Here is a 61,267-nt window from a genome sequence, read left to right as displayed (position 1 = left end):
CTTTTATTTCCACATCACCCGGAATGTTCGGACGTTTAGTAGAAGAACTGTCAACAGCATCAACATCATAAACTTCTTGAAGGTTACGTTTGACGTTTTCCAACTTTGACTGACCATGATCGGTAACATCAACATGTTCTGGTGTAACATTGTCACCAATTACAGATTGTGATTCCTGCAGAATGAATAAAATAATAACATTCAAATTTATTTTTTATGGTTATTGTTGTATTAACTAAAGTGACACTGTGCAAAATTTAAATGTTACCTTAGATATGAATTTCACATTACTGACCGAATCAGACAGTGATTGGACATTTGACTCAGACTGATCAACCTACACAAAAAACCAAATATATACACAAAGTTGTATATTAAGAATAACGGTGATTGGATCACCCGCGGGGAGGGTGATCGGTGGTATAATAAGATGTTTACATTAGAGATATTTTTTGGGTACTACTAATTTACCTCATTAATTTTCCATTTTTTCTCTAGCGCTGAGAGTATGTCATCGTCAGAAGATAACATAGAAATTCCATAGTTTTCTGACTGGTTAGCAATGTTATAACTGGAAACTTTGATTTGAAAAGCAAACTTTCTGTTGATCAGCGTATCAAACTCAGCTGGAAGTGTTTGAAAGCCTCCTTCTGTCGAACTGTCAACCTATTTAAAACAATGAATTTTGCCTCAGATGTATGAATTGAATACATTCTAACCACAAACCTAATAAAATTGAGGATAATTAGGTAAAAGGTGTACCTTTGTATAAACATCCAGGAGTTGTTTGGCGGTTTTCTTAAATAGCTTAATAGCTTCATAATCAAACAACGTACAAGACACAGTCCCTGTCGAATCCTGAACCCTTAGAGGTATCTTGTATCTAGTAGGCAGCAATAAACAACAAAATCCAAACATGCAATTAGATTATATGTTATGGATGAATACAATAACCAGTAAACAAAAAATATATATTATACCGATGAATAGGGGTAATGTCAACAGCCTCGCAATCACCGTTTGTACACTAAATGATATTCTGATCTAAAACGTCAAAGCTGTCGTCCTCTTTTTCAACCAGCTGAGATCTCTCTTCAATTTGTTTCTTACAATGATTGCATGCTAAATAGTACCAAGGCTTATTATTTGATATTGCAATAACAGTACCAACGATGACAACCTTCTTTTCCTATTATAATAAAGTATTAGAATATAAGCCACAATTAACAAAAAAATACATGATGTAGGAAATGTACCACTTCAATGGAAGAAATGAAAGCATTGTACACAAAGTCACCAGCATTTAGAAACTGTTCTTCAACATTGGATATCACTTGAGAACATGAGTGTTTACTGGAACACGACTGAGAAAACTCCTTCTCCACATACCTAGAAGAGGAGTAATGTATTTAAAAAAAAATAAAAAAAGACAGTTTAACTTTAATTTCAAAATTACACAGAAATACCTTTCTTTGAACTCTCTTATCTCATCAATATCAGAATTCATGAATAGACGACTTGCTTCAAACATATTGGTAAGGCCAACTTTTTCTGAACAATGTTATACAAATGGAAAACAAACATACATAGCATATTTATTAATATACATATATATAAGAAAATAAAATAGCTGAATATTATTATGTTTCTTCATTAAATATATTTGAAATGAGTACCTTGATAGATGTTTACCGTGCCAAAATGCACAAGAAGAACCACATGATCTTCGCGGTCCTTACCATTCATGTAATCGGACATCTCGATTGCATAGTTTTCCCATAATGTAAGACTAATCTTGGTATCACTGTACAATAAATTGTTTACATTTTAAGAATACAAACTTATACAATATGAAATCTATATATATGTATATATATATATATATGTAACGTATTTAAAGTGACTACTGGAGATCTTTGAGAGTTAGGTTCATTCGTTTGGTTTTAGTGCCATCCTTTTTATCCACATCCTCAATAGGATAAGACACAACCACATATCCAAGAAAATCTACGAAACAGAACAATGTGTTAGTTTAATATACGTTTCACTATTTAAAAAGTATTAACATATTTTTGATAAAAAGATAGAACAGTTAAATATAACTGGTGAATAATCCATACCTATAGGAGTATTAGCTGGAACTTTTTTGGTCAACACAGATTTAAAATCAGTGAAACGAAAATAGTAGCGAGGCCCAGACCAATTCTCTATTTTCAGAACAGAACTGAATGGATACAAAGATAGCTTCTGATCTTTTCCCGTAACCTTTATCTTTGTAGTATCTTTCGCAAGAGATGGTTTGTAAATCAATAAACAGTCATCAACAACCAAATGCTTGAGGAACCGTTTGAAAAGCTTGTTCAAACAACTACATTGCATAAATGAACCCTGAAATCAATAATACATAATGTATTTAAGTTCATCAACATGCATAACAAATAATCTATAATAAATTATTAGGAAGTTTCATAAAATAAAATAAAAATAGTAACCTCCTCATCCATCAAGACCATATCAACTCGATATATTTGCTTTTCATCACCATTCATTTTTTTATGCCACAATGATATGATCTTGGCCTTGATGGTGTAGTTAGTTAGGTGAGCATCGAGTGACCGGAACATAGTAATCTTATTGTTCTCCATTGAAGTGGTATAAAATTATTAGCTCTAAATCCGTAAAGTAATTTATAAACTACACAATGTTAATTTTTTGGAATGATTGTTAAGTATTTTTGGAAGTTTCAAAACGACCATCAATCAAGTTTATTTTAAGAAATGATTGTCGGTTACATTTCAAATTTAGAAGATTCAACTTCCCAGTTTTTTAAGTTTTGAATTTTTTTTAAAAATCATGCCATTAATATAAGATATACATTCTATTTATAAGGCCAATTTTTTCTGTATAATCATATACAAAATTCAAAAAAACATACATAGAAGATTTATTAAATCTGTATAATATGTGTATTGAATAAATATATTTGATTAATATATTTTAACTGATACATGAATAGATGTTTACCGTGCAAAAAAATGCACAAGAAGAACCACATGAACTTCGAGGTTCTTACCATTCATGTAACCGGACTGCAAAAATTGAAAATAACATTTCAAATTAAAAATTGGGTACACATAAAGAGTAACAGCAGACTGCAAAAATTGAAAAGAACAAATTGTAGAATTGCACCTCTGATACTATCTACGGAATAACGAACAGATGTAAACACAAACTAATACACAAATCTATACTAATCTATACTAATAAGTCACATAACAGGTTTTACTGATACGTATCTATACCTGGAGGATAAACAACACGATTTTTTGTGATTTATAAATAAATAAAACACAGACTTCAACAAAATCCTTCAAACATAAGCATGAATCACCGGATGTAAAACCTAAATACATTAAAAAGAACAATTAGTTGTGAATATATGGTCTAGGATATGTGAAATAAGAATAGGAGAAATCATAAGTGAACTAAAATACGAAACATACAAAGGTTGAATCAGTTACGATGATCAAGAATCAACGGATGTAAACCCTAGATACATTAATTATCGGATGTAAAACCTGAAATTAGGAGAAATCATAAGTGAAACCAAATATACAGAATACAAACCTTGAATCATATAGGATGATCATGAATCAATGAATAGAAGATTGAAGATTGTGTGAGCTGGAGTAGAACCACCGGAGGCGGCCGATCTAGATGGGAGAATTGATAGGTTTCATTGAGTTAGGGTTTTTGTTTAATTCTTTATATACTCGGGTCACCAATATTCATACGGATACCCAACACGGGATCCGAATGCAGATATCTAATTGTTCCCTATGGTTTCCCGCCAAAATGATCTATTTAGTTGCATGATGTAGGGACACGTGTCCCACATCTAATTCATTTATTATATATATAGATGTATGAAATTAAACATGTTACAATTAATAATTTGTTTCTAATTAAAAGACATGATGCATTTTACAATTTATAATCTGTATTAAATTACTATAGAAGAGTTGTTTTATAAAATTGTTTTTGTAGTGTTCGCTAATAACTAAAATTGATATTTTTAAATTTTAGAATGTTGTATTTATTTGTTAACCTAGTTCATTTTCTAACCCAAAACCCGATCTTACCCAACCCGTTCTAACCCAAACCATTTAACCCGAACACCGAAGAAACCGAACCTAGAAAGGTTTGGTTATCGAGTTAAATATTTAGTTTTGAAAACCCGAAAAACCCGAACCGAAAAACCCGAAACCCGATTAAAAAACCCGAAGAACACCCCTACTGGTGTATAAAAATTAATATTTTATTCATTTAATTTTTTTCTATTTTGAATTGTTTATATTATTTGTTTAGCTTTTCAGTACTTATACCTAGGTAGGATTATGCCAGCTAGCAGGCGTTTTTTGAATTTTAATGAAATTAGGTTTATTTTGAAAAAAAAAAAGTTATGAAGTTATTTTTGACGTTTTCTTAGTACTTTTATTAATTATTTATAGTAATTCCAAAGATTCTTTACATTATTTGAAGTTTTAATTTATTAATCAGTGATTGTAACTCCAAACATTTAAGATTTTTTTTTTTAATTTCATTTGATAATTGTATTCATGTATCATTTTATATCACATATTATATTATTTTTTATTATTGGAAAAGTAATAATAGTAACTTGTATGGTTATTTCGTATTTAGAGCAGTTGTTTTGTTTTTTTTAACCCTCTAGGAAATATATATATCACATTGAATTATAAATTTAAAAGCCTAAACTCGTATTATTGTTCAAAGATATGAGATATCGACCTTGGCAAGGGCAAATAAAAAAAATTACATTGTATGAATGTACGTTAATTGTTTTTCATTTACATTGTATAAATGTAATGTAAAAAAATGGAGATACCTCTGAATTTTTCTTCTAATTCCGCCACTGATATGTTAGTCATGTCTTTTAGATTTCACATTATTTCTTTACGGTTTGAAACTTGAAAGGTTTATGTGGATTAAGATTACAAATTTGTGTGGTACATCTTCTAAAAATTGTATTCTTTTTGTTTAGAAAATAGCATGACTAATTGACTATATATAAAAGAGATATAGATGTGTCCTTTTATTTTCATGACCCTCAATCAAATTGCAACCCAAAACTAGATTTTCATGATATGACTTCTACGTTCAACCCTTTATGATCCAAGTGCTTTTGCTCAAATACGAGTCAAATTCCATATTCTGACTCGTTTGACTATAGTCATCAAAATTTGACCTTTTAACTAAAACATACTATTTCAACTAAATAATCTAAGTCAAACACATTTCTTGTTTCCTTTCGAATCCAAAAAATTGCACAAAACTAGTTAATCACAAAACTAGATCAATATTCAATATGTACTTCATAGTCTCACCCAACTATAATCACCATAAAGATCTAAGCAAACCATATTGCTCATTCTTTTGAGTTGCCAACCTCGTGGCTTTGAAAATTTTCTTAGATGAAATCTGGATTTGGTGCTTCTTTTGAATTGTATCTTGAATAGCATGAACAAGCATATCTAGATTGCTTTGAATCATGGGTTGAATCTCCTTGGCTATGACACTCATAGTGTAAAGAGTGATTTCACGAGTTTGGAGACACTAATGTTGTGTGACAACTGGTAATAACGGCTTCTAATTACACGATTAGCAAATGTTTAAGGCGATAATAAATAGTGTTTAAGGCATGAATTAACTTAATTAGGCTATTGGAATGCCTATGAACGCTTATCTGACGTTATAGAGCGCGTATGGTAATTCTCGAGAAATCTGCTGAATATTAAGCGATAACGAACTGAAACCGTACAAAATACTGACAACGCCGACAAATACGAATTTTTTACGTATAATCAAAATTTATGGATTTCGTTGTGCGAAATCATCACGCTTCCGAACGGCACAAAACACAAACATAAACGAAAAACACGACTGTAGGAACACACCGGCAATGAAACGAAAGCATCGGACACGTGTATTACCTCCAAAACCGAAATATTACGACATATTTAACTCCGTAATCGAATTTTAATATCCGCAGACGAAGTCGGATAAAAAACGGACAAGAAACAACAACCGAAGCAATTTACGCGTGTTTAGCGCAACCGACGAACGTACGCGACTAATATCAAATGTTTATGATTCTAAAATAATGTTACACATTACGACGATCGAGTTCGAAAACGAGCTTCGTAGACGGGATTGGGCCATCCATATTTTATTCTACTTGTTGGGCCATAGATGCTCATATCTATTTTTTTAGACAAAGGAAATGGTACATACTTTTTTTATACAAAATTAGAAAAACTCATCACTGTTATTATTATTATTTGTAACAGTTTCAAAATTTCTATTTAAAATAAAGTATATAAAAACTTATGTTATTAAACGGATAGATCATGGGCAAGTTGACTGTTAGAAATATGAAGTATCTAGACGGGCCTATAAACCGTTTAATAATTAAATTATAAAAATACACTATATTTGAACCTACTCCGTTTTTAATGAAACTTGGTTCAAAATGTAGATACAAATATTCTCGTTCTAAAGATATATTTATTGTTTTATAAACCTTCATATTTAAGAAGTTATAAGCGGCAAATAAGTGAAGCAGTTGAATTAATTATAATATATAAATAATAAAAAATAAATCAAAATTACTACATGTATACGTGTGTGGGCAGATGTAAAGAAAATAAATGCATGTCTTCGAGAAGAAGAAATCAAATTAGAACTTGCCAAACTCCACTATATATATATATATATATATATATATATATATATATATATATATATATATATATATATATATATATATATATATATATACTAGCCATTTACCCGCGCGATGCGGCGGGAGTTGCGATTTGCAATACGATACCTGTTTACAAAGCCTTGAACAACAAAGTATCTTGTACTTTCATTGTTGGTGGGGTGCTTGCGCGATGTGGAGGGAAGCACAACATTTAAGTATTTAGGGATGTGCACAGATCGGTTTGGTTGTGAGCCACAATCAAAACCGTGACCGGACATTTGGTTAGCCTTTTTGTATTACCATTTGGTTTCAGTTAACCATAAGTTCGGTTTTCATTTTTTTTCCAAGGTCGGTTTCGGTTTTGGTTAAAAAGCGAAAATAAAATTAGGCTAAAAATTCATTTGAAATTTTTGATTTGTATAGGTTTAATTGTTTTTGAACTAATTGATGTGGGATTGGAAAACTTCATTTGAATTTTTCCTACACTATCACTGTAAAAGCTATAGAATTAGAATAATAATGGATCTAGGGATGGGTCTACGACTCGAGGTCAGTCGCAAAATGGGCTTAAGTAGGCTTGTTAATGAGGTTGTAGGGGATATTTTCTAATGTGGCTCCAATGTTTGGTCTTGGAATAACAATATGAGGGTTAAATTCTACACCAAGAGCGTGAGGCTTGAAATTGTCGACCAAAATTCGGATGCGAGTTCACGTGTCCATTTCCGTTGGGAATTCCGGGGCTCCCCTAAAAGTGAACTACCTAATTTGGAGAGTAGCCTTGGAGATGATTGTATGAAAGGAAGCTTTTGCGCATAGAGGGATGGTTCTCTCAAATGTCAAGTGTTGTAGGGGAGAGAAATAAGTTATATGACCGCTTTTTCGCTGCAAGTTTGCTGGCTAAAATCGCCTGGTGGCATGTTTTTTTTCATCGATGTTAGTGTTCCGACAGACCAATGCTCGGTAGGCGACAATTTGATTTTCTTTCCCAGTTGACGGGTTTGAAGACGTTGAGAAGACAGTGCAAGCAAAGTTTACAACTCTATTGGGAGTATCGGGTTGTTTTTTATATTGTAGACATGCAGTATTTGTTTTCGATTTACTTAACTTTAAAAAAGCAACCCATTTGACTCATTAGAGAATAAACTTTGCCTAAGTTGACCCATTCATCCATAAACCAGTCAAAGTTTACCCTAAAGGTACGAAAATAGAGTTAAAATGTGAAACCATAAGCTGAGCCGACAATGTGATCGAGAAATAATATCGAATCAGAAAAACAAGAGGACAGGGATCGAGGTGACCTAGATTTCGTAGGAATCACAATTGTTGCTCTATTACCAACATAACAAATAAAACCTAAACAATAAAATTGAACAACTAATTACCTTTTTAGCTAAAGTACACCCTGGTACTTGATAAAATGTGCAGAGCTGAACTTATACAACTAATAAACTTATCCTACACGTCTTGACATCTTCAAGTCAAACTAACTAAAAAGCCCAAAACAATTATAAGCAAGTATTACTGCAAAATTTAACATCAAGATAAACATGAATTTACCAAAATACCTTTTTCTACTACTTTCATTCGTTTACTCGTTTACTACTGGAAACAGTAGTGGCAAGGCTGATATTCCAATAATCACCTTAACAATAACATAACATAACTAAGTTTGATGAGAACACGAGGAGGCCACAACTATAACATAAGGAGCAGGTACACCTGTGGTACGATCAATGCTCGGGATGTGTAGGCAGCGCTGTTCTTTCTCGGAAGCCCGTGATGAAAGTGAATGCCTAATAGTGGAGCCAAATTTCAAGAGATTCAGGAAGCACGCTTGAGCTTGTTAACCCAGCCTACAATATATATGTCCGGATTACCATAAGTATGTGTCTCAGAGCCGTAAACCCAAAATCTAATTAACATAAATGGCAATTATGCAAATATAAAAAGATGGATTACCTTTCCAGTAATTGGGATCTGCCAACCATATAATTCACCAATAATCATAAAATAATTTGTAAGATGGTGTTTGAACTTTGTAGTACAAATTAAAACACAATTATTCGGTCTGGTTATACCAAGTTCATGCAAATGTGAAAGTCCGGTAACCCATCTCTGCATTTTATATTTCACCAACAAATATATATTGATGATCATTAAACTTTTAACAAAGGTTTCATGTACCAGCAAATTCAAACAAAAATGACTAACCTCATTACTTTGAACAACTCATATATCAGCAAATTCAAACAAATATATATCAGCAAATTCAAACAAATATATATTGATAATCATTAAACTTTTAACAAAGGTTTCATATATAAGCAAATTCAAACAAAAATGACTAACAAAAGTCTGCATAAAGTAGTGCCTATGATTTGGAAAAACAATATCCCATTAACACATTTATTGGATACAAAATTATACAAGAAACTCGCAGGTTTAATAACATTTACCATCTCTTCCTCTTGTTGCCGACTGTATTCAGTTCTCTGGCAATGACGAACCCATAAGACATCTTGTAACTTATTCAAGTCATTCCCAAGAATAATTTGTGCCAACTCATGATCACTCTGTTACTCAAAATTAACAGTCAGGATCTTAAAAGAAATGTGATTGAGAGCTGAAATTTGTAACTTTTACCTGAAACAGTTGTGCCATTAAATTTGAATTGTTCCGTACTCGCTGCTGGATTTTATTGGATATATGAAGATTGATTTCACTTTGGCTGCTGCTGATTCTGCCATCACTCTTACTTCAATCCCAACTTAGATCTATCTATAAACACTTAACCCCATTTCATAATTTCATCAAAATTAACCAAAACTCAACATTCCCAATTACATAACAACAAAAACTATACCAAACCCTAATCTTGATTTTGATAAAACTACACAATCATCAACTCGAGAACCCTAATTCTTAAATACCCTTTTTAATTCAATACCAAAACGATCAAGAATCAACTCGATTAGGGTTTTTGTTCAACTAAGTCATGTCGCACATTTGAATCATTTTAGAGTTTAACATGTTATACCTTCTCTAGAGATTTTCCTTCCCTTCTCTCTCTCTATGGTTCTTCCTGTAGAAAGATTTAGCAAAAGACCCTTATAAAACCATATGAAATCAGTTAACTTGAATCAGATCTTGAATATTCATACCTTAAAGTTTGTCAAGTGGTCGGAATCGCTAGCTTAACCAAACAACCACCATTTACAGCCGCTGATGAGAGCAAAATCAGAATTGATCCGGTGAAATTTTACACCGCTGAAGTTGTTCTTGCTGCAAACAAAGCTAAAGCCTTGCACATTATACAACAGGAACATTAAGGGTATTATTCTATATAAAGTAGGTGCCGGGCTAGCTAACTGCCCAGATCTGAAGAGGAATCGTAGATCTGAAGAAGAAACAAACACAGATCTGAAGAGGAATCGCAGACCTGAAGAGAAACAAACTGTAATCTGAAGAGGAATTGCACATCTTAGTGTGGTCTTCTTGGTACCGACATGGATTTGGGCTGTGATAAGCTTGTAGGGTTTCTTGAGAGAGAATGGTTGCGAGATTTTGAGATTTGATATTGAAAAGACAGATGTATGGGGAAGTGGGGATGAGCAGGGATTCAAATTTTGAACAAAAAAGGATTGGCCGCCCACAAATTAGATATCCCGCCCAATAGGTTCTGCTTGTGTTGAAAAGAAGTTTTCAACACCTTTGTGCTTAACAGGTTGTACAATGGGCTTCAAAACTTGTAAAGTGGCAAATGACCATTTCTATCCTTCCTATATGCTTTATAAAGTAGTATAGATATATATTTTATATATATGGGTAAGGTTATTGTAAAAAAGACCAAAAGTGTGAGAAAGATAAGAAAGAATCTCAGCCATTAGATCTAAATTAATTGAAAAGGGTAATCAAGTAATTTTATCATTGATTTAATTAATTCAAAACCTTCCATAAACCGCCACCCTAATTTATAGGAATACCGAATAACACTGCAAACACCATTCAGCACGTATATAATACCATTCAATAATTATATAACACCCTTCAATAAGTATATAACACCATTCAACAAGTATATAACACCATTTTAAAGATCTCTATAAAAATACTACGAATAACACTGCAACAACCATTCAGCGTATATATAACAACATTCAATAAGTATATAACATCATTCAACACATATATAACACCATTCAATAAGTATATAACACCATTTAATAATTATATAACACCATGAACTGAAACAAAAAACCAATAACTGAAACATTCGATTGAACGTAATTTTTTTTCTGTATATAAGTATAGTAATATGGTACTCATATTAAAGATTAAAAAACACACGTTATTATGGTGTAATTTTTAAAAAAAAAACGAGTTACGTGTAAAAAGTTATTGGTGTTTAAAAAATAAAGGGGGAACTTGCATGTGGATTGCATGTGACTTTCTAAAATTAAAAATGTTAATTTTACCTTTATACCCTTAATCTAGAAAATTAATTATTATAATTACTAGGTTATAGACCCGTGTATTACACGAATTTGTACAATATAAACGTTATAATATATAATCTTTAAAATAGCTTTATATAACTAACGACCTATGTTAATTAGTGATGAAACTTTATATAAACGAATTTTCATTATCATATAACAGTTCACAAAACTAACTTAAATTTATCACAAAGACCTATGTTAATTAGCAACACAATACTGAAATATCATGATAGCCCACGTATTAATGATGAAGTTACGAATTATGTTACATATAATAGTGTATAAAAATAATATTAATTTTTATTTTAGTGTATCTTTTAAATATAACTTTTATTTCAAATAAATCTCTAAGGCCTCAATTCTATCTACAAAATTCATTATATAAGTTGTTCGTTTTCTCTTTACCGGTAAAAAGCCAAATTTATTGTTATAATATAAATCAGATTTGTTATTCTTACTGATAATTGTTATGCGGATTTAATTAATAATTATTTATTATAAAGTTATGATATACATTAACGGTTTATATAAGATGAATACAATATTTTCATTATCAAAGGTTAACTTACTATGTTCAAAAATGGGTAAAAAAGAAAATTAATAATATTAAAAGATGGTTAAGTTACTTTTTTCTACTTTATAAAATATTTCTTTATTTAGGCTTACAAAGGGATTTAGGCGGGAAAATATTGGTACAATTATATATATATTTGTTGTGTCTGTAACCATGTAGGTACAATGAGCCAATGCGGGTCTCGCCCACTTGGTATAGAAAAACTTGCCTCTTAAAGTAGAGATCTCAAATTCAAACATGAACAAAATGAATATTTTAGTATAATTAGTGTAAAATAGAGTAGAGTATCATTTGCCATTAAAAAAGGTACTCCAAAATATTATAGAGAACGTTAAGGTTTTATAATACCATTTTTTGCATATTTACCCGTTAAAAAAAACTAAAATATATTGCATATTTTTTTAACTCTATTATACTCAAAACAAATTTATTGATCACAAATCGGTGTAGCTATAAAATCTTAATATTCTTCCATCTATAAATTGAAAGGCCTCCCATCTCTATAACTTCAAAACATTAAATTCTCTCCGTCTATAATTTTAAAACAGAGTTAAATAAATTTTAATCTTTTTGCAACATGTCCTCTCGGTTAGTTGCTCTTTTTTAGCTTTTATTTATACATGAGAAAAACTCATATATCTATTTTATATATAATCTCATATATATAGATGGCAACTTCTTTTGTAATTTAAACTATTTTATTTGTAAGAAGTATTAAAATAATAGGTTTTAATTATAGATTATTTATGTATTTATTTAATGATAAATTAGAATTAGATATTATATTATATAATAATTAATATATTAAAGAATTAAATAAGAGAATGCCATGTGGTATTTATTAGATTCTATTAAATAAGAGAATGCCATGTGGCTTTTATTGGATTCTTTTATTAGAATTAGATTATATTATTTACAAGATTGCCATCAAGATCTCAACCATTAGATTACAGATCTAATGGTTTAGATTTTTTCTTACCCTTCTCACACTTTGGGCCTTTTTTACAGGATCATCTACCTATATATATATATATATATATATATATATATATATATATATATATATATGCCAAGGGGTGAACGTTTCTTTTGTTCATTCCCCTCCTTTTTTCGCCATCTATCTTTCTCACATGTATTCAAATTTTTTTTGGTATTTCACATAATAATAATTTAAAAGCCATGCCCTATTTTAAGTATTGTAGCCCCTGATCACTGATACCCTGTTCAAGTGACGTAGGGCTCGTAATGTATGTCAAGGCTCTGCCTAAATTCGTTGGGGTTCTGTCTCGTGACGTAGGGATAAAGTGGAATTGGGTTACTATATTTAATGTGAGTACACTATATATTTTATTAAACAATCCAGGAATTTTACCAAGATATATCAACCCTCTAAAAATATTTTAGACACCCCCCAAATGTCCTAAATACACCCCGTATAAGAAAAACGGTCCCGAACACCTTTAATTTGATTAAAATAAAATAAAAACAAGATTTAACCCTCGCTCGCGGGCCGCGAACATGTAGGCAGTAGCCTACGCGGGCCGCGACAGCCCGGAGTCAGAGCGAGCCCTTGAGCCGCCACGTGTCCCTACACGCGTCGCCATACCCGATGACTCAGCTCACCAGCCACCGCCCTACCATCTCTCGCGGGCCGCGTAAGACCTTGGTGTGGTCTTCGCGGGGCGCGACAAGGTTGACGAACAGCCCTATAAATTGAGCAGTCGAGCCTTCAGTCAATTCGTTTATTTTCTTTTCTCAAACTCAATTTCCTAAATAGTGGGCATTATACTCAGGTCTAATACCCCCCCCCCCCTAATTAGCAAAGCTCTGCCTCGTTGTAAGTATCATAACCCCTGGATACGTATTAGATACTCTGCCCGATTGATCTAGGGTTCCGTAACCCCTGGAGGGTATTACTAATGTTAAAATGGGTTATTATACTAACGCGTGTGCATTGTTTATTTAATTAGATTATAACCAAGGAGTCACAAAGGAAAGCCCTATAATAACAATGTGAGTAATCCTCTTTTTGTTAAATGTTTTTACAAAACCTCACTTAATTAAATATATACTAAGCAGTTATTGAGTATTTGTAAGAATACAATTATAGTGGGTATGTTGGGGTTTTGTATACAAAATTTGTTACTGGCGTCTATTTAATTCAAAAGTGTAAGATAGAAACATAAAAAATGAAATAAAAACAATCTAAAAGTCACCAGAGAGAGAGAGAAAGAAAACATAAAATAATGAAAGAAAAGTACATTGAGTTTCTAGAAAATTAATGGGTGACAGAACTTTATTAATTTACTGCACTTTCTTTGTTTCAATATTACCCTTCATATGAAATACATTAAAAAATTGAGACAAAGTACACAAAAGCAATTGATGGGGCAAGAGTGAATCCTAGCCATCCATCAAGTATGATCAATGGTGGTTATTGGGTTTCTAGGGTTTAATCAACTCAACCAGGTTTTCGATTTATCCTTGCCCTATATATATATATATATATATATATATATATATATATATATATATATATATATATATATATATATATATATAGGCTAATTATAATGAGAAAACTCACTCCAGTTGACTAAACTCTGAAAACTCTAACATGTGGCTAGGATTGATCCACGTTTAAATTTATATTGAAAGGAGTAAGGGCATGATGGTCTTTTCTATCTTACATTTTTGACATTATGGCGATGGTTGGTGATGTGTCTGCACACGCAGACTTCTCATAGTTCCTTCTTCTTGTCATCTTTTTAATTAATGTATGTTGTACTTGTTTAGACTTCTCAAGTTAGCCTTTTCTCTCACATCTTCCTCTCACCACCACTTTAAAAAAAAAAAAAAACAATCAGACCTCATTCATTTCAGTTAAGACTACCTCTCACCTCATTCATCTCTCTCCTCTACCAAAAAAACCCACCACCACTTTGTTCAGATCAAAGAAATTCAGAACAAACCCACCACCCATGGAGAAGCTTTTGTGCTGACATCCCCTTAACCTTCATCACCCTCACACTTCTCTACCTCATCCCACACACTTTTCTCTCTCTCTTTCTCTCTCTCTCTCTCTAGATAACCATTTTCCAGATCTAAGATCTGAAACAAAAAAAATTCTTTTTCTTATCAAAATCCTTCATAATCAACCACCAAAACTCCAGATGCTCTGAAAAAAAAAAGATGATCCGAATAAAAAAAAGATGCTCCAGATGATCCAGTTGAAGATGCCCCAGATGCTCCGGGAAGATGCTACCAGATCCAAAAAATGCTCCAAATCCGGTTGAAGATGTTCGATGATGTTTCAGATGACGGTTCGATGTTGAAGATGATCCAAAAGATGTTTGATGTTAAACATGATGTTCCAGATCTATAAGATCCTCCAGATCCATAAGTATGTTTGTGTTTTTGTAGATCTTCATTTTTTTGTGTTTTGTAGAACTTCACTTTTTTGTAACTTTCAGATTTGAAATTTTTTTTGTGTTCCAGATCTAAAAGGTCATCCAGATTTGCAATTTTCAGATTTGCAATTTTTTGTGTTTTGTAGATCTTCATTTTGTTGTGTTTTGTAGATTTGTAACTTTTTTTTTTATTTTCTTGTTTAAGAAGATTAATGTTATTAAGTTCTTGTTTTCTGGATATGTTATTTTTTCATTACTGATTTTATGGTTGAATCTAAAAAATCTAGTGTTGTTGGATGTAAAATTTGCCTCTTAGTTACGAAATGTAACAATCAAAGAAAAAAATGCATGTTACATTTGTTCGTGTTAGATAAATAATGTATGTTACTGAAAATAAAGTGCATTATTACACTTTTTTGTGTTACATAAATAATGCCAGTTACGTTTTTTTGTGTTACATAAATAATGCCCGTTACATTTTTTGTAACAATCAAAGCAAAAATGTCTGTTACATTTTTTTGTGTTATATAAAAAATGTAACAATCAAAGAAAAAATGCATGTTACATTTTTTTTGTCTTACATAAAAAATGTAACAATCAAAGAAAAAATGCATGTTACATTTTTTATGTTACAGAAATAATGTAAAAATTATATGTTATGTTTCTATGTAACATTTGATGATAGAAAAATTATATGTTACGTTTCTATGTAACACATGTAACAAAACCAAAAAAAAATATGTTACAAAAATATATTGTCATATACACATGTAACAAAACCAAAAAAAATATACGAGCAAAAAAGAATATTGAAAAGTAGTTGGTATATCATATTTGGAGAAAAAAGAAGTGTAATGATGAATATTGATGTGAGGGTTTTTTACAATATGCAGACTTTTGTCTGATTGTAAGAGAAATTATGTTAATGTTCCAATATTACCCTTCAGTACATGAAATATATTAAACAATTGAGACAAAAGGACACAAAAGCATCTGATGGGCAAAAATGAATCCTAGCCATCCATCAAGTATGATCAATGGTTGTTATTGGGTTTTCAGGGTTTATTCAACTCAAGTAGGTTTTCAATTTATCCTTGCCCTATATATATATATATATATATATATATATATGAATCTCTTTTTCATATTTTAAATCCTTTTGTTTTTATTTCTAGTAAGACTATTAATAATTGAATAGGAAATTTTATATTTCATAAATCTCATCTTTTTATTTTTTAAATCTTTTCGTTTTCATAATCCAAGAGTAAATGTTACTAAAATAACTTGATTACATTTTTAAGGTGGTGGTGAGGAGTCATGAGTCGTGACCGGTGGTTGATTATAAATCAAATGAGAACCAAGGGTGTCGCTTGTGTTTATCATACGCGAACAGTTAGACTTATTTAAATAGGTAATTTATTTAAGTGAACTCATCCCGTCTTAAAATTTGTAAGAGTCAACTCATCTAGACTTGAAATTGATCCGTTTCACACAAAACCTGGCCGGTTCATACCATCCAGTCCACTTGTCCAAATTGAACCATTCGACCCTCTAGTTTCTTGCACCCGATCAAAGCAGTCGGGCCAATCCGATCTTCATTCTTCAGAGTATGCTTTTAACATATAAGATAAGGTATAAGGTTCAACTGAAGTAATAATATTATTTGTGTTAAAAACATTCTTCACAATATGCTTTTAACATATACAAGGTAGAAGCTTCAATTGAATTAATAATATTATTAATAGTATTAAAGACAGAAATAAATAATGTAGGGTTGAACTTCCACGATACTTGTTCATATACAAATTAAGAAAACTGGAAACAATAACTATTATTTTAGGACTTTCAAAGTAATATATTTATACAAAGTCAAATTTGATTTTTTATTTTGCACAAGAAATAAAATAAACAAACACATTCACATGTTTAAAACATCAGAGTATTTAATTTAATTAAAAAGTAAAAACACTATCCTATGTTTGCAAACAAAAAGTGGAATGTGGGCCCTACCTGACTATTTGGGTTTGACCGCACTCGTGTTTTCATTTTTCCAAGCAACGTCCTTTTAACTTTTAAAGATATGCATGTGTTTGATGTATCATGTATCTATGTTAGGCATCCATCCATCCCACACATCTATGACATCACAGACATATGATGGCTTTTCAAAATGCATGTCTTGGACCATCACGTGAATGAGGTGAAAATTATTACCCGTGTACCCGGTAGATATGTATGGACCATGAATATCGGAACGGGTATAGAGACGTATGAGGAAAGATTACGGATATATATTTCATACCTCTTTCATTGTCATCTCTATTTTCAATATGTTGGAAAAACAACACAGAAATTGACTCAGAGAATCAACGATTAACGGTTGAATTTTATTGAATACGAAAATGAATTACAAGAAAGAAATTACAAAGAACTTGAAAGTAATGAACTATCTATAAACTACCGCAAACCTCTATTTATACTAAACTACCCAAAATTCAGTTACAACTATCCGTTGTAAGAATTTTCACAAACACCCCCTGAACTTACAAGAATGTAAGTATCAGACCTTATATCCTAGCGACTGCTCTTCATCACCTCAACCACTGACTCACTACATAACAGCATGTTAAACCACTGATTCACTATATACTGCTTATTTCAGCAGCAGCTGTTTACCGTCATCAGTTGTTGCTATCAGCTGTTAACCACCATCAGTGTTTGAACACAAGCAGTGCTTAGAATGCCATCAGCTGTTTGTCTTGTTTAGTCTCAAACAGTGGTTTGCTTATTTATTAATACTCATCAGTGGTTATAACTGAAATGTTACTTTTCTCAACAATCTCCACCAAAGTAATAATTCAGTTTAACCTAAACTTAACGAATTAAAGCAAAATGTAAACTTTGCACCTGGCAAAGCCTTGGTCATCACATCAGCTGGGTTAATATCTGTTCCAACCCACTTGACCACCACTTCCTTAGAAGTCACCACATCTCTAATCCAAAACATCTTCAACATCGATCATCTTCAACCGGATCTGGAACCGCCATCACATCATCTTCAACATCGATCATCGACCATCACCAGGTTGTTACACTTGTAGATCTATAGTTTTGGTGGTTGATTATGAATAATTTTGATAAGAAGAAGAATATTGGTGGTTGATTATGAAGATCTTAGATCTAGAAATGGTTATCCAGAGAGAGAGAGAAAGAGAGATAGAAGTGTGTGTCGAAAGAGAGAGAGAAGTGTGTGTCAATGTTTCTATCAAATGTCAAGTGGTGCATTTATTGTCTTGTCTAGTGCAAATTTCCCAATATGCCCTCAAGCCAATCTCTTACAAAAAACACGTGGCTACTTCCTGTCCACACAATTGGGTTTCTTGGGTTTAGTCAACTGGAGTGAGTTTTTTCCTTATAATTAGCCTATATATATATATATATATAGGAAGAAGATCATGCGAGAACCACCTTTTATTGTGAGAACCGCGAGAACCAATGTGAACACACAAAAAATGCCTAAAAATAGCTAAAAATCACACAATTTTTTTTTAATATTTTTTATATAAAAATCGCTACTTTTCGAAGCAAAAAATAAAAAAAAAAATTAATTTCTTAAAAAAAAAATTTTAGCCACTAAAAGTAGCGATTTGAGCATAAAAAATATTAAAAAAAAAATTTAGATTTTTTTAGGTTTTTTGGGGGTTTAGTTTTTAGCATTTTAGCTTTGGGGGGGGGGGGGTGGGGGGGTTTAGGTTTTTGGGGGGTGGGGGAGGGGGGTTTAGGTTTTTTTTTTGGGGTGGGGGGTGGGGGGGGGGTTTAGGTTTTTTTGGGGGTTTTAGTTTTTAGCATTTAGCTTTAGGGGGGGGGTTAGCTTGGGGGGGTTAGGTTTTTTTTTTTTTTTTGGGGGGGTGGGGGGTTTAGGTTTTTTAGGGAGGGGGGTGGGGGTTAGGTTTTTTTAGGTTTTTTTAGCTATTTTAGGTTGTGTTCACATTGGTTCTCAAGATTCTCACAATAAGGGTGGTTCTCGCATGAGCCCCTCCCTTTATATATATATATATATATATATATATATATATATATATATATATATATATATATATATATATATATAAAGTTTCCTGGTCCAACCTAGGGGTGTTCAGGATTCGTTTCGAATTCAAAAAATTCGAAATTCGTTTAAATTCGATTCGATTATCAAGAATTCGTTTTGATTAAAAGAATTCGAATTCGATTCAATTCGAGTCAAGTAAATCGAATACGAATTTATAATTTCAAATTCGATTCGATTCGAAATTCGAATAAAAATTATACTTTTATTTATTATTTTTTATATAATGCATATATAACTTTTATTAATCTATACTATAAATTATTTTCAATTTTTTTCCAAGTATTAAAATTACCTATTACCAAACCTACTACATGCCCCATAACTAAAACCCAAGTAACAAACCTATCAATAGATTTATAACCCTAAAAATACTAACTTGTAATGTGGAGTGGTTATTCCTGACTTCTCATTTTGAAATTTAGACTTATGGTACTTTATTTGGAACTTTTTAATATGATATCGTGTTATGGACGCTTTAAAATTTATGTCTCATTTTGATAGTTTTTTACATGGTTTTAAAGAATCTGAATTAAATCGAATTTATTCGAATTCGATTCGAATTCGAATTTTTAATCGAATACGAATTGGGTTTTTTATTCGAATACGATTTCGAATCGAATTCGGTAAGTTTTAATCGAATTCGAATCGAATACGAATTCAAGAGAAAATAAAAATTATTCGAATAATTCGAAAATTCGATATTTGATTCGATGAACACCCCTACTGGCGTGGTAACATTTCACAAGTTGAGTATGACAGTACCACTGATGTTAATTGTTATATCTTGGAAACAAATGTAATTGCGGATGCGCCCTCAATACTGCAAATTGGTTTTTATTTAAACTTGATTAAACTGGAATTCACTCACTAGTATTTCCTGCTGATAAAATGTTTTTAAACACGTGTTTCAGGTAACTTAGTATGAAGCCAATAAAAGCCAGCTGGAGAGCACTGAAGGCATGGAAAAGTGGCAATAAAGTTACCTAAAATAAAATATATGTTTTTATTAAACAAAATATGATTTATTCCTATGAAAATGTGTGTACTATAAACTTGTGTCACACCCTGGCTTTTCGGAAGCGTGGGTTTATTTGGTGTGACTTCTTAATACCATAGCTTAATCACAACAAAGCTATATGAAAGTAAAACCATGATGATCATCCATAACTTCACGTTTTAAAATGAAAATACGACAACATTGTTTTAAGAGTTGACACATGCAACGAGTTTACAACACAACAAAATAAAAACATTGTTCATAATACACCACCACAAACATAAAATAAACACCGTTTAAGACTTGTGACTCGTCCAGGTAAAAGTCACAACCCCTAAACTTGGATGACATCACTCCTCTTACGCAGCGTGAAGACATAGCATACCTTGCCAGATCCCTAATTCCCTGAAATACATGTAAGTTGAAAAATCAACAAAAATGTTGAGCGAGTTCATGTAAAAGTGAGTATGTAAAACCTTTGTAATACATTTGTAAGTATGAAAATCCCTGGTATGTAGCAAATAAGGAAATAAAGAGATCACCAATGGTTTGCAAGGCCATTGATATGTGTGAAGTGCAGTAGGAAGACTCAAACCTAGCAGATTTTTGCGTCGGGCTCAAAGTCACCCCGAGGTCCGTACTGTTGGGCCTGGAGTTAGGCTCGCTACACCCAGATAGATCTACCGCTAATGACCCTCGGTCCTACAATGAGGATTAATGGCCTCTAGTTTCCGCCTACCCACTCACATGATCTAAGTAGTAACCCTCCTTACGCTAACCATACCATGTAAAAAGTATTCGTAATCATAGTAACATGTATTTCACCCTCGAAGTATAAAAACTTAAAACAGTTAAGAGAAAAAAGGGACATGAACTCACAGAAGTGCGTCTCGAAATAGTAAATCCCGATCAACCTGCTGCATGACGACCTACACGTACTAATTTCTATTAGACGGACGGTCGTGCCTTGGCTTAAGGTTTAACGTCTTTGGGAAATAGTTAGGCAACTATTTCGTATTTACACTTCTTAATTATTTACAAATATATTCCTTCCCAAGGATGGGGGTTTTAATACATGTGCGTTTTTATAATTCCAAAAATATATTTTTAAGTCTCACTTAATAAAATATATTTTATTCATTTATCTAAAATATTCTATCCCCAAAATATACATATTTTTCCCAAAAATATTATATTTTATTCTATACAATTTCCAAAATAATACTTTTATCAAAATACGCATTTAAGAGTATTTTTCCGAAAATACATAAGTTACATTTTAAAGTTCGTGTGGTAATAACAATACCGGTGTAACTTAAATATTTATTTGTAAAGGTGTTGGTATTATTTTGGAGTCGTATTTTCAGTGTATTCAAGTTATATTATTTTTACTCTAAAAATAATATATCTCTAGTTCACAAAATAATCATAAAGTCACACAAGCCTTTTACTATGAAATATATATTCTAAATAAATATTTAACAAGTTTTATGTACGAAAATCCACCTCCGAATACTTAGTAATCTAAATTCTAATAAAGAACTCCAATTAATGCCATATGGCAATACCTCCTACAATTCAATTTTTTATTAAGTTTTATATTTTTGTTTTTTATATTCAAAATTTATAAAATCACGTTTATCTATGGAATCCTAATTTAAAATTTCGATCAGTTTAAGAATTTTTTTTCTTCTTTTTTAGGATATATTTTTCATTTACACCCCCTAAATATTTAATAAATTTATCATACAGTCCATCAACTTTGGTAATGATATATTTTCATATCAACTTAAATAATGTTTTCCTTTTGTCGTTTTTTCTTTTTGTTTTAACTCGGCGTAATGTTTTTTTAAATTCCATATTTACCGAGTAGGTTAGTGTCGATGTTGTAACGAACTAAACCAATAATTTTTCCATAACTTTTGAATATATCGCCATGACATGGTCTTTTTATTGTCGCATAAAATGTCCCTTAGTGATTTGCTTATTTTTATATACAATGTTTTATTTTTCGTTTATGTACCTCCACTTTCAGCATCAACACTTGCACCCTATCGACATTATAAAAACTTTATAAAATGTCATTTTAATCCTCTCGAGTTTTATGTGCTTATTTTTATGTTCAATTTCGGTTGGTCTACGTTTTGATAAAAATTTTGTAGGGATACAAGTAGGCAGTATAAATTCGAGTTACTTTACGTTTTAACGTTGTTGCAACACGTGGTACCATATTTTAATTTTCAATTTAAAAATACTATTTTTACGTGTATGTTTTTAAGTATATTTAGGTACAAATCTAAGTTGAGTTATGTTCGACGTAATTTTTTTGAGCCAGGTCAAATATAATATGCTTTCATGCTTAGTTTGATGTGCATTTTCAGTTGGTCTGTGTTGTGACGTAAATTTTGTTCAGAGACGAGTGAATAAATTCGAGTTACTTTAACTTTCGACGCCGCCGCAAAACGCGACGGGTGAAAATACTAGTTTTATAATAAAATCATGGCGAAATTTATTTGGAAAAACAAGTTAAAAATATATTTATAAACACTTGTCACCAAAAATATTCTAAGTGTTATTTTCTGGAAAAATTTCGCCAGAGTTTCCGCTGTAACTGGAGGTGGCCACGCTTACTAGCGTATCATTTTCTTTTTAAAATTCAATCAATCAATTTTCCAATCATCAATATACAATATTCAACAATACCATGTCTCCTACCTCAAACTCTAGAGGTTTCCTTCTTCTATCCGCGTAACACTTTTGACGATCAAGAGCCGCCTTGATGCGATCTCGGATCTGTGCAATCTTATCTGTGGTTTCCTAGACCACATCAGGACCAACCAATTGTCTATCACCTGCATCAGACCAACAAAGTGGTGATCTGCACTTGCGGCCATATAGAGCTTCAAATGGCGCGGCTCCAATACTGGTGTGGTAGTTGTTGTTGTACGAAAATTCGACCAATGGTAAATGTTTATCCTAGCTACCACCCAGATCCATAACACAAGCTCTCAGCATATCTTCCAATGTCTGGATAGTTCTCTCGCTCTGGCCATCGGTTTGCGGGTGAAACGCTGTACACAGGTTCAACTGTGAGCCAAAAGCTTCTTGGAAAGACTACCAAATCCTTGACACAAATCTCCCGTCTCTATCAGAGATGATCGAGAGAGGCACTCCATGACGTGCAACGATTTCTCTCATGTATATTTCGGCCAATTTGCTCGTGTTATCTTTCTCTCTGATGGGTAAGAAGTGCGCGGATTTCGTTAATCGGTCTACTATTACCCAAATAGTGTCATGACCTCTTGGCGTTCTTGGTAACTTCGTTATGAAATCCATTGAAATCTGTTCCCAATTCCACTTGGGAATCTCAGGTTGTTGCAGAAGTCCTGAAGGCTTCTGGTATTCAGCCTTAACCTTGGCGCACGTTAAACATTTGTTAACATAAACAGCAACATCGCCTTTCATCCTAGGACACCAATAATAATCCTTAAGACCCTGGTACATCTTATCCGCTCCTGGATGGATAGATTACCGTGATTTGTGAGCTTCATCAAAAATAACTTTTCTCAAACCACCAAACAGAGGAACCCAAATCCGTTTCATGAAGCACAACGTTCCTTCCTCGTTTGGCACTAACCGCTTCTCCATTCCACGGAGATATTCCTTTTCCAGGTTCCTTTCCTTAAGAGCTTCTTTCTGCGCGGCACGAATGCACAGGGAAAGATCTGTCTGAATAATCATCTCCAAAGCCCTAACCCTTATGGGCTTGATCCTTTCCTTTTGACTCAGGGCATCGGCGACCACATTCGCCTTCCCTGGATGATACTTGATCTCGCAGTCGTAATCGTTTAATAATTCGACCCAGCGTCTTTGTCTCATATTCAACTCTTTCTGGTCGAATATGTGCTGCAGACTTTTATGATCCGTAAAGATTGTACACTTTGTACCATATAAATAATGTCTCCAGATTTTTAACGTAAATACCACTGCGCCTAGCTCTAAATCATGCGTGGTATAATTCTTTTCATGAACTTTCAATTGGCGCGAAGCGTAAGCTATAACCTTCTGGCGTTGCATCAACACGCAACCCAAACCTTGACGCGAGGCGTCACAATATACCACAAAATCATCAGTTCCTTCTGGTAGCGATAAGATTGGCGCATTGCAAAGCTTGTCTTGCAATACCTGGAATGCTTCTTCCTGTTTGATTCCCCAATCAAACTTCTTATCCTTCTACGTGAGGAATGTCAATGGTTGAGCGATCTTTGAAAAATCCTCAATAAACCTTCGATAGTACCCAGCCAAACCTAAGAATTGCCGAATCTTGGTTGGCGTCTTTGGAGTCTCCCAATTCTTTATCGCTTCGATCTTTGTGGGGTCCACGTGAATCCCTTCTCCATTCACCATGTGTCCAAGAAATTGGACTTCGCGTAACCAAAATTCGCACTTCGAGAATTTGACATACAGCTTTTCCTTTTTCATCAACTCCAGAATAGCTCTTAAATGTTGTTCGTGTTCATTCTTCGTCTTCGAATAGATCAAGATATCGTCTATAAACACAATCACGAACTTGTCAAGATACGGTTTACAAACTCTATTCATCAAATCCATAAAAACAGCTGGTGCGTTTGTCAACCCAAACGGCATTACCAGAAACTCGTAATGTCCATAACGCGTTCTAAAAGCGGTTTTAGGAAATACTTTCCTCTTGTATTCTCAGTTGATGGTATCCAGATCGCAAATCGATCTTCGAGTAAAAGCTTGAACCTTGCAACTGGTCAAATAGATCGTCAATCCTTGGCAGAGGATATCTATTCTTGATCGTTAACTTGTTCAACTCCCGGTAGTCAATGCACATACGAAAACTACCGTCTTTCTTCTTAACAAACAGAACTGGAGCTCCCCAAGGTGAGAAGCTTGGTCGGATGAATCCTTTGTCTAGCAACTCTTGGAGGTGTGTCGACGATTCCTGCATCTCAGACGGTGCAAGTCGATAAGGTGCCTTAGCCACAAGCGCGACGCCTGGTACCAAGTCAATGTGGAACTCCACTTGCCTTTGGGGTGGCAATCCTTGCAAGTCCTCTGGAAAGACTTCAGGATACTCCTTCATGACAGGGATGTCTTCGATCTTTGGCTCAGCAGCTTTCTTATCCATGATGTGTGCCAGGAAGGCAGCACATCCCTTTTGTAAACACCTTCGAGCTTTCAGGCAGCTGATGATCCTTAGGGGTGTATCGCGCTTTTCTCCATGAACTACGATTGTTTCTCCATCTTCTGTTGGGATGCGAATGACCTTTTCGTGGCAAACAATCTCAGCCTTGTTGCTCGATAACCAATCCATCCCTACTACTACATCGAAGCTTCCCAACTTGACTGGTAGTAGATCCAAAGTAAACTCACGCTCTCCCAACTCGATTACACAACCTCTGACAACTTCATTAGCTTCAACCAGCTTTCCATTAGCTAGTTCAATTGAGTACGGGATATCTAATTTACTAGCGGCTAACCCAAGCATATTCTTAAATTCTAACGATACGAAGCTATAGTCGGCACCAGTATCAAATAAAACGGATGCAAAGCGCTGGTTTACAGGGAACGTACCAGTAACAACATTGGGATCCTTGCGCGCTTCCCTCGCCTCGATGTTAAACACTCTTCTGCGTGCTTGGTTCAATCCTGGGCATTCCTTTTTAAAATGTCCAATGTCACCACAGTTAAAACAACCCAATTTTTGCCCATTACCACCTCCGTTCCCAGCTTGAGTGTTGTTTTAATTTCGATTCACATTACCCGCTTGATTTGCATTGTTTCCTCGGTTTGCATTGCCTCCATTATTCCCTTGTGAACGATTTCCATTTCCACCACGGTTATTGTTCCTATTACCCAAACCTCCTTGGCCTCCCCGACCAGCATTAACCCAGCAAGTATCCTTCAAGTGGCCAACTTTTCCACAAGCTTCACATATTTTTGGCCCACACCGGCCAGAATGATGACGCTGGCAGGTGTTACACTTGGGCTGTGTACCCATATAACCTTTCCCTTTCTTCTCAGCACCGGTTGTAGCTTGGACCGGTGTGCTTGATTCCCCTTTCTTGCCAACATTACTTGTACCCTGTTTGAAATTCGAGAACTTCCTTTTGTTCTCGCCAGACGACTCTACGTGAGTCTCCTTCTTATTCTGCTCAACATTTGAAAACTTGTTTAAGCGGATGGCTTCCTCAGTAAGAGCCACGCTCAGATGGATAGCCTCTGTGATTGTCACAGGCTTGGAAGTAGTGACCATACTCATGATCTGAGGTGCTAAACCCCAAATAAAGCGCTCGATTCATTTGAATTCCGGTGTAACCATATAAGGTACCACATGAGACAAGTCGTGGAATCTCTGCACATACTCCGCAATCTTGGGACCTTCCATCTTCAAGTGCCAGAATTCCGTTTCCAGCTTCTGAATCTCAGCACGTGAGCAGTACTTTCTTCGCATAAGTTCTTTCAGCTCATTCCATGTCATCGCATAAGCTGCGGCTTCACCAAGAGTTTGCACTTGTAAGTTCCACCAAGATAGGGCTCCATAAAAAAATAGCCCAGAAATGTAGGTCACTTGTTGTTCTGGAGCGCACTTGCTCATTCTGAGAACAGACTCAGTCTTTTCAGCCCATCTTACAAAAGCAACAGCACCTCCGGTGCCGTCGAAGTTCACGGGCTTGCAGTCGAGGAACTGCTTGTAAGTGCACCCTGCACATACGTTAGAATATACAAATGGTATTAGCGAACGTGCTAAAAATATCCAAATGTATCGTAGTATGTCTCAACGACTTAACATTACCATGAGGTGGATTGTTATTGCCGTTGTTGTTCGAATTGCTTCCACTGGTTCCTCCTTGTGAGGCTGCATATTGTGCTATGGCGGCAACAATGATTTGTTGGAGTTCTGCCTCATTGGTAGGCATGCGTGGACCACGTCTCGGCGGCATCTTCTAAAAGATGTTTCACGTTGGTCAAGCCATAATAAGTAAATGAATCACACGTATACCATTAATCAAACACATAACATCTCATGTTACAAAATACCAAACATTTAACATCACATGTTATAAAATATAAACAATCAATCCAACATCACGTATAATGAGAATACTGCGATTGCGCTATCATAAAGTAAGACCACAATATAAGGTTTACAAGTTCACAACCGTATCGTACATCATCAGCGACTAAGGGCCACATCGCCCTAGTCCAAACTATCTAGTCAGTGGCAACAACATCCAATATACAAAACATCAAAAATCATAATCATCCAAAATGCGGTCTCCAAAAAGGCTGTATAGTCTGCACAATCACGGTCCTCTCATCAAAAGTCTACCTGCGTCATACAAAAAGGCCTAAGCTGATGGCGGTGGAGGAGGGGGAAAATGAGAAAAGAGTAAACGTCGCATATGAAGCCAGTCCTCCTCCATAGCGCGGTGAGAGCGCATCAAGTATGCTATCTGCTGCCCAGGAGTCCAAAAACGAGCGACAGAATCGGGTGAGAGTGGACGCGGAGGGTGTGATACCGCAGGTGGGGTCTGGCAATGGCACGGTGGTCGCTGAGCTCGCTCCAGCTCCTGTACGCGACGGGTCAGCACCTCCTGTTGTATCATGAAAGATGTGAGAATATCCTCCGTAGAATACCCCACATGGTATGGGTGATACGGATCAGACGGTGGCATAATGGGGGGCGTAGTCCAGAGGAACGGCTCACTAGATAGCGTGAAGGATGGTACAGTAAACGATGCAATAGTGGGAACAACAGTAGGATGAGAAATCTGGGGTACAGACTGATCTCCTCCTGACACGAAAGGTGTATGACCAAAAGGCTGACGAGATGAACCCTTTCCAGGACGTGGCGGAGGTATGTCCTGAAGAAACGTGATAGGTAAGTCTGTGCGGTGAACATCTGGGGTGTGTGTGGGAAGCAAGGGTACATCAATGGGAGCTGAAATAGGGGCTGAAACGGGTGCTACAGGTGGTGTAACTGGAATCACGAATGGTGGGTAATCATCGTCGTCGTCTATCCACCCATTGCGGGTGTGAGCGTATCGTGGATCAATATGGGTCGCAAAAGGTGCACGGTCGAACAGTACCGGCACTAGGTCAGGAAGTGGTGCAACAACAAGATCCTCTAACAAAAGTGGAGCATCAACATGAGCATCAACAACATGATCATCCACCAATGGTGGAGCAACAACAGGATGATCATCAACAGGTATATCATCAACAAAAGGAGCATCAGCAGGTGCATCGGCATGAACAGGGTCATGCTCTAATGCGGGGTCAGGAGCAATGACTGGCTCAGGGGCCACAGCAGGCTCCGGATTAACAAACTCCATGTCAAAATCAGCTGAATCAGCAAACAAAGGATCAACAGGGGCTACAGGATCCTCCAAGGGCTGGTCTAAGTAAATGAACTCAATGTCATGGTCATGATCAAAACCAGGTGGAAAAACAGGATCTGAATCATCATCAACATCATGATCAGACTCGAAGCTATGGGTAGGAACAGGTGCAGCTGATGACGCCATGTCCGGGTCGGCGTCGTGTGAGTGGTGCTGCACTCCCTGAGTGTGCGAAGGTGCGGACGCCATAGACTCAAAGGAGTCTGGAACATGTGAATGAACGGGAGCCTCCTCTGCAGGAGCATCGGGAAGGAGTAGGATATCACCAGCAGCAATAGGGATCTCACCCTCAAGGTCACCCTCTAGTGGGTCCTCCTCAAACAAATCGACGTCATCGTCGGAAACAATATCGATGGGCATATCAACAACCGGATAAGCAGCAAGGGGCACAGGAGCAGGGATCACCGCGAGTGGTAAATCCCCAGCGAGATGGCCATCAACAGGCTCAGCTACGATGTCAGGCAGCGCAAAGGGCTGGAAGTCATCATCGTCTGTGTTGGTAGTATCGGAAGTGTAAACCTCGTGCTCCGATGAAACTATGTCATCTGATACTATAACCATGGGATCTGTAGTGTCTAACTCTCCCGTATCTAATGAAGGCATGATGTCTGTAACACAAACACATATATGCACAGACAATCAATCATATAATCAAATAAGCATGTTAGTCACCAATAAGCATTCAAATAGTTCTCCTAGTCCCACTAGTCTAACCTCCCAGCCTCTCAGACTGAACCTCCTAGCCTCTCAGACTAACTCCCTGCCTCTCAGACTAACTCCCTGCCTCTCAGACTGAACCTCCTAGTCTCTCAGACTAACTCCCTGGTCTCCCCGACCAAAACCTCCCCAATCTTAAAGATTGGCCCCTCAGTCTCCCCGACTGAATCCCTGGTCTCCCCGACCAACCTCCCAGTCGATATGACTGAATCCCTGGTCTCCCTGACCAACCTCCCAGTCGATAAGACTGAATCCCTGGTCTCCCTGACCAACCTCCCAGTCGATAAGACTGAATCATAATTTTTGAAAAAGTGTTCATACTTTTTGTTTATAAAAATGTTTTGTATCCGGGATCTGGACGTAATGTATGCAATGTAAAAGTGTTTTCGTGAGAGCCCTAGTGATCATAGTCTAGACTCGAGAAGGAATCCTAGTTTGCTATGATCAAAGCTCTGATACCAAGCTGTCACACCCTGGCTTTGCGGAAGCGTGGGTTTATTTGGTGTGACTTCTTAATACCATAGCTTAATCACAACAAAACTATATGAAAGTAAAACCATGATGATTATCCATAACTTCACGTTTTAAAATGAAAATACGACAACATTGTTTTAAGAGTTGACACATGCAACGAGTTTACAACACAACAAAATAAAAACATTGTTCATAAGACACCACCACAAACATAAAATAAACACCGTTTAAGACTTGTGACTCGTCCAGGTAAAAGTCACAACCCCTAAACTTGGATGACATCACTCCTTTTACGCAGCATGAAGACATAGCATACCTTGCCAGATCCCTAATTCCCTGAAATACATGTAAGTTGAAAAATCAACAAAAATGTTGAGCGAGTTCATGTAAAAGTGAGTATGTAAAACCTTTGTAATACATTTGTAAGTATGAAAATCCCTGGTATGTAGCAAATAAGGAAATAAAGAGATCACCAATGGTTTGCAAGGCCATTGATATGTATGAAGTGCAGTAGGAAGACTCAAACCTAGCAGATTTTTGCGTCGGGCTCAAAGTCACCCCGAGGTCCGTACTGTTGGGCCTGGAGTTGGGCTCGCTACACCCAGATAGATCTACCGCTAATGACCCTCGGTCCTACAATGAGGATTAATGGCCTCTAGTTTCCGCCTACCCACTCACATGATCTAAGTAGTAACCCTCCTTACGCTAACCATACCATGTAAAAAGTATTCGTAATCATAGTAACATGTATTTCACCCCCGAAGTATAAAAACTTAAAACAGATAAGAGAAAAGGGGGACATGAACTCACAGAAGTGCGTCTCGAAATAGTAAATCCCGATCAACCTGCTGCGTGACGACCTACACGTACTAATTTCTATTAGACGGACGGTCGTGCCTTGGCTTAAGGTTTAACGTCTATGGGAAATAGTTAGGCAACTATTTCGTATTTACACTTCTTAATTATTTACAAATATATTCCTTCCCAAGGATGGGGGTTTTAATACATGTGCGTTTTTATAATTCCAAAAATATATTTTTAAGTATCACTTAATAAAATATATTTTAATACATTTGTCTAAAATATTCTATCCCCAAAATATACATATTTTTCCCAAAAATATTATATTTTATTCTATACAATTTCCAAAATAATACTTTTATCAAAATACGCATTTAAGAGTATTTTTCCGAAAACACATAAGTTACATTTTAAAGTTCGTGTGGTAATAACAATACCGGTGTAACTTAAATATTTATTTGTAAAGGCGTTGGTATTATTTTGGAGTCGTATTTTCAGTGTGTTCAAGTTATATTATTTTTACTCTAAAAATAATATATCTCTAGTTTACAAAATAATCATAAAGTCACACAAGCGTTTTACTATGAAATATATATTCTAAATATATATTTAACAAGTTTTATTTACGAAAATCCACCTCCGAATACTTGGTCATTTTATAATAAAATCATGGCGAAATTTATTTGGAAAAACAAGTTAAAAATATATTTATAAACACTTGTCACCAAAAATATTCTAAGTGTTATTTTCTGGAAAAATTTCGCCGGAGTTTCCTCTGTAACTGGAGGTGGCCACGCTTACTAGCGTATCATTTTCTTTTTAAAATTCAATCAATCAATTTTCCAATCATCAATATACAATATTCAAACATCAAACTAGTCAAAATATGTCCAAATCGCAAACTCATGAACTTGTAAGTCTTGTAAAAATATGTAGTAACTTCCTAACATATTTAGTAGATCTTGTTTTCTTTAAAAATAAAATTTGTTTCTTATAAACATTATTCTTAAAGAATATGTAGTCTTACAACTTCTAATCGATATTTACGAAAATATTTCTTTGTTAAATCTTTTGTTACACAAGTGTTTACATACTTGCTTTTTCACTAAAAAGCTTGTAGTTTATGCAAGATCCGGTTTTTAAACAAGACTTGTATATTTTACTTGGTTATTCCGAAAAACCACTTGTAGATCCTTAGATCTACTAGTTTAGAATTCTATTTTACAAGAAAAATCACTTTTACACAAGTTCATGTTCATGTGTGGAAGGGTTCATCATCTTACAACTTTTACACTTAACATATCACTAGTTCATGTTCCATGAACATGATCTAGCGTGGTTAGATGACGATCCGTTCCACTACTAGCAACTAACAACATAAAATAATCACAACTAGTCAAGATTTACAAGATTTACACCATTAGTTTCTCTTTAACCAACTAGTTCATCATTCTTTCAAGACTTTTAGTTTTGATCTTTTGTGTTCTTGAGTTTTAACCGTTAAATTTCTTATTAACCACTTTAAACAAGAATAAGAGGGTGTCTAGAAGCACTTACTACTAGCTCGTGGCTAGGGAAGAATCAAGGCATAAACAAGGTGGATAAAAGCAATGTAGAGAGGTTCTTGAGTTTCCGAAAGCACCGAGCCTCCTTGTGTGATCCCTTGCACCTTGGTATGTATGTGGATTGAGTGAACAAGACTTGAATGATGATGGTGGTGGCTCTAGTGTTCTCGGCCGAACACAAGGAAAGAGGGAGAGAGAGAGCAAATTTGTGAAGTGTGGAAATGAATGAAAGTTCTTATCCCTTAAGCTTATTTATGGACCAACTTGTGTGTTTAACCAACATTAAAATAATCAACAAATGGGTGGTGTGTCACCACATGGGGAACCGATCGGATGAGGGGGGGGGGTATATGGTTAGATTTTGATGATACAGTTAAGTGTCTAGTTAGTTTAGTTAGGGTGTTAATTAGGTTGTTAGTGTGTGGTGTAATATAAAGGGTGTTAGGGTGTTCGGGGACTCTAACTAGCTCAGAAAGGTGTAAACAATGTCATTGACAATATTTTTATGTTCCGGGTAAAGTCCGTTGTTCGGTTGGATATTGATCCGTTAAAGTGCTAAATAAGTATTTAAAGTGTCTTTTATAGTGTTTTTAGTGACACAATTAATTCCCGACACTTTGGAAAGCGTCTAGTATTATTTTCCCAAGTTTTTGCAATTTACTAGTTAAGTTAATTGCTGAATTTTTGCACAAAGTGCAGAATTTTGTACTTAAAGCATGTTTTAGGCACATCCGGTCACTATAACTATCACCTAGTGATGAAGTTTTACAATCCTCACTTCCCTACACTCCCTACTAGTGTAGTAAACTATTCCCGGCTCATACTGGCCTCAGAGACAGTGTCTGTCTAGTGCTGGCTATGTCAGCATGTTTACTGGGTTATCCGTTCATTGAGCTAACTGTGCTTTTGTGCATCAAGTTTGTCACTATAGTTTTGTGTGTAATAAATGGAGTGACAGTAGTAAAGTATGATGCGTGTATATGTATGTATCAGAAATCAAGCAGCAGTTTAACCACAATTGTAAGCAAGCACAGTAATTAAGCATTAATTAAATATTAATTAATTTGTACGGATACCTGGTTTGGTGAGGGTTGTCACAACTTGGGTTTTTACCCATGTGTTTAATGTTATAAAATGTGGTGGTTTACTCTGATAAAATATTTCCTAACTACGGTCCTGATGAAAATTCCCGCTGCCAAATTAGACAATACCCGATACCACCGAAACTGACTCACGACCGCCCGTTCCTGTGTTTGCATAAGGGATCGGGGGTTGTGACATTATTACTATATATTAATAATTAATATTAATAATAGAAATGAAATAGTGACTTTAAATTTATAATATATAGTTTTTAATACTTTTATTATTTAATATTATAATAATAGTTATTTTCTTTACTTTCTAACTTTAATCATTTTCTTAATATCAGGGGTTGGGATAAGTTTGGTGTCAACCAGTATCGAACCAGCACTGGTATTGAAAATACTGGAACTGTCTTGTTCCATGAAGGTAAAAACCGGCACTAATACAGAAACGCCAAAAGTTGGTGCCGAATTGATATTGAAAATATTTTGGTTCGGGAAATTCAGTGCTGCTACCCGGTACCATTTACTCATCCCTGATCACGGTTACCGTACGAACAACGGTATCGTACAACTTTTTTTTGTTGATTTTCTTCAACTTTTAATTTTTTCTTTTTTAGTTTCAGAGGTAAGGATGAGCTCGGTGCCAACTGATACAGAATCGGTACTGATACCGAAAATACCGGTTACGATGCCGGTATATGAAGGTAAAAAAACGGTAGTGAACCGTTACGAGGAACGCCAAAAGTCAGTACCGAATTGGTACTTAAGATCTTCGGTTTGGCAAATTTTGTACAGGTACCCAGAACAATTTGCTTATCTCTGACCACGGGTTTCATAGGAACAACATCATTACCATACAACTTTTTTTGTTGATTTTTTTCGGTTATCTTTTAGTGTTTTTTTTCTACATTTTCTTTTTATTCTTGTCAGCAGTTCCGTTCGCAGCACGTTCGTAGTGATTTCAAAACACATGTAAAGACAGACTAAATAACAAAACAAATTCGCCGCAACGCGGCGAACTTTTTTAAACCTAGTTTGATTTGATATTTCATATTATTATACAAGACATGTTTTCCCCCGTTCATATAGAATTTTCAAAAATTTTAAATAACAAACCTTTTGTAACTTAAATTATTGAATAGCACTAAAACAACGACAAATTTTTTATTATTTTTTTATCAAAACAATTTATATACTGTAATTAGCAAATTTTGTATGAATAAGGTGTTGTACTGGTTTTCAAAAAAAAATTGAAATTTACTTTCAACCCAAATATTTGAATTTCTTGCAATTTTAAATTCACAAAATTGATTTTTTTTTACTTGAAAACAGGGGCGTACCCACCTTAAGCTAAAGATGGGCGGGCGCACCCCATGAAAAAATATTTTTTAGTGTTATTTTTCGTCGGAAATCCCAACCGCACCCCTTGGAAGTTCTTACCCGCACCCCTTGAAAATTTTCAACCGCCCCACTTAGAAAATAATAATTATTAACCACTTATTCACTTAATTATTTAATTAAATAAAAGCCCAATCTGCAATTAATTTTTATTAACACAACCCCAAACCCAACCTAAAGAAATTTGAACTAAATAAAATAACCCAAACTCATCAACCCATTCCGTTTCCAAATCCCGCCCCCAAAATAACTTCCAGCGATTTGACGTCACTGCTCACGGCCTGGTGGCTTTTTTTTACCGGAAAAACCAAAATTTCGGTTGGACCGACCCATATTACATCAGAATTCCAATATAGAACTAGTATTGTTTATTTATTTATTTTGTTTTATACGATGATTAGGAGAAAATATAGATGTGTAAGGGTTTAATCTTTTTATATTTTTTTGATTTTTTTTTGTTGTTCTAGACTTGTAGTTAAATGATTTTGTTGTTTTATTTATAGCTTTGTTTGTTTAAATGATTAGTTACAAGTAATCAACATTTAATATTAGGACCTGAATGTTTAAAAATACAATTGAAAGTTATGGGCTATGGTTGAACATTATTGTTTATTTTGTTTAGTTGTTTAGTGTTGTTGTATGAACTAACGGAGCAAATTATATATGTTAGGAACAATGAGTAAGAATGTAATAAACTTATGGCGTGTTTAGTATCTTTAGATGATATTTTGGATATATTTCAAAAATCAAAAACCTGTAGGGTACAATTTTAAATACGTTTGTAATTTGTAATGACGTTTGACGTGTTTTGATGATTTATAAATTTTAGTTTGATGTTCTTTTGTCTTACATGATCCGACCCGACCCGCTATGAACCGATATTTGTATACAGCTAGGGGTCTAAAATCTTTGAAAATATTCCGCACCCCCAGAAAAAAATTCCTGGGTACGCCACTGCATGAAAACCAAAACTTTTTTTTCTTTTACAATTTAAACTCAACTTTTTTTATATTTAACATTGGTCCCCTATACTTTTATCTTTCGCATATTTTCGTTTTACGTTTCGTACTAAATTTTGTTAGTTACCACGAATCAACGTGTGTTTGGTTTAACGTTTTTACGTTTCGTTCATAATTTTGCGAGGTAATACGACACAACGTCCATGTGTAGTTCAAGATTTTACGTCTACTGTTTTTCATTTCATAGGTTCGTAGTAACACGTGAGTCATTGATTGACTTTGTTATTTTTTTATATGTTCTATCTTTCGGTTTCTTATAATTTTAACTTCACAAAAATGATTTCTTTTTTACTTTTAACCCAATTTTTTTTTATATTTTTGTAATTTAACTACACAACATTTTTACTTTCAACTTTGGTCCCTTATGCTTTTCATCATTCCCGAATTTTCGTTTTACGTTTTGTACTAAATTTTGCAAGTTAACACAGCGCAACGTGCGTTGTGATTCAACGTTTTTACGTTTCGTTCATAATTTTTCGAGTTAACATGGCGCAACGTCCATGTGTTGTTCAATGTTTTTATGTCTATTTTTTCTCATTTGACAGGTTTGTCGTAACGCATGAGTTCTAGATTGACTTGGTTATTTTTTTGAATGTTCTACGTTTCGGTCTATTTCTTCGCTTTAACACGGCACAATTTCAGCGTTGGTGGTCGCTGACGGTTGTGTGAGATTGATGCTATTTGACAAGCTTTTATGCCCCCGCTATAACACGGGGGTGCTTAATTCTAGTTTATATAAAATATGAATATCTTACGAACTTAAGAGTTTAAAAATTAGTTAATTTGTAGTCAATGACATTTATAGTTATTCGTATATTGAATATATAATTTGTTTACATTTTAAAACTCATTAAATACACATATATGTGTATGGTCATGTTTGGCTAAGCTTTTTGAACCAACTTATTGACTTATTGGGCTTTTTGAAAAAGCCAATAAGTCAAAATATTATTTGCCTAATTGAAAAGTCCTTTTCAAAACAACTTTTCAGAAGGGAGAAAAAGTCATTTTTTAAAAGTCAGAAATTTGTGACTTTTTAGAGTTTTTCAACACAATTACAAATTTACCCCCTACCAAACAACTTTTTTACCCCCTACCAAACAACTTTTCAGTATGAAGAATGTCCTTTTTAATAATTTTGGCTTTTCCCACCTAATAAGCTAATCCAAACATTTTTTTTAAAAAACTCTTTTTCGAAAAGTCAACAAGTTCTTTTAACAAAAAGTCATTAAATTAAATAAGCTTAGCCAAACAAGCCCTATATACATCTATATGGATGCAAACATGTGTATCTAGATAATTAACCCACAATATTTTATTCACACCAACCCCCTGTATGTACCAACAATAAACTACCATATAGTTCCTACTTTCTCTAAAAACTTGGTGAAAGATCATATCACCATGATCACTATCCCCATTCCTCCTTATGTGATGGCATACATGATTACATGTACTGCAAAATTTTTTTATACATGTTCAATGAGTTGGACTAGATCTTGCCCAACAAATCTTTTCCCATCCTTTATCATTTCAGAAACCTAATATCTCTACATATCTTTCTCTGTCTCTTCACGGCTTCACAAGGTAAACTCCAACACGGCAACACACACACGCGCACCCACGCCTCTCCCTTTTCCACGAAGTCCGGCAGCGGACTTGACCGATGGAGCAGGTGACGAACCGGCGAAGCTTCCGGCGACGGTGGTGAGATTTTCGCGGCGGACCCGGGGTGTACCCCCCTAAATCAAACCTCCTGATCATATATTCGGCACCAGATTTCCAATCGGAGCAGTGTAGGTGGCAGATTTGATCACCGGCAGCCGCGGTTTGGGACTTTACACTCCGGTAAACATAACTAAGCCTTTTTTTTTCTTTCTTTCTTTCACCTTTTCTTCCAAGATCTCTTAGGTCCATGTCCTCCGGCTGTCTAGTTGTTGTTACAGGTAACAGTGGTGGTTCCGGTGATGATGATGATTACGAAGACAACGAGATGATGATGACGAAGATGTGATGGTGGTTTTCCGACGATTCGACGGCGACGACGGTGGTTACTATGGTTCAGTTTCAGGTCACGGCTCGGTTCAAGTTCAGTTTCGGGGGAACACAAGTTAACAATTTCAGTTACAGTTCGGTTCGGGGCAACTCACGACAAAACGGGTTCGGGTCAACCCGGTCAAGTCAGTCAACACGGGCCCGGAACTTTCTCTTGATGCCAAAAATTCTAAAGATACAAATGCTGCTATGCTTCGATGGTATATATTCATCTCTATGCTTAGTTATATAAACATAACTAGTGATACGTGTTCAGGTTCTAAAATACAAAAAAATACAACTAAGGGGGTGTTTGGGATTCCTTTTTAACCTATAACTTATCAAAAGTCCTTCTCAAAAGTGAGAAGTTAGAATTTCTAACTTCTCAACTTCTCCTTTCTTTTAAGCTTTTAAGGCATAAAAGGACTTTTCCAAAGGCATAAAAGGACTTTTCCAAAAAAGTGTTTGGTATTCCTTCTAACTTTTTAGAAGTTAATAAGTCAAAAAGCCTCCAAAAGTCCTTTTTAAAAGGAATCCCAAACATGCACTAAAGCTATTGCTTTCTAGATTTAAAATCTATACGCAAAACCCATGGCTTTGTGGCATCCATAAACAATAGTAAAAAAATCAACTTCAAGTGTAAAAAAATATGGGGTAGGCTAAATGTACCCCCTCTTGTTACTTTTTATACCCCCTTTCCATAAAATCATATTAAAACATGTAATATTTACCCCCTATACAAATCATCATTTTAAAAAGTATTCTTTTTGTTACAAAACAAATTCAAAAGTGTAAAAAAAGATTACAGACGTTTTTTTAAATATTTGATTCTTAATTTTTATTTATATCATATTTTTAAAAAGTTTTCATATATTGTTTCTAAAGACACTTTCTCAAATAGTATTTTGATTATGTTTTCTTATTGAACATCTTTACAAATAAATAATAACATTTTTTCTTATAAAAATAATAAAAAAAGGTTTTGAACTTTCTTTTTTTTTTTAAAAAATCTATATTATGTTTTTTCCTCGTCTAGTTTGTATTTTAAAGGTCTTACTTTTATCTTTTTAATACTTTAGACGTGTTTATAATATAATTAACAATTATTATGTATCAAAAAAGTAAAAAAAAAAAAATCTTTTAAAATAGCGTTTACAGCCCTAGCACATATTAATCATTCAAACCATCTATGTAAGTGAACAAATAAACAATAGATACTAAAATTATTTTATCAAACTATAAATTAACAATCTATAAAAAATCAAATTTAATTAGTGTAAAAAGTATGTTATAAACAAGTTAAAACCAGTTTAAGACTTGGATCGAAGTGAACACTTTTCTAAAGCAAAGCAAAACAAATGGATAGGTTTGATTCACAAATATTTTTCTCTTCTTCATTTAAAAAATATATTAAACTAGTTGAATTCGAAAATACATGTGGATTTTTTTGTAATCAAAAGTAGGGCATTTGAAACCAAAAGTTACGTAAAAGCATAAATTTAATTACGAATAATCATCGATTTTTGACCACGCATCAGATACTCACTTCAAGTCGTTCCAAAATAAAAAAACCATTTTAAAATATTAAAAATAATAAATATAAGACATTTAAAATACAAACTAGACGAGAAAAAAAATATAATGTAGACTTTTATCAAAAATAAAATTCAAATCTTTTTTATTATTGTTTTTATATGAAAAAGGTTATTAGTAATTTGTAAAGATGTGCAATAAAAGAAAACATTATCAAAATACTATTTGAGAAAGTGTAAAAAATATCTGAAAACTTTAAAAAAATAACGTTTTTTAAATAAACATAAAAAATAAACAATTAAAAAAATGTCTATAATATATTTTTACTCTTTTAAATTTGTTTTGTAACAAAAAAGAATAATTTTAAAAAATATGACTTGTTTAGGGGGTAAATATGATAAGTTAAAATATGATTTTATAGAAAGGGGGTATAAAAAGTAACAAGAGGGGGTACATTTAGTAGCCCCCAAAAATACAAAGTCTATTAACTCTTATCTTGATAAATATTAAGATCGAATGCATATACTTGGGAAAAAAGTAAAATGATTTGTTTACTTTTTAAACTTTAAAATTTCATACAATAACATATAATATTCTGTATAAAAGTTTATACTATTTTATGTTTTCATTTTATTAGTAAGTCAGTATTTTAAATACGTTTTTTTTAATTTAAATATTTAAACTTTTTTAGAGAGCTTAATATCATATTTTTTTTGCCGTACTAATAATAAACTTGCTAGTTTGAAATAGAGATCATGGAGCAAAATAGGGTTTAGGAAATAAGTGTATGGTTCATAGAATAATACTTCATAATTTATAAGACCAATGGGTATGGGAGTTGGATTTAGGCGTTGGGGCACTTTAACGTCAGGTGTTTCACCCCGGGTTGGTGTGGGGCAGGGGTTGGGTGACATGGCTGGCTTTGGTTGGCTGAGTGAAATTTTAGATAGTTTAAACAAAAAAAATCCATATGGCTGGCCACGCCAAGCTAAGCCACGCGACACACCACTCGCCACGTGTCGAGCAATGCACCAATCCAAACCTCTGCACACCCCATACTCTAATGATAAATATGCCAAAACCATGAATTCCTTATCTTCTCTCTTTCTGAATATCATCCTCAAGACCAACACAGTAAGACCAAAACCTATGTTGTCAAAAGCGCAAAAAGCGCGCGCCTGGGCGCAGCGAGGCGCACCTATAGCGTCTGGTGGCAGCCTAGGCGCAAAAATGTTTTTTTTTTTTTGAAAAAAGCGGTCTGAGGCGCCGGAAAGTCGCGCAAAAAGCCTGAGGCACAGCGCAAAAAACAGGGAAAAACGAAAAAAAAAAACAGGAAAAACGAAACTGAGCGAGTATAAAAAACTGCCTCACGCGGGCCCGGGTTTTTCGGAGCTGCATTCGTGTCCGCATGAGTTCAACCAAATTCTAGCTCAGGAACTCACTTTTATTCACACACCCAAAACTTACAACATATAAGTCCTAAACTTTTGCTACTAACTATTAGCTCCATGATCATAAATGACATATATAATAGTTTTTTTAATTTTATATGTGGAATCTTATTTATTTTCAAAACATAACATATTTTTTTATATTTTTTCTCCATGTGCGCTTTTCTTAAAAAAAACCCACGCTTTTTTTGCGCCTTGCGCCTAGGCTCCGGGCGAGGCCGATGCGCCTCGCCTGCGCCTTGCGTCTTTGACAACATAGACCAAAACCAAAATGCCCTAAACTCCCCCACCCTCTACACAAACTCCATCTTCCTCTGTAGATGCAGAGGCCTTTGCCCTATCGTCGTTTTATGCACCGTTTACCCATAAAGCATCCCAAACCCCCTGCAACATTACACACATCAACATCTGTTTCTCTTTTGTTGAACCGTGACGATGATGAAGATGAAGATTGGTCCCGAAACCCGCACCGGAAACATTGATGTTTTGCTGCCGCTGGAGTTAGCGATTGGAGATTGATTGACTGGGTTGTAGTGCGACGATGGGTGTAAAACGTGATGCTCTTAGTTTCGGTGTTACGGTTAGAATGGGGTGTGACGTAGATGGATGGGTATCTTTTTGGATGTATGACGGTTGTAATTTGGTGATTCGGTATCACGGCAATAGCGTCGATTAACGATGATGTGAAATCCAATTTATTTATTTTGAACCGGCGTAATGTTTTGTGGTGTCTTTTTGTGTTGCTTTTTGTGTGGTATAAATATATAATAATAATTTGTCGCATATATATTATATGATATAAAACATGCTTGTTTTCTTTTTCAGGTGGCCATTACTTGAAAAACATAGTTGTAAGGCCACGAAACTTCACTCGAAGCCTTGCAGATTCAAGATTTTCTTGGAGACTTTGGTTAGTTTATTCTCAAGATCATTGTTCTTTTATACATGATTTTTATTTTCTTGCTAAATGTATTTTTATTTGCGATGAAGGAGCACCAACTACTGAAAGACCAAAAGAAGAATATAAGAAAACGACCCAATCAAGGAGGAAACTGTTTTACCACACCAACTAATAAACCAGCAAGACAGCGCCGTAGACAAGGTAATTATATTCTTTAAAGTTCTTATTATTATATGTGAATTATTTATAAAATTTAGTTCATATCTATACAGTTAATATCGGTGATATATCACTGATATATCGGTTATCGGTCCCCATGTAAAAGGAGTGAGGATTTTTGTTTTATTATGAAAAGCTAAGTAAATTGTCATTTTAGTTTCTTGGGTTTGTCTTAAATTACCATTTTAGTCCCTTAAGTTTTTTGTTTTATTATGAAAAGCTGAGTAAATTGTCATTTTATTTTATTAAAATTTTCATACAAAACCGTATTTATATTTTTTTTCCTTTTAAACATATATATATGGAAAATTTACCTTTATATCCTTAATATAGAAAAAAAGTTACGTATAAAAAAGTCACGTGCAAAATACGCCATCAAAACGCCACATGCGCCCATCGCCCACGCCACGTGTGCGCGCGTGCGTGTTAGGGTGTTGTGCGCCCTTCGCGAGTACACTAGTGTGTGCTTCCATGAAACAATAAGGATGCAGTGTTCACGCTTAAATACCTCTTTAAATTTCATCTCTCCTCCTATGTGGTAGAAGTTGCCACTTTTCCAATTTTTCACCATTTGATGTTTCAAACACCGCTCCGTTTTGGATGTGTTTTAGTTCATTGCTAAACTCTTCCAACATAGAACACAAACCCACAAATAAATATATAAAAACACATCAGTTTCTTATATTTATTTCTAGCCCAAAATTAGGAAAAAATACATTTCCTATATTTGTGAAAATTGCTATTTTCAAGAATTTTCAACACAACCCAGTTATCAACATCGCATGTTGGGTAACATCGGGTTGCAAGCCGTTATTCACACTATTTGCCCAACGGTCATCATGGGTGTTGTAGGCACCTCAACGATAAGGTTACTCCATGGTTGTTTCAGAGGCTACTTGAGGATTTTCAAAAGTACCCATATTGTAGCAAAGTGCCAACACTGGATACTTGCGTCCTCCAGGACCAAAGTTATCTATCAAGTCCTGAATTATGATGTAAAGCCCCGTAACTTTTTCAAAATGCATAATTTTAAATCTTCTACCGGATGATGAGTATTTAAAGTCACGTACCACCTGATTTAGGGATTCAATGTAGTTCTGTTCTTCAAGCCCATCTTCGGTAAGAACCGCTTCTAACGTGCCAAACGGAAGGCCTTTTGGACCCACATGTGCTAATAATGCATTGGGGGAGAAATGTAGCCATGGCTCATCTAATTTTGCCCGCATTATGATTGTGAGCATATGTGTGGCACTGATGGCTAGACATCCGTTAGTACACTCTTGGTCCCATACCTCGGGATAATTATCGAAGCAGGAATAGTGAAAACAGCTGTCAAATGGACGTTTTCGAAAAAAAAGAAATGATATTAGCAAAACATAAATACCTAAATATATAAGAAAAAAGATGAACACTTTGTGTGAGTAACTTACTCGCTGGTCATTGTTAAATTCAAGTTCATGTTTTTGCTAATCTGAGCACATGGGGTTTGTAAAAATTCGGAAAGAGATGAGGAGGAAAGGGGACCGCGATGGTGAGAGGTGCTTACTGCGCGACGAGATGGAGGTGGTGTCTCAACGTAATTTTCAGTTCAAAAGATTCAATTGAGAAATATGTTGAGAAAATATATATTATGAAGTTTAAAACGAGTGAGGATTTTTGTTTTATTCTGAAAAGCTGAGTAAATTGTCATTTTAGTCCTTTCGGATTTTTGTTTTATTATGAAAAGTCGAGTGAGTAAATTGTCATTTTGTTTAATTATAATTTTCATCCAAAACTTATATTTTTTTTGTTATAAACATATATATATATATATATATATATATATATATATATATATATATAGAAAAAAAAAGTTACGTGCAAAGCGCGCCATCAAAGCGCCACATTGCGTCCTTCGCCCTCGTCACGCGCGCGTGTGTAAGTGCGAGTTAAGGTGCTCAGCGCCATTTGCGAGTACACTAGTGTGTGCTTCCATGAAACAATAAGGATGTAGTGTTACCACTTAAATACCCCTTTAAGTTTCATCTCTGCTCCTATGTGAGACAAGGTGTCACTTTTCCAATATTTCAGCATTCAATGTTTTAAACACCAAACTTTGAGTATCGATATCTCATTCATCTTCGCTCCGTTTTGGACGTGGTTTAGTTCGTTGCGAAGCTATTCGAACATATAACACAAACCCACAAATAAATATATAAAAACAAATTAGTTTCTTGTATTTATTTCTAGTCCAAAATTAGGAAAAACGCATTTCCTATATTTGTGATTATTGCTATTTTCACAAATTTCCAACACAACCGAGTTATCAACATCGCATGTTGGGTAACATCGGGTTGTAAGCCGTTATTCACAACATTTGCCCAACGGTCATCATGGGTGTTGTAGGCACCCCAACGATAAGGTTCCTCCATGGTTTTTTCAGAGGCTACTTGAGGATTTTCAAAAGTACCCATATTATAGCAAAGTGTCAACACTGGATACTTGCGTCCTCCAGGACCAAAGTTATCTTTCAAGACCTGAGTTATGCTGTAAAGCCCCGTAACTTTTTCAAAATGCATAATTTTAAATCTTCTACCGGTTGATGAGTATTTAAAGCCACGTACCACCTGATTTAAGGGTTCAGCGTAGTTCCGTTCTTCAAGCTTATCTTCGGTAAGAACCACTTCTAACGTGCTAAACGGAAGGCCTTTTGGACCCAAGTGTGCTAATAATGCATTGGGGCAGAGTAAGCCTTCAACCAAATGAAGCAACACTTGGCTTCACTCCAGACATTGCTGCTCCGGAAACAGGGGAATTGATCTCTGTCTACCTCTCGGTTGCTGAAGAAGCCATCAGTGCAGTCCTGACCATTGAACGAAACGAGGCTCAGGTACCCGTTTATTTCTTCAGTAAAACTGTAAAGCTGGCAGAGACCAAGTATCCTACGTTGGAAAAACTTGCTCTAGCCCTGATAAAAACATCCAGAAGGCTTCGAAGGTACTTTCAAGCACACCCAATAAAAGTGGTCACTAACCCACCGATTAAAAACGTGCTTAAAAAACCTGAAACCTACGGGCGATTAGCCAAATGGGTAGTGGAATTAGGTGAACATAACATCACCTATATCCCAAGAAAGGTTTTCAAAGCCTAAATCTTGGTCGATTTAATTGTGGAAATTACAAAGGAAACAACGGAAATTAACACCACAATAGCAGAACCATCTGACCTTGATACCTTGAAGCTTTTTACTGATTGAGCTTCCAGCCTTAAAGCGTCAGGGGCTGGGCTAGTCTTAATCAACCCAAAAGAATTGGAATTTACATATGCTCTACGGCTTGAATTTCAGACAACCAATAATGAAGCCGAGTATGAAGCACTCATTCCCTGACTCAAGCTAGCCAAAATGATGGATGTTGAAAAGTTTCAAGTCTTCACAGACTCTTTGCTTGTCTCAAACCAAGTAAATGACAGTTACATAGCCAAAGAATCTAACATTAAGAAGTACAAGGAAAAAGCAAAGGAGCTCATGAGTACATTTCAATCATGTACTATCAAAGAAGTCTCAAGTTCACAAAACAAGAAAGCTGATGCTTTAAGCAAACTTGCCTCTCTCACCTTTGCTTATCTCACCAAAAAAGTGTTAGTAGAAGTACTGAAAACACCATCCATCCAAGAGCTTGAAGTACAAGACGTAATTACCGATGAAGGGCCAAACTGGATGACCCCTTTGATCAAATTCCTAAGAAATGGAGAGTTACCAATTGATCCGATGGAGGCTGAAATGGTTCGTATCAAGTCAAGGCAGTATGTGCTTCAAGACGAAAACCTTTACAAAAAGGGTTACCTTGCACAACTACTCCGATGCGTTGGCCCGAAACAAAACCAGTATCTGATCAAGAAGGTTCACGAGGGAATATGTGGGGCCCACTATGGCCTAAGATCGGTAGTTCCAAAACTGATGAACCTTGGATACTTTTGACCGTCCATGCATCGAGACAACTCTAAACAGCTACGAAAATGTGAAGCTTGTCAATTGCATGCTCCAGTACCTAAAAGCCCCAAGCATGACCTCGTTTCTATCTCCTTAGCTTGGCCATTTCACAAATGGGGCATGGACAACGTTGGCCCATTCCTACCAGCCAAGGGGAGTGCCAAGTTCTTATTGGTACCCGTTGATTACTTTACCAAGTGGCCAGAGGTAAAACGATTGGCCAAAATCTCAGGGAAACAAGTCATTGATTTTGTGTGGGAAAGCATAATCTGCCACCTTGGGCTTCCAGGGGTACTAGTCACAGACAACGGGAAACAGTTTCCTGAGAAGCCTTTTAGCACCTGGTGCAAAGAGTTTAAGATAACTCAGGTATTCAACTCGGTTGCTTACCCACAGTACAATGCCCAAGTTGAAAGAACAAACAGAAACATTGTTGAAGGTATTAAGGCCCGATTGGGGAGACATGATAAAAAATGGCTTGAAGAGCTACCAAATGTTTTGTAGGCAATACGATCAACGGAGAAGACAAGCCACAACAAAAATCCTCACTCATTTTAAACTTCAAAATATAAGTCTTCTCAAGATATTTCTCCATTGAATCTCCTAAACTAAAAATTATGTTGAGACACCACCTCCGTCTCGACGTACAGTAAGCACCCCTCACCATCGCGGTCCCTTTTCCTCCTCATCTCTTTTCGAATTTTTACAAACTCTCACGTGCTCAGATTAGCAAAAACATGAAGTTGAATTTAACAACGACCAGCGAGTAAGTTACTCACACAGAGTGTTCATCTTTTTTCTTATATGTTTAGCTAATAATATTTCCTTTTTCTTTTCTAGAAAACGTCCAGTTGACAGAGGTTTTCACTATTTGTGCTTCGATGATTATCCCGAGGTATGGGACCAAGAGTGTAGTAACGGATGTCTGGCCATCAGTGCCACACATATGCTCACATTCGTAATGCGGGCAAAATTAGATGAGACATGGCTACCGCTCTCCCCCAATGCATTATTAGCACATGTGGGTCCAAAAGGCCTTCCGTTTGGCACGTTAGAAACGGTTCTTACCGAAGATAGGCTTGAAGAATGGAACTACGCTGAACCCGTAAATCATGTTATTCGTGGCTTTAAATACTCATCATCCGTTAGAAGATTTAAAATTATGCATTTTGAAAAAGTTACGAGGCTTTACAGCATAATTCAAGCCTTGAAAGATAACTTTGGTCCTGTAGGACACAAGTATCCAGTGTTGGCACTTTGCTACAATATGGGTACTTTTGAAAATCCTCAACTAGCCTCTGAAACAACCATGGAGGAACCTTATCGTTTGGGTGCCAACAACACCCATGATGACCGTTGGGCAAATATTGTGAATAATGACTCACAATCCGATGTTACCCAACATGCGATGTTGATAACTGGGTTGTGTTGAAAATTTGTGAAAATAGCAATATTCACAAATATAGGAAATGCATTTTTCCTAATTTTGGACTAGAAATAAATATAAGAAACTCAGCTGTTTTTATATATTTATTTGTAGGTTTGTGTTCTATATTGGAATATCTTCGCAACGAACTAAACCATGTCCAAAACGGAGCGAAGATAAATGAGATATCGATGCTCAAAGTTTGGTGTTTGAAACATTGAATGCTGAAAAATTGGGAATGTGGCACCTTGTCCCACATAGGAGGAGAAATGAAACTTAAAGGGGTATTTAAGTGGAACACTCCATCCTTATTGTTTAATGGAAGTACATAGTAGTGTACTCGCAGAGGGTGCGGTGCACCCTAACCCACACTCGCCAGCGTGCGTGCTCGTGGCATGGGCGCAATGTGGTGCTTTGATAGCGCACTTCGCACCGCTTGAGAGCCGCCTTTCTATTTTTGACCGCACATGCGTGGTGAAGCACGTGGGCTGCAAGGACCAGGGGGCAGGTAAACCATGGAGGGTGACGTGGCAGGCACATGCGCGAGTACACGACGCATGACCAGGTTGGTCTGCGTGTATTGGCGCATGGACACTGATGTGACGCGCGGATGGCGCACCAAATTTAGACAATACGGCACGAGTGTGAGGCTTGATCGTATAGGTTCATTGGTGACGTGGCGCATGCGCGCATGGAACTGAGCCAAACTGGCGCGCGCATGCAGGGCACATGAAATTGAGCCAAAATGGCACACGCACGCGTGAGCGTGTAGACCAGCGCGCGCACTAGTATGTCTTGCCTGCAGTATAAATAGGAGGTCACCCTGCTGCAGAAGATACACCGAACAACACACCATCGTATGCAACTTCTCCTCTACAGAATTTGCTTCTTTTTCTTTCTTGTAGTAAGGTACACCTTCAGGTTTTCGTCAAGTTCGGCAGTGCAACTACTTAGGCTGTTGTATCTTGCAAATAAACGAGTTCTCCTGGGAGACTCAAAATTTATTTTAAGGGACTTGTGTCTAACACGATTCTCAGACAAGAACTTTTTATTTTCAGTAATCTCGTTCTTGTTTATATTGTATTTCAATGTAATTGTATTGTATGTTTATTTATTTTCTACGAATGGATTCCTACAATCTTAAAACAAATTTTTAAAGCACCGTTCTTTTAGAATTGTAAACTATTCTGCTGTGATTTCGAACCAGTTTTGACTTCACACGGTTTGTGTTTTAAAAACAATTTTTATTCTGTTTTGGCTTCACACAGTTTTGACTCTGCACCCTTTGCGAGTACACTACTGTGTGTTTCCATGAAACAATAAGGATGGAGTGTTCCCACTTAAATACCCCTTTAAGTTTCATTTCTCCTCCTATGTGGGACAAGGTGCCACATTCCCAATTTTTCAGCATTCAGTGTTTCAAACACCAAACTTTGAGCATCGATATCTCATTCATCTTCGCTCCGTTTTGGACATGGTTTAGTTCGTTGCGAATCTATTCCAACATAGAACACAAACCCACAAATAAATATATAAAAACACCTGAGTTTCTTACATTTATTTCTAGTTCAAAATTAGGAAAAATTCATTTCCTATATTTGTGAATATTGCTATTTTCACAAATTTCTAACACAACCCAGTTATCAACATCGCATGTTGGGTAACATTGGATTGTGAGTCGTTATTCACAATATTTGCCCAACGGTTATCATGGGTGTTGTTGGCACCCCAACGGTAAGGTTCCTCCATGGTTGTTTCAGAGGCTAGTTGAGGATTTTCAAAAGCACCCATATTGTAGCAAAGTGCCAACACTGGATACTTGCGTCCTACAGGACCAAAGTTATCTTTTAAGGCCTGAATTATGCTGTAAAGCCTCGTAACTTTTTCAAAATGCATAATTTTAAATCTTCTAACGGATGATGAGTATTTAAAGCCACGTATCACCTGATTTAGGGGTTCAACGTAGTTCCGTTCTTCAAGCCCATCTTCGGTAAGAACCGCTGTTAACGTGCCAAACGGAAGGTCTTTTGGACCCACATGTGCTAATAATGCATTGGGGGAGAGCTGTAGCCATGTCTCATCTAATTTTGCCCGCATTACGAATGTCAGCATATGTGTGACACTGATGGCCAGACATCCGTTACTACACTCTTTGTCCCAAACCTCGGGATAATCATCGAAGCACGAATAGTGAAATCCTCTGTTGTCAACTGGACGTTTTCTAGAAAAAAAAGGAAATGTTATTAGCTAAACATAAATACCAAAATATATAAGAAAAAAGATGAACACTCTGTATGAGTAACTTACTCGCTGGTCATTGTTAAATTCAAGTTCATGTTTTTGCTAATCTGAGAACGTGAGAGTTTGTAAAAATTCGGAAAGAGATGAGAAGGAAAGGGGACCGCGATGGTGAGGGGTGCTTACTGTGCGTCGAGACGGAGGTGGTGTCTCAACATAATTTTCAGTTTAGGAGATTCAATGGAGAAATATGTTGAGAAGATTTATATTTTGAAGTTTAAAAGGAGTGAGGATTTTTGTTGTGGCTTGTCTTCTCCGTTGTTCGTATTGCCTATAGAACATTTAGGAGCTCTTCAAGCCATTTCTTATCATGTCTCCCCAATTGGACCTTGATACCTTCAACAATGCTTCGGTTTGTTCTTTCAACTTGGCCATTGGACTGTGGGTAAGCAAGCGAGCTGAATAGTTGAGTTATCTTGAACTCTTTGCACCAGGTGCTAAAAGGCTTCTCAGCAAACTGTTTCCCGTTGTCCGTGACTAGTACCCCAGGAAGCCCAAAGCGGCAGATTTTGCTTTCCCAAACAAAATTATTGACTTGTTTTCCTGAGATTTTGGCCAATCGTTTTACTTCTGGCCACTTGGTAAAGTAATCAACGGCTACCAATAAGAACTTGACTCCCCCCTTGGCTGGTGGGAATGGACCAACGATGTCCATGCCCCATTTGTGAAATGGCCAAGCTGAGGAGATAGGAACGAGGCCATGCTTGGGGCTTTTAGGTATTGGAGCATGCAATTGACAAGCTTCACATTTTCCGTAGCTGTTTAGAGGTGTCTCGATGCATGGAAGGCCAAAAGTATCTAAGGTTCATCAGTTTTGAAACTACCGATCTTAGGCCATAGTGGGCCCCCCATATTCCCTCGTGAACCTCTTTGATCAGATACTGGCTTTGTTTCGGGCCAACGCATCGGAGTAGTGGTGCAAGGGAACCCTTTTTCTAAAGGATTTTGCCTTGAAGCACATACTGCCTTGACTTGATACGAACCCTTTCAGCCTCCATAGGATCAATTGGTAACTCTCCATTTCTTAGGAATTTGATCAAAGGGGTCATCCAGCTTGGCCCTTCATCGGTAATTACGTCTTGTACTTCAAGCTCTTGGATGGATGGTGTTTTCAGTACTTCTACTAACACTTTTTTGGTGAGATAAGCAAAGGTGAGAGAGGCAAGTTTACTCAAAACATTAGCTTTCTTGTTTTGTGACCTTGGGACTTCTTTGATAGTACATGACTGAAATGTACTCATGAGCTCCTTTGTTGTTTCCTTGTACTTCTTCATGTTAGGTTCTTTGGCAATATGACTATCATTTACTTGGTTTGAGACAAGCAAAGAGTCTGTGAAGACTTGGAACTTTTCAACATCCATCCTTTTGGCTAGCTTGAGTCCAGGAATGAGTGCTTCATACTCGGCTTCATTATTAGTTGTCTTAAATCCTCACTCGTTTTAAGCTTCATAATGTAAATCTTCTCAACATATTTCTCCATTAAATCTTAAATCTCCTGAACTGAAAATTACGTTGAGACACCACCTCCGTCTCGCAGCGCAGTAAGCACCCCTCACCATTGCGGTCCCCTTTCCTCCTCATCTCTTTCCGAATTTTCACAAACCCACACGTGCTCAGATTATCAAAAACATGAACTTGAATTTAACAATGACCAGTGAGTAAGTTACTCACACAAAGTGTTCATCTTTTTTCTTATATGTTTAGGTATTTATGTTTTGCTAATATCATTTTTTTTTCGAAAACGTCCATTTGACAGCGGTTTTCTCTATTCCTGCTTTGATGATTATCCCGAGGTATGGGACCAAGAGTTTAGTAACGGATGTCTGGCCATCAGTGCCACACATATTCTCAATATCATAATGCGAGCAAAATTAGATGAGCCATGGCTACATTTCTCTCCCAATGCATTATTAGCACATGTGGGTCCAAAAGGCCTTCCGTTTGGCACGTTAGAAGCGGTGCTTACCGAAGATAGGCTTGAAGAACAGAACTACGTTGAACCCCTAAATCAGGTGGTACGTGGCTTTAAATACTTATCATCAGATAGAAGATTTAAAATTGTGCATTTTGAAAAAGTTACGGGGCTTTACAACATAATTCAGGACTTGATAGATAACTTTGGTCCTGGAGGACGCAAGTATCCAGTGTTGGCACTTTGCTACAATATGGGTACTTTTGAAAATCCTCAAGTAGCCTCTGAAACAACCATGGAGGAACCTTATCGATAGGGTGCCTACTACACCCATGATGACTGCTGTGCAAATATTGTGAATAACGGCTTACAACCCGATGTTACCCAACATGCGATGTTGATAACTGGGTTGTGTTGGAAATTTGTGAAAATAGCAATATTCATAAATATAGGAAATGCATTTTTCCTAATTTTGGACTAGGAATAAATATACTAAACTGAGGTGTTTTTATATATTTATTTGTAGGTTTGTGTTCTATGTTGGAAGAGCTTCGCAACGAACTAAACCACATCCAAAACGGAGCGAAGATGAATGGGATATCAATGCTTAAAGTTTGGTGTTTGAAACTTTGAATGCTGAAAAATTGGGAAAGTGGCAACTTGTCCCATATAGGAGGAGATATGAAACTTAAAGGGGTATTTAAGTGGGAACACTCCATCCTTATTGTTTCATGGAAGCATACACTAGTGTACTCGCGAAGGGTGCGGAACACCCTAACCCACACTCGCCAGCTTGCGCGCTCGTGGCGTGGGCGCAATGTGGTGCTTTGATGGCGCACTTTTCACTTCGCACGCTCGCACCGCTTAACCGCGCATGCGTGGTGAAACACGTGGGCTACAAGGACCAGGGGGCAGGTAAACCATGGAGGGTGACGTGGCAGGCACATGCGCGGGTACACGACGCATGACCAGGTTGGTCTGCGCATATCGGCGCATGGACACTGATGTGACGCGCGGATGGTGCACCAAATTGAGACAATACGGCACGACTGTATGGCTTGCTCATATAGGTTCATTGGTGACTTGGCGCACACGCGCATGGAACTGAGCCAAACTGGCGCGCGCATTCAGGGCACATGAAATTGAGCCAAATTGGCGCACGTGCGCGTGAGCGTGTAGACCAGCGTGCGCACCAGCATGTCTTGCGCGCGTGCGCGTAGAAGCTTTCAGACATTAATGATAGAGCAGTTTCATTTCAGCATTTGAAACAGACGAGTCAACGGTTTTGACTGAGAATTAAATGACGAATTAAAGTGCATTGAAGACGTTTAATGCAATTTAATTCACCCATTTAATTTGTTTTTCTGTTTCATCCCGAGACCTGCAGTATAAATAGGAGGCCACCCCTGCTGCAGAAGATACACCGAACAACACACCATCTTATGCAACTTCTCCTCTACAAAATTTTCTTCTTTTTCTTTCTTGTGTTAAGGTACACCTTCAGGTTTTCGTCAAGTCCGGCAGTGCAACTACTTAGGCTGTTGTATCTTGCAAACAAACGAGTTCTCCTGGGACACTCGAAATTTGTTTTAAGGGACTCGTGTCTAACACGATCCTCAGACAAGAACTTTTTATTTTCAGTAATTTGTTTTAAGGGACTCTTGGTCCCATACCTCGGGATAATTCGAGATAATCATCGAAGTAGGAATAGTGAAAACCTCTGTCAACAATTGGCCGTTTCTGAAAAAAAAGGAAATGTTATTAGGTAAACATAAATACCTAAACATATAAGAAAAAAGATGAACACTTTGTGTGAGTAACTTACTCGCTGGTCGTTGTTAAATTCAAGTTTATGTTTTTGCTAATATGAGCCTTCCGTTTGGCACGTTAGAAGCGGTTCTTGTCGAAGATGGAAACGTGATTTATTGACTATGTGTTAGATTACGTGTAGGATTATGTGAATCAAACTAATTGAAACTGTAAACATATCAGGACGTCGTTGACCACTCCTGATTACCTTTCACACTTATTTCCGCCGAGCAAACTAAGGTGAGTTCACAACCTTTTCCAAAAGCATGCGTTCCTAGTTTGGAACAACACTTTTTACGGTAGCTCTGGTTGGGGCTACACACGTGTTCCTAGTTGGAACCACTTAACTAACTATCCACTGGAGGTGGAGTAGTACACTTGGACAAACAAACACTTTATCATGAAAGTCCCTACATTTTTACCAATTAGTTTGTCGGGGCGGCTACGAGGGATATTAGTTGATAGCGCTATTAGGTTTGACAAATCTCACACCGTGCTGGGAGCCGGGTGTGAACTTAAGACTTTTACATTAATGTTGGTAGATGTTAATGAGGGCACAAAACGAAACGTCAGCATTGGGTACACAGTTTAGTCATTTGATGAGGGTTAGCTACCCAATTCATACATAAACCAAAAACAGTTGTGAACTTTACTTTTGCTTAACTAAAATGTGTGAAATCGCTAACTTTATTATTAACACGTAATTGCATGCTTTGCAGGTCATTAGGTACAACTATTATGTACACCTGGGATGAACGGTTGCAATTGTTGGCATGGTGTGGTTTGATAAACTTTATGTTTTAAATTACTTATTAAACTTGTGGTTTTTAAATATTTGTTGGGATTCCGCGGCAACTTAAACTGTGTTTTGACAATTAAAACTTGATCGTTAGTCATGTTGTTAGTAATGTTTTTATGATTTTAAATATTTGGTTCAACATGATTAGTGGCTAGATCTTGTTCAGTCACACGTCTCGTGGTAAAATCCCGCATGTGGAATTTGAGGGTGTAACTATACATACCGATGGCTAGGTGATAATGTCAAAAGCGTACAATGAAGATTAATCTATTTTGCAAATAAATAGGACTAAAGAAAAAAAAATACACAAAATCAGTTAATCACAAAACTAGATCAATACTCAATACATCCTTCAATCTAACCCAACTATAGTCACCATTAAGATTTAAGCAAACCATATTGCTCGTTATAATCACCATTAATCTTTTGAGTTTGGCTCTGAAAATTGTCTGAGATGAAATCTAGATCTGGTACTTCTTTGAATTGTATCTTGAATAGCATGAACAAACATATCTGGGTTGCTTTGAATCATGGGTTGAATTTCCTTGGCTATGACGCTCATAATGTAAAAAGTGATTTCACGAGTTTGGAGACCCTGATGTTATTCTTTAACAGTCTTCACACACCACATATGAGAAATGGACGACCTTGAGATATGAACTGACCAAGGGCAGGTATGTTTACATTGATTTTTCCTAACTTTTCTTTATGGCCCCTCCACTTTCTCCTTTTGTACCTTAGACCCTCCATCAATTTCAAAGATTGGATTTGTACCCTTGCCACTTTGTAATACTATATTACTTCCCAAGCACACAACTCTGTATCTTAATTGCTCATTTTTCTGAATATACACCTGCCTTCTAGCCTTAAGAACATACTTTTTCACCATTTCATTGATTTTCTACTTCTCATTAATCAACTGGCCAACATAGAAAGGATTATATGATGGGTCACCAAAAGAGCTGTATTTTCTTCTCTTTCTGACCTTTTTTGCAACCCTTCCAAGAACTATGCAATGTTCATCGTCATTAGTATCAAAGTTGCCATGATCAACATTCATGTCATCCTGCTCATCGTTGCATTTGTCACACGTCACACCCTAACTTTTGCGGAAGCGTATGCGTGTGACTTAATCGGTTCTCATTGCATTCGATTATAATAAACAACTATATGATCAAAATAATGTTCATCCATTCAAAGGTTTGAAATATTACAACACAAGTCATTTAAGTTTCAACCAAAACCCACGAGTTATGATACAAACAAAAGTGGATGACATCTAAACTTGAAATTTACGTCTTGAAAATGACACCAGCACCCAAGATCCAACTTGTTTCCTGAAATACATGTAAGTTTTGGAAAATCGTCAACATAATGTTGGTGTGAGTTCATGCAGTTTTTGTATAAACATTTAAGCATTCGTTGTAGAAAACATGGTATGTAATTGTACTGAAATATGTACTTCTGTAAATGTAAGGAAATCGAGATCGCTAATGGTTTGCAAGGCCATTAACATGTGACACGACATATGAAGCATCCAAACCATAGGCATTTTTAGTTGTCGATTCACGACTAGAGACACAAAAGCACTGCTTGGTAAAAGAGTGGCCAAGAGTGTGGTTGCCTGAAACCCATTAGATCTAACCTTTTGTTCCGCGGTCTTGGTATGTAGCTGATTAATGGTGCTTATGGCACCCTATTCGTGACATGATCTAAAGTATCATTCCTTAGTTTTAGTATCCAACGTACCATAACACATGTATTTTTCCCCAAGTTTAGAAAACAAGTAAAAGTTTAAAAGTGGGGACATGAACTCACAACTTTGCGTATCTTGCGCCGTAAATTTCACCGGTTGGTTTCGTAGCGTCGTGACCTATACGTGTTCTATTAATGTTAGTCACTTGACTTGTATCACACAAGTACAAGTCACCATCTTTTGTTTACGTATATGTTCTTTGTATGTTCAATCTTTGTGAGGGTCGTGCCCTTGTTTGTCGGGTCTCGCCCGTTTGTCATGCCTTTGCACTTTATGTATGCAATGCATTTTTGTAAATATATATTCATTCATGTAGTCCATTTTCAAGGTAATAGATGTTAAAAATAATTTATATTTTTAACTTTCACGTATGTTACTTATATTATTTTTCCAAAAATAAATATAAGTATTTCGTAAAATAATATCCTCAATATTATTTTGCTACAAGTATTCTTAGGAAAGTATACTTGTATTTTATTTAATACTTGTGTATTTTGTATTTTTCACCAAAAACCAATACTTTGATTTCTATTACTTTCCGGAATTAGATTTCTTAAAAATAATATATTTTTAAGACTCGTAAGAAATATATATATATATATATATATATATATATATATATATATATATATTGTCATGCTATAAAATATATATAATCATTCTCGTTATTCACCCGATTTTTGTATACTTGTATACTTATGTATTCTCATGTAGTTGTATGTGTATTTTTGTATTCATACTCCTTGTGAGTATTTAGTGTATTTTCAAGTCCTTAATACACTACTACATATAATACACACAATATACACTTAGCACAAAATTTGGTGATCACTAAATATATATATATTCCCCAAAATATACATTCTTAATATTGATTTTAACTTGAAGAAATCACCGTTTCTTGACTTGTAATTTTACACAAAAATTAGGGAAACCTTGGTAAATATTTTTAGGTGAATTTTTAGCGAATAAGTTTCACCAAAAGTTATATTTTTCTAAGTATCAAAATTTTATAAAAAAATTTGATATAGTTTCCCCTAAAAATGGAGGTTTCCCATGTTTTCAAAACACGTGTTTATTTTCTTTTCAATCACCAAAACAATTTTCAACAATAATCATCAACAACATACACTAATTATTCAATATGAAACATCATGGTGAACTTGTTTCTTGTTAAAAATGTGAAGTCTTTTAGATCTATACTCTACATATTATGATCTTTCATAAACAAGGCTTGTGTTAAACTTTTAACAAACTTTTCATAGATATTAGTTTCAAAAATTAGTTTAACACACATTTTATTACTTCAAGATTACAAGTTTATGTGTAAAAATTCCTATTTTAAGTTCACATTATGTTTCACATGTTCATCTTCAAGTTTAACCAAGGATCCTTCAAGATTCATGCTTAAACTCGGTAGATCTAGGCTTTAACATACTAGATCTAAACATAAACACAAGATATAACATTAACAACATCAATACATACACTAAATTTTCATGTAATCACTTATTTTCTTCATGAATATGTTAGATCTTCTTATTTTTAACATTAGAAGTTAAGTTGTTTAGATGGCGAATCTTGTACATAACACAAACATGACTTAAATTAGTGATCAAGAGGCTTACTACTAGCTCTAATGGCTAGGGAAGTGGCACAAAAATGGAGATGATGATCAAGGAAGAAAGTGAGTGGTTAAAAGCTCCACAAGATGGTCCTTCAAGTTCCTACACTTCAAGCCTTCTGAGATGATCTCCATACACCTTCTAGTGGCCTTGAGATGGTTGTTTGAAGCTTGCAAAAGGGTGAGTGTGGGTGCGTGTATATGAGCCTAGAGTTAGAGAGTGGGGGAGGAAGAAGATGGAGTGAAATGGAAGTGTGGGTGGTGTAGAATCTTATAAAGATCTTCCAAATCTTTCTTATGGTATATTACTAGAATATTCCTTACACAATATCTAACATAATCTAATAAAATCAAGTGAAATCAAATAAAATCCCCATGTGGGACCCATAGGGGCCGGACTTGGTGAGGGGGAGGGGGGTAAAATGTAATTTTTGAGAAGTTGAAGGTTTAAAGTGCAAATGGTAAGGTTTAAGTATGTTTAAGTGTGTTTAGGTGTTTTTATGATTTTTAAGGTGTTCTAGCATCAATACTAGATTAACATCATAAAAACATTACTTCTAGTCAAATTTTGATGTCCCGGTTATTGTCCGGTTGTTCGGTTCGTTACGGTTCGTTAAAGTGCTGAATTGCACAGTTTCACTAGGTATGAAGCACCTTTTGTGGCAGTTTTAATTTCCGACACTTTGTAAGTTATTTTGGACAATAAAACATAAATTATACATGATATCAATGTGTTTAAAAGCTGGTTATAGCTGATTTATAGCTGAATTATGTAGATTTTAACATTTTAGATAAGTTTCAGGTGCTTTTTAGTGCATAGTTTGGCTTCCGAAAAGTTTATATGTTAACCCTCGTATCCACACTTGGGTTTTAATGTATTTTAGATGTTGGACCTACTCCTAGGCCCTAATTCTATTATCTGACTGATTTCTGCAGAACTGCTGACATAGTGTGTCTTACTAGTGAGTTTACTAGTCTTTCTGACGCAACGCTAAAGTAATGCATAAAGCAATATTTGAAGTATAAAACGTGCATGAATTCACATGTATAGCATGAAATTAGACAATGTTAATATTTAAGCACATAATTGCAGATATTTACTAATAATTAGACTCTACGAAAATTACCGGTTTTGTGCCAGTTGTCACAGTCTACCCCCATTAAAAGAATTTCGTCCTAAAATTCAGGCTGAGTTATCTCCCGTAGGAGCTTTCTCGAAAAGGTGGGGGTACTTGGCTTTGAACCGGTCTTCACGTTCCCACGTGTACTCGGATCCGTGCTTAGAGTTCCAACGTACTTTGACAAGCTTAACACTACTCCTTCGAGTCTTGTTGACGTTCCAGTCTGTAACCTCAACGGGTTCTTCAGTAAAGTGGAGCGTGTCGTCGATATGCACCTCATCCGCCGGGATGATCACTACTTCTTGGGTTAGACTCTCCTTGAGGTTGGACACATGCAACGTATCATGTACTCCATTAAGTTCATCCGGTAATTCCAATTTGTATGCCACGATACCAATCTTTTCCAAGATCTTGAATGGTCCGATGTATCGTGGATTCAGCTTTCCACGTTTTTCGAATCTTACTACACCCTTCCAAGGTGAGACCTTCAACAAAACTCTGTCTTCTACCTCGAATTCTAAGGGTTTTCGTCTTCGATCTGCGTAGCTCTTTTGGCGATCACGAGCCGCCTTAATGCGCTCTCGGATCTGAATGATTTTGTCTGTTGTCTCTTGGAAAAGTTCAGGACCAACCATGCGTTTATCTCCAGCATCTGCCCAACATGACGGTGAGCGGCACTTGCGGCCATACAGAGCTTCGAACGGTGCGGCTTTTATACACGTATGGTAGCTGTTATTATAGGAAAACTCAACTAAAGGTAGGTTAGTATCCCAGCTGCTGCCTAGATCCATAACACATGCACGATGCATATCTTCCGGTGTTTGTATGGTCCGTTCGCTCTGGCCGTCTGTTTGCGGATGGAAGGCCGTGCTTAGATCTAGCTGAGATCCAAAGGCCTCCTGGAAGGATTGCCAGATCCTTGAGACAAAACGTCCATCTCTGTCTGAAATAATCAAAATAGGCACTCCATGACGTGCCACAATTTCCTTCAGGTACAGCTCAGCAAGCTTTCCAGTGTTATCCTTCTCTCGGATCGGTAGGAAATACGCAGACTTCGTTAATCGATCGACTATCACCCATATCATATCATGCCCTCTAGGGTTCCTGGGTAATTTCGTTATGAAGTCCATTGAGATTTGTTCCCACTTCCACATGGGTATCTCGGGTTGTTTGCAGTAGACCGGACGGTTTCTGATATTCAGCCTTAACCTTAGCACAGGTTAGGAACTTTCCAACATAAACAACAACATCGCTTTTAAGCCTCAGCCACCAATAGTATTCCTTCAAGTCTTGATACATCTTGTCCGATCCAGAGTGGATCGAGTATCTCGACTTGTGAGCTTCATCAAAGATGACTTTTCGAATACCGCCATAGAGCGGAACCCAAATACGCCCCATAAAGTATAAGGTTCCCTCTTCGTTGACACCAATTTGTTTTCCATACCTCGGAGATACTCGACTCTAAGATTCCCATCTTAAGGGCTTCTTGCTGTGCGTCATGAATGTGTGCAGTAAGATTTGTTCGAATAGTCATTTCCAATGCTCGAACCCTTAGGGTCTTAACCCTTTCCTTTCGTCTTAACGCGTCTACTACCACGTTTGCCTTTTCAGGGTGGTACTTAATCTCACAGTCATAATCGTTTAGCAACTCAACCCAGCGTCGTTGACGCATATTTAATTCCTTCTGATCAAATATATGATGTAAGCTTTTGTGACCAGTGGAGATAGTACATCGAGTACCGTATAAATAATGTCGCCAGATCTTCAAGGCAAATACCACCGCGCCTAGCTCCAGGTCGTGTGTGGTGTATTTCTTCTCATGATCTTTCGACTGTCTTGAAGCGTAAGCGATGACCTTTTGGTGTTGCATAGGCACGCAACCCAATCCTTGACGAGAAACGTCACAATATACCATGAAGTCTTCAGTGCCTTCAGGTAAGGATAGTATCGATGCATCGCATAGCTTGTTTTTGAGAAGTTGGAAGGCTTCTTCCTACTCATCATCCCAGTCGTACTTCTTATCCTTCTGCATGAGGGAAGTTAGCGGTTGAGCTATCTTGGAGAAATTCTTGATGAACCGGCGGTAATAGCCCGCTAATCTGTAACACCTCGAAAAATTTCGTCCAATAATGTCTTGACACGTGTCATAAGGTTCCGTTATGTGAAAACATACTTTAGAGGGACTAAAAGTGACAAACAGTGAAAACTATGGAACGTAAGGGTCCAAAGTGTCAACAATGGATAAATAGGCTCTATGATAACCCCACATAATGTTTATAACCTTTAACGGATGGTTCATGGATCATACGACGCGGAAATTGCACAAAAGTGAAGTATTTCAAACTATAGGGGCCAAAAGTGTCAACATGTTTAATTTATACCTCTGAGTGAACTTTTGGCAGACCCGAAGCTTCGCAAAGCTAAAATATACTCACTAGAATGTGTGGTTAAAATTTCATGAAGTTTCGTCAACGTATGAGAAAGTTATGGCCAAAACCGTAACTATAGGGGCTAAAAGTGTCAACATGTTGAATTTATACCT

General features: G+C 36.0%; 1 protein-coding gene and 1 long non-coding RNA gene across 7 annotated transcripts; one reads left to right on the top strand and one right to left on the bottom strand.

The window, feature by feature from the left end:
- Positions 1–1,680: 1,680 nt before the first annotated feature.
- Positions 1,681–2,010, bottom strand: LOC110940555. The gene is made up of 2 exons (XR_002593307.2): positions 1,908–2,010; positions 1,681–1,804 (listed from the first exon to the last, which is right to left on the bottom strand). It is a non-coding gene; the product is annotated as an uncharacterized LOC110940555 (long non-coding RNA).
- A 35,180-nt stretch (positions 2,011–37,190) lies between these two features.
- LOC110881576 (TSL-kinase interacting protein 1-like) lies at positions 37,191–54,321 on the top strand. 6 transcript variants are annotated; one of them, XR_004863456.1, is made up of 6 exons: positions 37,191–37,720; positions 37,807–38,127; positions 41,716–41,800; positions 41,881–41,992; positions 52,143–53,665; positions 54,145–54,321. XR_004863456.1 is itself a non-coding variant. In XM_035975681.1 (5 exons), the coding sequence occupies exons 2-5, from the start codon at positions 38,117–38,119 to the stop codon at positions 52,247–52,249; spliced, it is 315 nt and encodes a 104-aa protein (XP_035831574.1). In that variant the 5' UTR covers positions 37,194–37,720; positions 37,807–38,116; the 3' UTR covers positions 52,250–53,677. The 6 variants fall into 6 exon arrangements, 2 of the variants coding, with proteins under 2 accessions (XP_035831574.1, XP_035831576.1); XR_002559799.2 differs by having other exon boundaries at positions 37,203–37,720; positions 53,609–53,665; XM_035975681.1 differs by lacking the exon at positions 54,145–54,321 and having other exon boundaries at positions 37,194–37,720; positions 52,143–53,677.
- Positions 54,322–61,267: the final 6,946 nt, after the last annotated feature.

Source organism: Helianthus annuus, chromosome 1 (genome assembly GCF_002127325.2).
Source record: "Helianthus annuus cultivar XRQ/B chromosome 1, HanXRQr2.0-SUNRISE, whole genome shotgun sequence".
In the NCBI taxonomy this organism is placed as follows: Eukaryota; Viridiplantae; Streptophyta; class Magnoliopsida; order Asterales; family Asteraceae; genus Helianthus; species Helianthus annuus.
This window is presented reverse-complemented; position numbering and strand designations above follow the sequence as displayed.

Bases quoted from the DNA above. Each gene is read 5' to 3' on its own strand.
- LOC110881576 (XM_035975681.1), top strand. The intron at 41,801-41,880 runs GTTAGTTTATTC...TTTGCGATGAAG, and splicing joins AGATTTTCTTGGAGACTTTG to GAGCACCAACTACTGAAAGA. The intron at 41,993-52,142 runs GTAATTATATTC...ATTTATTTGTAG, and splicing joins AAGACAGCGCCGTAGACAAG to GTTTGTGTTCTATGTTGGAA.